Source organism: Strigops habroptila, chromosome 3 (assembly GCF_004027225.2).
Source record: "Strigops habroptila isolate Jane chromosome 3, bStrHab1.2.pri, whole genome shotgun sequence".
Taxonomy (NCBI): domain Eukaryota; kingdom Metazoa; phylum Chordata; class Aves; order Psittaciformes; family Psittacidae; genus Strigops; species Strigops habroptila.
The window spans coordinates 23,513,023-23,572,483 of record NC_044279.2 but is presented as its reverse complement, the minus strand read 5'-3'; the positions used below and the strand labels follow the sequence as shown (position 1 = coordinate 23,572,483).

The 59,461-nt window shown below is 40.0% G+C and overlaps 1 protein-coding gene across 1 annotated transcript; it reads right to left on the bottom strand.

Annotated features, from left to right (window-relative positions):
• Window positions 1-8,881: 8,881 nt before the first annotated feature.
• SLC13A1 (solute carrier family 13 member 1) lies at window positions 8,882-42,540 on the bottom strand. Its single transcript, XM_030480575.1, has 15 exons — window positions 42,418-42,540; window positions 40,420-40,548; window positions 39,587-39,723; window positions 35,489-35,676; window positions 34,828-34,885; window positions 34,673-34,739; window positions 34,020-34,183; window positions 29,388-29,507; window positions 28,059-28,157; window positions 27,868-27,969; window positions 12,183-12,286; window positions 11,187-11,296; window positions 10,324-10,485; window positions 9,258-9,395; window positions 8,882-9,156 (listed from the first exon to the last, which is right to left on the bottom strand). Exons 1-15 carry the CDS (start codon window positions 42,514-42,516, stop codon window positions 9,013-9,015), a joined length of 1,821 nt encoding a protein of 606 aa, XP_030336435.1. The 5' UTR covers window positions 42,517-42,540; the 3' UTR covers window positions 8,882-9,012.
• Between the last annotated feature and the right edge of the window lie 16,921 nt (window positions 42,541-59,461).

The window sequence follows — 59,461 nt, the reverse complement described above, 5'->3', positions numbered from 1 at the left end:
GTGATTTAGCAATGCAAAATGGTTGAGTGTTGAAAAATCCACCATCCAGACATCCTACTGAAATCTTTTCTTTATCAGTTAAATACTTACACTTTGCTTAAAACATACATGGCTTTTCCCATACTTTTGTATCAATTTTTCGTGGGTACTCAGGACCTCAGGCTACTAAATTTCACAGATAATGACATAAGCAGCAGACCTAGTCAGACTCACATACTGAGTAAGGTATAGATTGTCTCTTTGCACGTGCTTGATTTCTCTACCCATGACTGGCCATTGGCATCGCCCCAGGAACATACAGAAACATCTTAGTTGTTTATGATGGAAAACAGAAGTCTGAATTAAGGAACAGAATGGCAGCTCTAAGTGTTGAAAACAGAGAAAAAAAGAAACATTTGTGGAGAACAATGATCAACTGATTACCACGTCCTCTGGTGCTAGCTGAGATGTGACTAATTTAAGCAAGAAAAATTTAGATTGTGTATCAGGGATTAGAATCTGCATTACACAACTTTCTGTAATGTGATATCCAAAGTCTTCTTTTTTGTAAATGATTCAGTAAATGAACTTGACATTTACCTGAATACAGATCTCTTTTCTCATTAGCTATTAATTTCTAGTTGAAGTAGTACCTCCTGAAGTTAATAGCAGCATTATCACCTGCAAATGCTAAGATGTTAACCAAATTCAAACCATTTAATTATTTTACCACACTTTTTGCAATTACAAGTATTGTTAATACAATATCATTACTGTCTTGGCTATAATGAAAATTACAAAGAAATATTTCTCCTTTAAATTTGTGATAATAAGTAGCTACAAAACATTTTTTCTTTCTTTGCTTTGAGACCTTAGCAGCCACAGGACAAAAATATGAAAAAAGCCCAAACCAATTCCTCATTCCAATCAATCTTCAGCTATTTTCACAATTAAGAAAGAAAGCAATATAATGCTTGCAATTAATTCCTTGGTCCTGTTGAGATGCATCATCTTATCCTAGGGGAGCACGTATCTTGGGAAACAGTTCTATTTAATTTGCAACCATAATCAAGTGATGTGATTTTATTGATGTGGGAAAAGTATATGAATTTTATTTACAAATGGATTTCAGTAGGATGTGGCTCACAACCTTGGGTAATCACACTGAAAGGGTTTACAACTATTTTTGTGAGTAAAATGAGTGGGACTTTCTATAGCTCTGATCCACTGCTAAATAGCTCAAAACTTCCATTAATGTTGTCTGACACCAGTTTCTCAAAAGGTTTTTTACTCTCATTTGCTTTGCTAACCTAAGACACTCAACAATTTTGCTACAGCCCAACACAATACAGTAGGCAGCAGTAACTATTACTATTGTTACTTTTTATTTTTTTACTATCATTTTACTATTGTTACTTTTTGTTGTTACTTTTTATTTTTACTTTTTTGCTAACATGATCAACTTGTCAGGAAAACACCCCAGTGGTTTCAGATCAGAGATAGCTTGACATTTCTTTCTCAGATGCAGACAAGGAAGAAGACCCAAGATGCGCTTAGGGGAGACTCATTCTGCAGATTGTTGCAGAAGCTGAATTAGGTTGAGGACGCCTCCCTGGACTGCAAGCTGCTTGTAGTGGTATCTACTGTCAGAAGACCATGTCCAGAGCTCTCCCAAGAGCTGTTGCTCCCATGTGATGGAGCAAGGTAAAGTCCATGGGGAGAGGCTGGGCTAGGGCCCAGCTAACATTTAGTTAACTTTGGTTGTGACACATTTTGAGGGAGCATTATAGGTAGGAAACCTCTTTGACTGGACCAAGATCAGATGTCCACTGCTGTGCTTTGCTACCTTTGAAGGGGAATCAGAGCAGATGGGAGTTTCCAACTCCAATTAGCTAGGAGAACATTAAGGTTTCCTGTGATTTAGTCCCATCACGGCTGTGTAGCAGAAGCAGAAAATTCGTATCCTCCTGGAAACTTCATCTAACAGCCTTCATTGACCTTGTCGGTACTATGGGTAACAAAATCTATTTTTACCATGTGATCTGTAAAATCATCCTGGAAGTGCAATACAACTTCGGAGTGAGGGAGTAGGTGGTTGCAGGAAGGCACCTGAAAGATCAGGTCTAATTATAAGGCTTTAGTCATAATTCACTCTTATACGAAGGGCACTTCACCTAAGAATTTCAAGAGTGATGTCCGAAACTATCATTCATGAGATATTGCCATGAATTTGATAACTGCTACACTGCAGATATGCAGTGCAAACAGGAAAGGGTTAATAGCTTATTGGAATTGAGGAATTGTTCTTAATGGGTGCAAAACTCCATCTGCTTTCACAGTGTGAACAGGGAAAATTGTGGTGCTATCTATGCCATCCATTTCCTTCTCCTCTGATGCGTTATAATAGCATCTAAAGAAAGAACTAGCCAGCACATGGTTTTCTACATTATGCAAACTGAACTTTTCAAATCCATGAAGGATGTCAGCAAAAGTTGTCAGTCTTGTACACGGATCATTACCAGTTTTGAAAGGTGAGACTCAGAACTGCAGATTGTAGGTACTCTCGCTCTCTTTGCATCCCTTTCCTTCTTCCTTGCTCCCTTACCTTTCTCATTTATTTTCTTATTTCTTTTATTCCTTCTATTTCTTTACAATAAGAGGCAGAGTTTTACAAGACAACATAAAAGTCTGATAAAGGCCAATTCTTCAGAGAAATCATTTAGGAGAGCGGAAAATGCTTTTGCCATTTGTTATGCATTCAGGCAAGTGCTACAATAAACAAGAGACTTTTATACTGTTTACTTCTGCTGAGCCAAATAGCAAAAACTAACAAATGTTTGTGGCTTAGTTATTCCAGACTTAGTCTGGAATCCTTATGTTGTGTAGCTTTAGTGCATATGCTTGCCACTTTATGTTTGCTTTCCTAGCTATACTCATGATATGCACAGATGAAGATGGACATCATATAGCATGAATTACAATGTTTGGGGTGAAGAACAACTTATCTCAGTGATGCTCTGTTTACTGTAAAGGCTGAGCCTCTTTGCCTGATAAATCCCAGTGAATCTTGTATTAAATCCCACTTATAACAAAAAGATTGTTTCATTTTTTGAGAAAACCCCCGGCTTGAAGGTCCAACTTCTGTATTTTAACTCAGGCTTTGAACTTTTTTTTCATGCTTACTTACCCAAAGGCCTATATCCAATGAAAAATCTGTGAATCTGGCTGCCTGCTTAGTCCTGGAAATGTTAAATTACTCAGACTCTTCAGATCGATTCCTAATTCAGCCATCTCTGAATGTCTGAATGTCATCTCTGGGGGGTGTGGAACCACAGTCCAGCTACAGCAAGATTTTTTCATCCTCAGCTGCCCAGGGTGAAGGTCTCTCCCTGTGCCTGTACTCCCTCCCCTTGGGGTACTATCAGTGGGAGAAGGCAAAAGTGGTCCCAGCTGCCAGACCCAGATCTTCCCTTCACAGCTGATTGCCCATGCTATAGGCTTACAGCTATCCTTTGGGGGCTCATGAATTTTTCTCTGTTGGCTACACAGAGTCTGTCAGGAGAAGAATACATCTTATAGCCTGGTAACATCAACAGCTATGAGTTCAAATCAGTCAGTGTTTGAGGAAGCATCACAAAAGAAGTTTTCATGCTTCCTGTGTTTTTAGAGGATGTTGGAGGATGGAAACAGAAATACCTAAGTGAAAAAAACAGGTTGCCCAAAAATGCCCTACAGCAATCTTGAATCAATGCCTGAGAACAGAGTTTCAGGCACATCCTTTTCATTAGTATTTTATTTTGGATGGTTTGGTTGTATCAACTTGCTGGTCCTTCAGCCCCCATTTGGTACCTAGTTTTTCAGCACATCTCATACAGGAGTTTCAGGAACTTAGAACAGGAATCTGAAGCCCACTCTTGAGCTTGACACCCAAGTTTCCACATTTACCACAACTGAACATGGCAGAACCCGAGGCCCTTCACTGAAGGATGACCAACTGAAATGCTTGGAAGTGGCTCTTCCAGCCACCCTCATGGGTCTGCTCCAGCACCCTGACCTAAAATGGTTCTTCCTGAAGGGGCACTGAATCAGGTACCAGGCACTCAAGGACTATTTTGCACAGGTATACGCATTTCTTTCTGATTTTCTGATGAAGCACCAAACAGAGAGTGTGATGTATTTCTTCTGTGTTTGTAGAAAAACCTATCAGAGAGCAGAATTTTCATTATGACTGCTTTATGAAGCTAAAAGACCTTTCTCCTTTTTTCATTATTTTAAAAGTGGACTTTTTTGATATCCAGTAAGCTTAAGTTATTCTCAGCAGGTATTCTTCTCTGCCATGTATATAATGTATTGAGATATTATAACAATAAAAAGAAGTTTAAGAAATCTCAGGTACTTTTATTGAAAGATAACCTTTCTTCACAGACCACAAGTTTAGCTTTTGTTTATTTACCGCTAAATACATGTTGAACTGTACCGTGTTTGGGAAATATTTATTTTTAAAATAGTAGGTCAGTATTGTAAAGGAAAGTTGTACAGAAATTAAACATTGAGAAGGTTAGTTAACATACAACAGCTTCCAAAAACAGAAGGCAAAAGTATTAAGGAAAAACACTGACAAAGAGTTCAGTAGTTGTTAAAAACCGTAAATCATCAAATCAACTTTGCAGATACAAATAAGCTGATAGCTGAAGTTATAATTTATCACTAATAGTTGCAAAGCAATCTGATGTCTGTGCAGACCTGACCATTGGGGAATATCCTCAGGTCAGGAGCTCTGGGGCAGCAGGGTGTCACCACCAGGCCAACCGGCATCCTACTGCGGGCTGCCAGTGGCAGGGCAGCAGAGGGGGTACTGACTAGACCCCGTGCATCTAAGGGGTCACTAGAAGCATTCCCATTCTGCCAGCAACTGCATGTAACATAAACCAGTCTTTTGAGTCTTGTAATCAGTACGAAAACTGGTTTGATGTCTACACTTAATCAAAAAGTTGTAAGATTCAGGGTATATGGCTTTTTTTTTTCATTACGCCCTTACTGAGCTGCTGTGCTTTTCAGCAAGCCCTCAGGCTATAGTCTGGTTGACTTTAAACAAGCAAGACCCTTGCAGTAAACAAACACAGATATTTCATTTTATAAATACATAAGGGGATTTATATAGCAAGATTGAGCTGATTTTCTGATCGTAGTAACAGAACAGTCAAGAAGCTTTTTCCAGGGTTTGCTCATTTTGTGGTTTCTGGTAATTGAAAAGCATATCTTCCAAAAGCAAAGTGAAACTATATTAAATATAGCATGGCCATAGAAAAGGAGGACAAAGACCTGGCACATCTCCCATAACGAAGTAGATGGCAAAGACTCCATTTAATTTAGCAGGAATGGGACCACAAATAAATAGTAAGTCATAAATATTACTTACATACTAACATAGTAGACTAATTAGACTAAGCTGAGACAAAGAAAAAAACACACCATTGTATATGAAAATTATGCACAAAACAATTTACAAATAGTTAAAGTAATCATCATATATTAATCAACTCTTAATTACAGATGCATTTCCACCATTTTTCACAATACTCACAAACTCTGGACAAAGCAATGAATATAATAGGGACATACGAAGAGCATGTGTTCTGCTGGCAGTCAGCTTTTGTTCTGTGCCTATGGTTAGAGCCAAATCTAACCATGGGGTACCCAGAGAGCTAACCACATTGAAATTCCCTTTTTCCTCCATTTCAACTCTCTCAGGTAAGTAAGTTCTATCAATATTAATCTCTGCACTGCAGAGTTGTTCATTTTTGACTCAAAAGGTTCTTAAAAGCTTTAAAAATAAGTAGCAATAGTAACAATTCAGCTTAAAGATTGTGTCTTATCCGTTCCTTAAACTTTAGGCAAAACAAGGGAAAAAAAATCCTTGTGAAACCTTACATTCCCACTACTACCAACTCATTTATTCATGACCAGTTTACTTACAAGATATAATCTCTCAAAAACATCATGTTTGATCATTTCATTTTTGTCACTAATTTGGTACATTATGACAGTTAAGATGCTGGTCACTGCATTTCATTTTGATAGCTTATAAATACACATGGCCCAACAGATGACTTTCTTTACTTTACAAATCGTTCCCTTCTCTCCTTACATGTTACCCACTGCGCACACAGATTGTAGTGAAAATAGTTTTTAAAAGTACATCCTTCATTAAACAATTTGAATCTTCTTTTTTGTATACTAAGATGCTTTGTCATGCTGCCTGTTACGGAAAAATACTTTAGGGAAATTCTGTGGTCTGCATTATGTGAGGGTTCAGATGTGACAGGCCTTTCTTATCATATTACCTATGATACTATGAATAAGCCAAAGAGTAAAGCAAATAAACAGCTGGAAATTATCCAGCACAAACTGGGCTTCAGCTTACACTGAAAATGGTATCACTTACTACAGTCAACAACTCCTCAAGAATTCTCTTAAATGGTGCTAAATGATTATTTTCTTTCATGAAGATACACAACTTGAAGAGAGAATATAGGTGTCAAAGCATGATTTCACAGAGTAGTGCATTCATGGACCTCAATGTCATATTCAAGGCTGAGGTTGCAACAACCAATTCCATATTTCTAACATTAATAACATTGGGGGACTGCTTATAAGCAATTAACAAATCTCCTCTGGCTGAATAACAGTTGCCACGTGATTATAATACTGGTGATTCTTTGCAGAGCAGACCAGTGGAGACTGAAAATATCACGTCCGCTGGGAGTGGTGATGATAGTAAAGCCACAAAGAGAAGTGTCTCCCTTTTTCATGTTTCAATAAAAATTAAAAAAACAGTTTTACACACAGAAATAAATCTATCGCAAATAAAAACAAGAAAAATGAGTCTATTCCATTAAAAAAAAATATGTTTGTTCATTTGTTTAAAGGCAAAATATTTGACCACAAGGACGTAAATCACTGGAGAACATTACCCAGGGAAATTGTGCCATCTACGTTGTGGAGATTTTCAGGATGTGACTAGACAAATCCCTGAGCAACCTGGTCTGAATTCAGTACTAACCTTGCTTTAAGCAAGAGTGAGATGGTCTTCTGAGATCCCTTCTACTTGAAATATTCTATGGTTCACTGTTTCCACTGCTCTTGAATGATCTGAAAATTACTGATGGAACTGGAAAGGTGATACATGCGAACCTTAAAGAGCTTTCTCTTAGCTGGTTCTTCTCTCTATGCCTGCAGGACCAAAGGCCTAGATAAACCATGTGCTCCTTCTTTCTGTGCTGCACATCCTTCTGGTAAGACACCATATGATATAATCCAAGACCTGTATCTGGGATTAGCACTTCCCTTTAGTACCTGATAAGTTAGTCTTCATTTAGACAGGTGTTGCGTATCTGTAATCATAATCAGGGGATGCAGGGGATTCGTTAACGTTCTTTATACAGTGGCATCTCCTGATTGCTCTAGTCATGGACATAGCCCTATTTTGCCAAGCACTGCATAAAAATCACAAAAGAAAAATAAAGAAAAGGGAGGTAGCCATCCTAAGGAGATAGCAGGCTTAGTCCGGCTGAAAATTATGGTGTCGTGTACAGATAACACTTATTTATACAAAAACTTCATCATTAAGAAGAAGTGCTTCTTTAATAAATCATTGCAACTGAATCTGCAACTTACAGCTAATAGAAGTAAACTACATATATAACAATTCTATACACTGTATTCTGGCATTATAGAAGTCATAACTGACATCTCTAAGTATGCACTATCACAAATAGATGTAAACCATCTAATCAAAAAACAACGGTGCTTTTTTGTTGTTGTTAGGAAAAACAGATAATTTACACCATCTGTAAAAGACAGATTAAGTTTACAACCATCATAGAGGTGCCCCAAGGGATGACCCAAGCTAAATACATCCAGCTTTGATTCAGAATATTAACTAAAAGCTCTTTACAAATTGTCATGGGTCTTCCCAAGAGGTGAAAAGAACAACTCTGTAGTCCTTACTGTGAAAAACATGTAACAACCATATAAAGCATCATTATTTGAAGATATTTTTGAACTCCAAACTCCTCTTCTGACTACATTGCACTGTTTTGTGTTTATAACATTAACAGTCTAGTAAGCTTAAACTGCCACCTGTCCTGTAGAGATCATGAGCTTCCTGGTGAAGATGCACTGTAGTCTTGATTGATGGATTGAGTGTCACATCTCCAGCATTCTATCTTGTGCTTTCATTTATCAAGTGAATATATCTCTACTTTCGGCAGAGAGGTTTGGTAATAATTTGGACTCCATTCATATAGATCAACTCAAATCTATCAACACATGTTTATCCAGAAAAATACCACATGACAACAGCAACAACATGTTTCAGTGAAGTCCTTGAAGGAGGTAAACTACACGTATGCTTAACTATGTATTCTCCTTCCAGATGACAAGGTGTTCAACAGATAATGTGCTGTGTAACTCTGGTCATGATGCACTTTGCCGTTTTCTGTGCATTTTTGACAGGTCTGTAAACTATGTGTTCAAGAAAATCCCCTGCCTGATCTTTGTGATCAACACCATTTCAAACAGAGTTTGAAGCTAGAAAACAGAAAACTAATATGTTCTTTGACAAACCCTAAATATCACCAACGTAATAGTAAGAAAATGTTTTTGAAATAAAAAAATCTAAATCTCATTATTCCACTACCCTGAGAATGGGGGCAAACTGCCAGTAATAATGGCTATGCACATTTATTTTTTCCTTCATAACATGAAGATATAAAAATTCAGACTAGCTGAGCTAGATTAGAAACTCGATGTAAGTTTATGTTAACTTCAGAAGTCTAGCACTTTCCCTGATTAGACTCTCAGACTCAATGATCAGTCTCTGGGACTGGAAAATATGGCATATATAATAATGTAGATCCCTATTGTTGTGGTGACAAAAAGCATTTTAAATGACTTACCCCATGTCAGGGGAAAAGGAAAGAAACAAACACAATCCAAACCAATCCTCAGGACTACCACTTTTTCTTTTTTTTACAGCCCAGTGCTATTTGTGGAAGGAATGTTTGGTGCCCAACTTGGATAAGTATAGAGATCGAATATAGGTACTATCCATGTCATAATTGCAAGCATAACTACAGCAACTCCGATGATGTTAATGCCCAAACCAGCCTTCACCTAAAGGAAAGGAAAAAGAAAGCAGAAACTCGCATCAAGACGCTGAAAAAAGTTTTTTAAATGCTAAAAATCCTCTTCGGGGTGTTTTGCTTAAAACTCACCATGTCCATAACAGTTAAATGACCATATGAAAATACAATGGCATTAGCTGGGTTTGCCACAGGAAGCAGGAATGCAAAGGAAGTACACAAGGTACCAGGTATCAAAATGAAAAGTGGGTTCACATGAATGGCTTCAGCCTATCGTAAAATGAGAGAGACAGAACAGCTGTCAAGGGACGCATTTGCCAAATGACATACATAAATACAAACTTATTATATTAACACAAGTCAACTGTGAACAGAACTGCCAGTTTAAATAGTGACAAACAACCTTTTCTGATAAGCGACTTTTAAGATTATATCTGGGAATGCTTTAAAGGACAAAAGGTGATTCTAATACAGAATAGCTACTGAACTTTAAATTTATGCCTGATGTTTTCTAATTGTAGTTTAGTCCATAAAATGACTGTTGAGAAGAGTATGCACATTGCACAAGCACTAGAAACAAAAAAACTGCAAGAAAGATGAGAAAGTTGAATTTTTGTATAATACACAGGAGGGATTCAGTGAAGCGAGGACTAAGGTTTCTTTGTAAGAGAAAGGGCATTAGCATGTGTCTAGGCTGGCCAAGAGGAAAATCTGCAGACTAGATGATCAGTAAGTTTTGAAGAAGAAAAAAGTATTCGGTGTTTTGATAAAGACGATGAGAAGACAGGACACAATTGAGATAAGGAGAGAAGAAATGAGAATTACTTATAAAGCACTTCTATTAGCTCTCTTCAATTTGGGCACAGCTTGAAAGTTGCAGTGTTAACTATTTTCACTGAAGATGTGGTCCTGAAGAAACACTAAGAGAGCTGTCTTTTTTAGGTGCTTTGACTATTCACAAATAGGAATAACAGTGTTGATTTTAAAGTGTTGAATTTTTAGCTAATTTTACTGAATTTTCAGCATCTTCTGTAAGAATGCCCCAAATCAACCAAATATTCAATGCACAACACAGGACAGCAAAAATAATGCATGGTGTATTTTATGAAGACTTTTTAAAACTGCCTTTTCAAGCATCTGTATTATTACGTGGATGATAGAGCAGATTCTGATTAAAAACAACCTGTGTTATACTCACCAAAGGCGATAGTATGGGCAAAAATATTGTAATGGTAGCTGGATTGCTGGCTACTTCTGTCACTGAAGTGACAATAAGGCATGATATCAGAATAACCAGCCACAAGGGGAGTGATCCTAGAGGGGTCAATTTAGATGCTATCCACTCAGAAAGTTTTGAAACCTGCATAAAGAATATGATAACATGATCATGTTTTACAAAACACTGAAAAGAAAATTCAATAAATGGTATAGAACAGGAATTTACTCATTTGTACTGTATCAGTATTGAGCAGAACTTAATATTATTTGAGTAAAAGAGAAAAAATATGAAATGTTTTCTGTATTCCTACCACATGTTTTTGAGCACATTTTTCTAATTCAGTGGTGTCATATAGGAACCCATGCAAACTGTATTCCATTTATTTGTAGTTGCACCTCTGCGATGTTTAGAGGATGTTTAGAGGAGTCATAATCAGAAAATTGTAATATGCATACATCAGGCTTCATAAACAGAGTTTGGGTCCAAACTTGCTCGATTTACTGGAGTAGCCAGTAGGGCTCCATGTGGGGGGTACCTCAATGACATGGGACATTAACTACGAGGCTTTGGCAACACTGTGTCTGCACAACACCTACCACAACCAGGTTTAAATTAAATAACAAACAGTAGTCGTCATTGTGCACAGTCTTTGAAGACAAAGCAAACTCTTTTTTTGTAACCCTGTTTTCTGCATGTCTTGAATATTCAACACGTTTATTATATTCAATATTGCTACAGAATAACTTCCTGAAAGAAGAGAACAACTGTGAATCACTGCATGTCTGAATGGCTTCTGATGTGGGTTATGCCAATTGTTCAGTATCTTCTATAAATCACATTACCTCACAGCCGTCTGCCAGAGCAAATCCGCCACCAACAAGAACAGCTATTTCCCAGGGCATGCATGACTGAAATTCCTTCCAAGTAATGAGTGGAGCGTAACCAAAAACAGCTAGAGAAAAAAAAGAAAATAATTAAAAAAAAAAAAAAAAGCCAAATTAACCCCCCCGACAACATTTAAAAACATATTGAAAACCAACTTGAAACAATGTGTCAAGGAAGCACTTGGGAAATATTCAAAGGCAAAATCTCATCATTATAACATGGAGAAAGTCTTCGATGTGAACAACCTGCACTTCCTGGAACAGATCCTTAGCTGGTGAAAACCGTCACAGCCTGAAGACAATAAAGCTATAGTGGTTTCCACTGGTAGAGCATTGGCCCTCTTCCCTGTTTGGAAGGTAGCTGTGGGATATCAATGAGTTTACTCAATGAAACTGTGCTGTTCAGACAGATTGCTGAGAAAATGCTGTTTCACTTAGACTCATTTAGGTTCTGATCTTGCATTCTCTGCGAAACCCCAGATTTCATTGATTTCAGCAGCATAATTGAATGCATAAAGAGGACAAGCCAGAGGTATACTTTAATCAGGGTAAATTCCATCTTGAAAGGGAAAAATTTAATGAGAATGCACTCATTTACCATGTCAAATTCTATAGGGTACCTTAAATAAGTGGCAACATTTTAAACAAAATAAACCTAACCCTGCCCCATGCAGTTCTGTTCAAAGACCATCACATTCAATGGAAAGATGGTTTCCACTGGTGACGGTGGGCTGCAGGTAGCAAGTTCCTGCACAATACTAGCTCCCACTGCTCATATTAATTGTTGACACTGAATTCCAGACCAGGGATGCTTTATATCCCAGTAAGATATTATCCTGAAGTAAGTTTATAACATTAGTATCTAACATTCCTCTAACAAGTGCAATAAGCTATATTTATGGTAGCATTTCAGATACCTTATTTTAGTAATATCCACATCAAAATATACTCAACTGTTCTCTCCATTTGAAGTCTTAGTCAATGTTTTTGCTGGAATAATAAAGAACAGGAGGCCTATCACTAAGGCAGTTGTTGAGTCCGTAGCATAGCCTTTATACCTAAGGAGAAGTTAACAAGAAGAAAAATACATAAGTATATATAGCCAGGAGGAGTAGGAGAATAGAATGAGGAGAAGGATGGAGCGGCAGAAAGCAGCTGATATGGACTGACCACAGACCTTTTCCCATGCCCTTCGCCACTTGGAGCAGTGGAAAGAGGTAGAGGAGTCACAATGAAGGAGTAAAGTTGAGCCTGGAAAGAAAGGGGCTGGAGAAAAAGTATTTTGTTTTTTGTCTTTGTTTCTTGCCAGCCAATTTTATTTTTAATTGGCAATTAAATTAAATGACCCCAAATCAAGTCTCTTTTGCCTGTAAGGAGTGTCCCTGTCCTTATCTTGACCCACAAGCTTTTTGACTGTATTTTCTCCCCTGTCCCATTGAGGAGGGGACTGAGAGAGCAGCTGGGCGGGCACCTGGCAGCCAAACAAGGTCAATTCACCACATGTGTAGAAATATTATATTCAAGCCCTCTACATTCATATATAATCATCTTGAGTAAGCATGTGTTATTTTGTCACACAGAAATAAGCTGGGGGAGGGGAATATTTGGGAATAGCTGATGCTCAAACAACTAATTTTCACAGTTCAATGACAAATTTAGTAACTTTAATATCCTCTGTAATAGACTCAGTCCAACAGACTGTAAAAGCACTGTGCATACCCACAGAAGATGGTGGTTTTCTAGCTGAGAGAATGCAGCAGAGCTTTATTATCATCCTCCTATGGCCATCCTTACTAGAGTCATAGACAGAAGTTCCATGTTTATTTTGGTGATTTCTGCTACTTGAGAACTGCTTGCACTAGTATTTCTTAAACTGGTCCAATATTCTTCTAACTTGTACGGAGTAGCCCTAAGATCAGATAAAGTGCAAAGCTGAGATCTAAGACCATGTTAACACATCCATCTGATTCTGTTACACGCTGTTAGGTGGTGACATATCCCAGTCTGTCTTACTTCAGTCAAGATGGTCATTCAAACCAACAAGAATTTTGATGAAGAAAGTTAAAACCTTTTCTTAAGCTGTGTTTTTTTTTTTTTTTAATTTTCTGTAAGCACTTCTGCATGTTTTCCTGAACCAATATACCAATATATTTGTCCTCTCAGCCTCATACCATATGTTTTTCTGCATATGCAGCTACAATAGGTCCAACCATAACTTCCTGGCAGATTTTCCCATCAACTTAAGGTTTTATACTAAACCAGGGTGTTTCACTGAAAAGGAAAAATCATCTCCCAGTTATATGTTATGGGATCTGGGAGATCCCTTTGCTTTAACAACATTGTTAGTGAGATTCAAAAAACTTTAATATGCATAGCACACTGACACCACAACCAGCATAGTTTACACTGTCACAAAAGCTGTAAATGAAGCTGCCATAGAAGTTGTAGTGGTTCTCTAATACATCCTGTTGTCTGCTAGCACAGAACAGAAAACACTTTTAAAAAACAAGTTGTTATTTTGTTATGGTTTCTTAAGGCAGAGAGTTTGGCCTATATATACCTTATATATCACATGCAACTCAGTGTCCACCAAGACCCCTAGGTCCTTTCCCACCAAGCTTTGTTCCAACTGGCTGTCCCCCAGAGTGTGCTGGTGCCTGGGGCTGCTCCTCCTCAGTGCAGGACTTTGCACTTCCCCTTGCTGAACTAGAGAGGTGCAAGTTTTTACTCACAAAAAATTAGTTTTCTTGATGCAAAACACAATTCTCAGAAAAACTGCTTGGGACACACAGTATCCTACCATTAGTCATACTATTACGAAGGCACACATGGCCCCATTCCAAACAGAAGCTGTTCAATCATTATCAAATTTTGAGATAAACATTTTTCAAAGTCCATTTATCCAAGCTGTAATACAATTGCTTATATAACATCTACCTGCTTGTAACACTGAAAAACTGGTTGTCCTGTAAGGAAGCAAAAAACTGTTGATTAAGGAGATCTCACAATACTCCCAAATGAGATCATTGTAGAGAATAGAACTGTCAGCAAAAGCACATATTGGCCTTGTACTGGAAGTAAGGAAAGGAATAAAACATGCAGAAAAGTTAAAGAATACAGTCAGGTAATAATCTGAGGAAGTGTGAGGGAAGCCCACCTTGCATACATCAGCTGTAATTAGTTGCAGCCCAGTGTTGAACTTTCTGTTTCTTATGAGATTCATAAAGTCCTGGACAAAGGCCAACTTGAAACTCCTCTAATTGAAGATAATACCCCATAGCCTGGAATCAGGCCAGTACATGGCAGGAAACTACTGCAGCAGAAATGGCATGTAATCCTGTGCTGTCAACAAATGGGGAGGAAACAGGTGTCTTTACCCTGTGCTGCTCTCTATAGTGTTATGCTACATTTATTAAAACATCCTGCTGTCTGCTTCCAGAGGCAGGTAACAGGGGCTCAGGGCAGGACAGTAAAAGATTAGTCTTTAATAGACTTTTACAAAGTCTATTTACAAATTTACAAAATTTTCTTAAGAAAAATTAATTGGTTAAGGTAAAGTATATTTGTAAGGCATCTGATAACAGTGATTAAAAATGAGCTCTGCTCAATACTGACATAGTGCAAATGTGGATTAAAAGTTGGCTGACATTTCAAAAAGTATCCTTTAAAAAGTGGGGAGGTATCTTCACTGAATAACAACACCTCTGCTAGGATTTCAAAAAAGTCAGTGTTTGTATTTTAAAGGATTATTTAGTAAATTATGAGGATGCACACGAGGGGCTGAGAGCACAAACATGGATGGTGAGAGTGATGGGAAGTTTTTTCTTGAAGCAAAACTGAGCATTCCATTCAGTTTGTTGAAAGAAAGCTTGTAATGGAATATAATTAAATCAGATACGTATATCCTTCTAAAGCACCTATCACAGAAAGATTTTTAATCCAGCAGAGGAGTCAAAATCAGAGAGCTGGAAGCTATATGCAGACAGGAAAAAAGGTGAGAGCCTGTCTTGTTTAGTTTGGCAACAGAGATGGTTATCCACCAGGACAGATTATCAAGGAAAGTGATAAATTCTAAAATCTGAGGAACCTGTGCGTTGCCACCGTGAAATCAAGCCTGGTTGCTTTCTAGTAATCCATGTTCTAGTAAAATAAATTTCTACTGGGCTTAACACAGAGAACAATGTAGCTCTTCTGATCTTCAGCATCTTAGAATAAATGAACTGATGGCCCTGCCTGATTTAAGACCCTGAGAGTGGTGTTATTCCCACCTAATAGGACCCACTCACTGGTCCAGGAGGGTCTCAAGGTCACTCATAGCTCTGACATCGTGGCTTTCAGAAGGACAAAGCTCATGCCTGCAGGTGCAGAATTTCCATGAGGCTGGCTTGAGACTGTGGGATAAGAGCCTGTGGAAAGTAAGTACTATTAGATTTCTGTTAAAAAATCAGATTTCTAAGGGCAAAGGATATTTCCTTACAGGTGTTTCCTGTAATATAAACCTAAGGAAGTTGTGCACATGCCTATCAGTATACTTAAATTCAAAACACTGAACAATTCTGTACATGGAAGTATTAGGGAACAAGTGCGTGAAAGATGTAACTTGCAGTTCATGTACTGCTTGAAGCCTCTTGGACATCATGGTGATGAGTGCAATGTTACCACCAATAGAGCCACACAGCTTCTGGGGTTTGAGTTCTTTTTCGTGTTTTTTTGTTTTCTTTATAGAAGATAGCTTACTACCACTCCTTACCCCTATCGTGCATCTTGGTGAAAAGTTTTCATTGCTCATAAAAGTAAAAATGTAATTGTCTGGTTTTATGCCAGGCATAAATGATATGCCTCACATAAAGGAAAGCTGTCTAGAAATATGCAAGGTCTCAAGAGTAAGAAATACTTTTTTTCCCCTTAAAGGTTTTGTGAGGGAATGACACAAGTTTTGTTTCTCTTCAGGTTACCTCACCCAAATTATAATGTGATTCAGCCTAATGCGACATTACATGTGATTGCATTCCCTTCCAAGGAAAACATTAGAGGAATTCACAAAGTAACATCCCTGTATGGAACCTGTAACCGCTCTTATTATGAGAATATTCTGCTTTTCCCTGCCAGTGAACATAATCCTCAGACAACGGTAACTAGACAACTTCTAATAGTAAAATGGGAATCTCTGAACTGAAATAATCTAGTTGAGCCTTAAGTTCCATATTTGAAAGCTTGTTTACAATGTCAGTTTTTCAGTATAAGGTGTATCTCATTAAACAGTGCTCAATGAGTACTGCAGGTTAATATGAAGCAGAAGGAGAAGCAAAGGCAGACTGATTGCTTAGATAGCTGATTGCTTGATTAGGTCAACACTCCAAAACCCCTTCAAGAATACAATATTTCATATGAGACAATGATCATCAGCTCTGCTGTTGTTATAAGGGAAAAAAATGTTCTTTTGCAATTTTTTGATAAATAGCAAATAATTTTTAAACAATCTTAGTTTTTAAAACACTTTTTAATGCTATCTCTGTGCAAAAATATTTTCCTTTGTAATTCAAATCTTTAAACGTCTAAAACTATTCTTTGTAAGATCCCCTGACAGACATTTTGGAAGAACATTGGGGATGGTGTATGAGTGTATGAATGGTGGGAATATATTTAAAGAAAGGAGGCATTATGGATGCATGTTCACATGATATTTATCATAGAATCATAGAATTATTTAGGTTGGAAAAGACCTTTAAGATTATTGAGTCCAACCATTAACCTAGCACTGCCTTGTCCACCACTAAACCATGTCCTGAACTGCCACATCTACGCATCTTTTAAATACCTCCAGGGATGGTGACTTTACAACCTCTCTGAGAAGCCTGTTCCAATGCTTGACAACCCTTTTGGTGAAGGAATGTTTCCCAAAGCCAATCTAAACCTTTCCCTGGTGCAACTTGGGCCTGTTTCCTCTTGCCCTATAACTTGTTTCTTGGGAGAAGAGACTGGCACCCGCCTCACTACAATCTCCTTTCAGGTAGTTGGAGAGAGCGATAAGGTCTCCCTTGAGCCTCCTTTCCTCCAGGCTAAACAACCCCAGTTCCCTCAGCTGCTTCTCCTAAGACTTGTTCTCCAGACCCTTCACCAGGTTCGTCACACTTCTCTGGACCTGCTCCAGCAACTCAATGTCTTTTTTGTAGTGAGGGGCCCAGAACTGAACAAGGTATTCGAGGTGCAGCCTCACCAGTGCTGAGTACAAGGGGACAATCACTTCCCCGGCCCTGCTGGCCACACTATCTCTGATACAGGTCAGGATGCTGTTGGTCTTCTTGCCTGCCTCTACACAAGCTGTCAACATGCACCCCCAGATCCTTTTCTGCTGGATACCTTCCCCAAGCTGTAGTGTTACATGGGGCTGTTGTGACCCAAGTGCAGGACCTGGCACCGAGCCTTGTTGAACCTCATACCATTGGCACAGCCCATTGATCCAGCCTGTCCAGATCCCTCTGCAGAGCCTTCCTACCTTCCAGCAGATCAACACTCCCAGTCAGCTTGGTGTCGTCCACGAATTTATAGTGAGGATGCACTCGATCCCCTTGTCCAGATCATTGATAAAGATATTAAAAGATATTAATAAAAAGTGCCCAATACTGAGCTCTAGGGAACACCACTTGTGGCCAGCACCAACTGGGTCTAACTCCATTCACCACTACTCTTTGGGCTCTGCCATCCAGCCAGATTTTTACCTAGCAAAGAGTACACCCATCCAAGCCATAAGCAGTCAGATTCTCCGGGAGAATGCTGTGTTAAACAGTGTCAAATGCTTTACTAAAGTCTAGGTATACAACATCCACATCCTTTCCCTCATCCACTAAGCAGATGTCCTGGGTTCAGCTATAGCAGTCATTTTTCTCCTTCTTAGTAGCTGGTGCAGTGCTGTGTTTTCTAACTTTCAGCCTGGGAACAACGCTGATAACACTGATGTTTTTAGTTGTTGCTAAGTAATGTTTATTCCAACCAAGGACTTTCTCAGTCTCATGCTTTGCCAGGGAGGAGGGGAAGCCGGGCGGAAGCAGAGACAGGACACCTGACCCAAACTGGCCAAAGGGGTATTCCATACCACAGCACGTCATGCCCAGTATATAAACCGGGGGGAGTTACCCGGAAGGCCCAGATCACTGCTCGGGTCGGGCTGGGTATCGGTCGGCGGGTGGTGAGCAATTGTATGCTCTCCCCTTGTTATTTCACTAATCGTTATTATCATTGGTGGTAGCAGTAGTGGTTTTGTGTTATACCTTAGTTGCGGGACTGCTCTTATCTCAACCCGTGGGAGTTACATTCTTCCCATTCTCCTCCCCATCCCTCCGGGAGCGGGGGGAGGAAGAAGGGGGTTGGGAAGTGAGCGAGCGGCTGTGTGGTTCTGAGTTACCGGCTGGGCTCAAACCACGACAGTTCTTTTTGGCGCCCAACGTGGGGCTCGAAAGGTTGAGATAACGACAGATCTGACCAGAGTGTGTTTAATCATATTTGTGATAAGCATTCATTGTTACTACTCGTCACAATGGTGATTATTTGGCTCTCAGACGTGTTGCGCTTGATCTCAGAGTTTCAGCATGTTGTACCTTACTTACAGCCACTATTTGCTGTTTTAGTGTTTATCGGCTGGGGGGCCTGGGCTAAGGTTCTTGTTTCACTGTACTTCATGGTAATGACTTGTAATGCAATAGACTCATTGATCATGAAACTGGTCTGGTTTGTGCTTCCAGCGTGGCCATCACCACTATACATTGGGAGATATATAATGAAATATTTTAGCAATTGCATATCTTTTTTTTTCTCCTCGGGGGGTAACCTTACGAAGGAAGCATTCTCTTTCACCCCCCGTTCCCCCACCAGCCTATTTGCAACAGCAATTGAGAGTTCTGAAGGTTTTAGATGGCCTTTGAGTATCCTTGAAACCTGCCTGCTGATTGTGCTGGGGATCAGCATGTTGGCAAACATACGGAGTGTGTTTTACCCACGGCCATCCCGTCGTAGGAACATCCTATTTCGTTTAATGTCAAAAATTCAGCAGTATCAGGTTCGAATCTGGTCTAGGGTTAGACGACGATATAGGAGGACCACCAGGAGATTTTCCCTGAGGCTGGACAGTTATGAGTGGCAGGGTGTGTGGGATAGTATGGGCAAGTACCTAGGCCAGTGGGCCCCTCCAGTGCTTTGGAACTTCACCACTGAACAAGTGCAACATCCGGAAAAACTAGTAAAACACTTAAACGAGGTGTGCTGTCGTCCTGGTTATACCAGAGAGGGACAAATCATGGCAACGTGCTGGGGCTTGGCCTATGCCTACAGAGCCCTGCTCAACACTATCCAGCACCTTCAAAGGGAAAAAAATGTCTCTGGATCTGATGGCAAAGCAACAGACAACGCAGCTATGCCAACTACAAACACAGCAGCTACTCAGACCCTGACCACAACAGTCAACACAGCTACTCCAAGTACAGCAGCTACATCAACCCCAGTGACAAGCACAACAGCTACTCAAACCCTGACCACACCAGACAACACAACTACTCCAACTTCAAATACAGCAGTTACACCAACCCCAGTGACAAGCACAACAGCTACTCAAACCCCGACAGCAACAGACAATGTGGCTACTCCAAGCACCACAGCCACACCAACCCCAGTGACAAGCACAGTAGCTACTCAAACCCCGACAGCAACAGACAATATAGCTACTCCAAGCACTGCAGCTACACCAACCCCAGTGACATGCACAGTAGCTATTCAAACCCCGACAGCAACAGACAATATGGCTACTCCAAGCACCGCAGCTACACCAACCCCAGTGACAAGCACAGTAGCTACTCAAACCCCGACAGCAACAGATAATGCAGCTGTTGGTGTTACTCAACTCCCAAGCACAACAGCTGCACCAACCCCAGCAATAGACATTGCAACCACTCCAATCCTAGTGGCAGACACTGCAGCCACTCCAACCACAGTGACAAACACTGCAGCTAAACCAAATGTCCAGTTTGTGACAATGTCTGTTGCCCCTGTAAGCAAAAGCAGACGAAAGGCACAAAGAGCAATCCGCGAAGCAAAGAAAGATGAAGACCCAGTGCCATTACTACATGCAACAGCACCTGAACAAGAGTTACTACTACGTGGGTCAGAGGAAGAGGAAGAAGAAGAAGAGGTCACTTCTCGACCCCGGACCTCAACCGAACTGCGGAATATGCGAAAAGATTTCACCCGTCTTCCAGGGGAGCACATTGTCACCTGGTTGCTCCGGTGCTGGGACAATGGGGCCGACGGTCACGAACTAGAAGGTAGGGAAGCCAAGCAGCTGGGATCACTTGCTAAGGAAGGAGGAATTGACAAAGCGATTGCAAGAGAGAAGCGAGCCCTCAGTCTTTGGAGGCGGCTCCTGGCAGCTGTGAAGGAAAGGTTTCCCTACAAAGACGATATTACGAATCACTCAGCCAACTGGACCACGACAGAGAAAGGCATCCAGTCCCTGAGGGAATCAGCCATTACAGAGATGATCTATCGTAGGCCGGATTCCAGGAACACATCCGTAGATCCAGATGAAGTCGAATGTACACGACCCATGTGGCGGAAACTTACACGGAGTGCGCCATCATCATATGCCCACACATTGGCATCAATGACCTGGAATGACGGAATATCACCAACAGTGGATTGCCTGATTCGTCAACTCCGAGAGTTCAAAGACAATCTCACCCCTTCCATCATTTCAGCTGTGGAAAAACTGTCCCAGGAGTTCAAACAATTGAGAGACGATTTATCCGATCTATCCAGCTCCCCACGCGTACCAACCCATGTCTCAGCTATTAACAGAAGGCACCCTACTGCTCGAGAAAGAAAATATAGGAGGTACACGCCACGGGCCACCCTATGGTTTTACCTGCGGGATCATGGAGAAGACATGAGAAAGTGGGATGGAAAACCTACTTCAGCTCTGGAGCAACGGGTGCGTGAACTGAAGAGGAGAACAATGGTCAAGGATGATCCTCCCAGGAAAGCTGCTGCTCCAGTCTCTGGCGAGCAGTTTCCCAGATGGAGTGAAAGAGCTGATTTTACTCCAGCTCCTGTGATAAGGAATACTAATCCCTTTCTACAAGACAGAAGTGGAGAATTTTGTGATCACTATTAGAGGGGCCCTGCCTCCAGCCAGGTGGAGGAGAGGGATAATCGGGTTTACTGGACTGTGTGGATCAGATGGCCTGGCACATCAGTCCCACAGAAGTATAAGGCTCTAGTAGATACCGGTGCACAGTGTACTCTGATGCCATCAACGTATCAAGGGGTGAAATCCATTTATATTTCTGGAGTGACAGGAGGATCCCAAGCATTAACTATGCTGGAAGCTGAAATCAGCCTGACTGGGAGGAAGTGGCAAAAGCACCCCATTGTAACTGGTCCAGGGGCTCCATGCATCCTTGGCATAGACTATCTCAGGAGAGGGTATTTCAAAGACCCAAAAGGGTATAGATGGGCTTTTGGTATCGCTGCCTTGGAGACAGAGGAAATTAAGCAGCTGTCCACCTTACCCGGTCTCTCAGAGGATCCTTCTGTTGTGGGGTTGCTGAAGGTCGAAGAACAACAAGTGCCAATTGCGACCACAACAGTGCACCGGCGGCAATATCGCACCAACCGAGACTCCTTGATTCCCATCCATAAGCTGAGCCGCAGACTGGAGAGCCAAGGAGTGATCAGCAGGACCCGCTCACCCTTTAATAGCCCCATATGGCCAGTGCAAAAGTCTAATGGAGAGTGGAGATTAACAGTAAACTATCGTGGCCTGAACGAAGTCACACCACCATTGAGTGCTGCCGTACCGGACATGCTAGAACTTCAGTATGAACTGGAGTCAAAGGCAGCCAAGTGGTATGCCACAATTGACATTGCCAACGCATTTTTCTCAATCCCTTTGGCAGCAGAATGCAGGCCACAGTTTGCTTTCACTCGGAGGGGCGTCCAGTACACTTGGAACCGACTGCCCCAGGGGTGGAAACACAGCCTCACCATCTGCCATGGATTGATCCAGACTGCACTGGAACAGGGGCAAGCTCCAGAACACCTGCAATACATTGATGACATCATCGTGTGGGCTGATACAGCAGAAGAAGTTTTTGAGAAAGGGAGGAAGATAATCCAAATCCTGCTGAAGGCCGGTTTTGCCATAAAACGGAATAAGGTCAAGGGACCTGCACAGGAGATTCAATTTTTGGGAATAAAATGGCAAGATGGACGCCGCCAGATCCCCACAGACGTGATCAACAAGATAACAGCAATGTCTCCACCAACTAACAAGAAAGAAACACAAGCTTTCTTAGGTGTTGTGGGGTTCTGGAGAATGCACATCCCAAATTACAGTCTGATTGTAAGCCCTCTCTACCACGTGACCCGGAAGAAGAATGATTTCAAATGGGGCCCTGAGCAACAACAAGCCTTTGAACAAATTAAACGAGAAATAGTTCATGCAGTAGCCCTTGGACCAGTCCGGGCCGGGCCAGATGTGAAAAATGTGCTCTATACCGCAGCTGGGGAGAATGGTCCTACCTGGAGCCTCTGGCAGAAAGCTCCAGGGGAGACTCGAGGTCGACCCCTCGGCTTTTGGAGTCGGGGATATAAAGGATCCGAGGCCAGCTATACTCCCACGGAAAAAGAGATACTGGCAGCCTATGAAGGGGTTCGAGCTGCCTCAGAAGTGATTGGAACTGAAGCGCAGCTCCTCCTGGCACCCCGGTTGCCTGTGCTGGGCTGGATGTTCAAAGGCAGGGTCTCCTCTACACATCATGCAACGGATGCTACATGGAGTAAGTGGGCCGCACTAATTACACAACGAGCTCGAATAGGAAATCCCAGTCGTCCAGGAATTCTAGAAGTCATCATGGACTGGCCAGAGGGCAAAGATTTTGGGATGTCACCAGAAGAGGAGGTGACGCGTGCTGAAGAGGCCCCACCATATAATGAACTGTCAGAGAGTGAAAAGCAATATGCCTTGTTTACTGATGGGTCCTGCTGTATTGTGGGAAAGCATCGGAGATGGAAGGCAGCTGTGTGGAGTCCCCTGCGACAAGTTGCAGAAACTGCTGAGGGAGAGGGTGAATCGAGTCAGTTTGCAGAGGTGAAAGCCATCCAGCTGGCCTTGGACATTGCTGAACGAGAAAAATGGCCAGTGCTTTATCTCTACACTGACTCATGGATGGTGGCAAACGCCCTGTGGGGGTGGTTGCAGCAATGGAAGCAGAGCAACTGGCAACACAGAAGTAAACCCATCTGGGCTGCTGCATTGTGGCAAGATATCGCTGCTCGGGTGCAGAACCTGGTGGTGAAGGTACGCCACGTAGATGCTCATGTACCCAAGAGTCGGGCCACTGAGGAACACCAGAATAACCAGCAAGTGGATAAAGCTGCTAAGATAAAAGTGGCTCAAATGGACTTGGATTGGCAACATAAGGGTGAATTATTTTTAGCCCGGTGGGCCCATGACACCTCAGGCCATCAAGGCAGAGATGCAACATATAGATGGGCTCGTGATCGAGGGGTGGACTTAACGATGGACACTATTGCCCAGGTTATTCACGAATGTGAAACATGTGCTGCAATTAAGCAAGCCAAGCGGTTAAAGCCTCTCTGGTATGGACGACGATGGCTGAAGTACAAGTATGGGGAGGCCTGGCAGATTGACTATATCACACTCCCACCAACCCGTCAAGGCAAGCGCTATGTGCTTACCATGGTGGAAGCAACCACCGGCTGGCTGGAAACATACGCTGTGTCCCATGCCACTGCCCGGAACACTATCCTGGGCCTTGAGAAACAAGTCTTGTGGCGACACGGCACCCCAGAGAGAATTGAGTCAGACAATGGGACTCATTTCTGGAACAACCTCATAGACACTTGGGCCAAAGAGCATGGCATTCAGTGGGTATACCACATCCCCTACCACGCACCAGCCTCTGGGAAAATCGAACGGTACAATGGGCTGTTAAAAACTACACTGAGAGCAATGGGTGGTGGGACTTTCAAACACTGGGATACACATTTACCAAAAGCCACCTGGTTGGTTAACAGTAGGGGATCTGCCAACAGGGCTGGCCCAGCCCAATCAGAACTTTTACGTACCGTAGAGGGGGATAAAGTTCCTGTGGTGCACATAAAGAATTTGTTGGGGAAGACAGTCTGGGTTATTCCTGCTTCAGGTAAAGGCAAACCCACTCGTGGGGTTGCTTTTGCTCAGGGACCTGGGTATACTTGGTGGGTAATGCGGGAAGATGGGGAAGTCCGATGTGTACCTCAAGGGGATTTGATTTTGGGGGAAAACAGCCAATGAACTCAATTATACGCTGTTGCCTGCTCTATAACACTTTTATAGCCCACCAGCTAGATATCTTCAGGTCGCCAGCCATTGACCCTGACTTCCCTCCGATCATCACCTCAACAAAGAATGAATTTTGAGGAAACCAGATGAGCTCAGCAGTGACCAGACGAGTTTGGCGGTATCATCAGCAGGCCACAACCCAACACTACATACCGTCCCTCCTGCCCTGAAAGACTATTACAAGAGATGGAGCCTGACATCATGGACTGGATGAGTTCAGCAATTTTACAGGGATTGGTCCATGGACTAGGGAATGATATCTTTCTCTGTGTGTGGGTGTGGGTGTATATATATATGTGTATATATATGGGACAGGGGTGATGGCGTGCTGAGAGATGTGGGATCTGAGCATGACATGAATGGTATGGAATAAGGGGTGGATACTGTCCTGGGTTCAGCTATAGCAGTCATTTTTCTCCTTCTTAGTAGCTGGTGCAGTGCTGTGTTTTCTAACTTTCAGCCTGGGAACAACGCTGATAACACTGATGTTTTTAGTTGTTGCTAAGTAATGTTTATTCCAACCAAGGACTTTCTCAGTCTCATGCTTTGCCAGGGAGGAGGGGAAGCCGGGCGGAAGCAGAGACAGGACACCTGACCCAAACTGGCCAAAGGGGTATTCCATACCACAGCACGTCATGCCCAGTATATAAACCGGGGGGAGTTACCCGGAAGGCCCAGATCACTGCTCGGGTCGGGCTGGGTATCGGTCGGCGGGTGGTGAGCAATTGTATGCTCTCCCCTTGTTATTTCACTAATCGTTATTATCATTGGTGGTAGCAGTAGTGGTTTTGTGTTATACCTTAGTTGCGGGACTGCTCTTATCTCAACCCGTGGGAGTTACATTCTTCCCATTCTCCTCCCCATCCCTCCGGGAGCGGGGGGAGGAAGAAGGGGGTTGGGAAGTGAGCGAGCGGCTGTGTGGTTCTGAGTTACCGGCTGGGCTCAAACCACGACAGCAGATTACGTGGTCATAGAAGGAGATCAGGTCAGTCAAGGAGGGCCTGCGTTTCATAAACCCATGCTGACTGAGCCTGATCTCCTGGTTGTCCTGTATGTGCTGTGTTATGGCACTCAAGGTTACCTGCTCCATAACCCTTCCCAGGATTCAAGGTCAGACTGTCAGGCCTGTAGTTCCCTGTATCCTCCTTGCAGCCCTTCTTGCAGATGGGCATCATGTCTTCCAACCTCCTGTCAACTGGGACCTCTCCAGTTAGCCACAACAGCTGATAAATGATTGGAAGCAGCTCAGTGAGCACTTGCACCAGCTCCCGAAGTCCACTTGGGTTGATCCTGTCCAGCCCATAGACCTGTATGTGTCTAAATGGTGTAGCAGGTTGCTGACCATCTCCCCTTGGATTATGGGTGTTTAATTCTGCTTCTGTTCCCTGTCTTCCAGCTCAGGGGGGTCTGGGTACCAAGAGAACTAGTCTTGAAGAGTGAGGCAAGGAATGCCTTAAGTACCTCGGCCTTTTCCTCATCCTTTGTCACTGTGTTTCCCCCCACCACATCCAATAAAGGATGGAGATTCTCCTTAGCCCTCCTGTTGTTGTTAATGTAATTATAGAAACATCTTTTTATCGTCTTTTATGGCAGTAGCCAGATTAAGGTCTAGCTGGGCTTTGCCCCTTCTATTTGTCTCCCTGCCTAACCTCATGACATTCTTGTAAGCCCTCCTGAGTTTCCTGCCCCTTCTTCCAAAGGTCATAAACTCTTTTTTCCTGAATTCCAGCCAAAGCTCTCTAGCCAGGCAGGCTGGACTTATTCCCCCCTGACTTGTCTTTTGGCACATGGGGACAGCCGGCTCCTGCATCTTGGAGATTTCCTTCTTAAAGAATATCCATTGTTGCTGGGCTCCTTTGCCCTTCAGGGCTGCCTTTAAAGGGACTTTGTCAACTGGGCTCCTAAATAGGCCAAAGTCTGCCCTCTGGAAGGGCAAAGTAACACTTCCTATTGATTCCACTACCTTTTTGGGGGGAGAAGCCCTAATTTTTACATGACCATTTTCAGGCGCTTCTGTGGTTTCTAACACGTCAATAACTCCTGTGTCTTTGCTGTTGCACGGATCTCCATCCCCTACGTCCATTGAGACAGCAGACTGAAGGACCTCATTAGAATACTGTCCCTCAAACACCGGTGTGCCACCCCCTGGGTTATCTATGGCAAGCCTGGTTTTATCCCTGTTTTGCTGCCTTCAAATCTAGTTTAAAGCTCTTTCATCAAGTCCTGCTAACTCCTATGCCAAGATCCTTCTCCCCCTTTGAGACATGCATACCCTGCCTGTTTCCAGCAGGCCTGGTGTCACATAAACTGACCCATGATCAAACCCCGAAAGTATGCTGGTGAAATGACTGGCACACAGGAAAACAAAATGGAAATATACCACCCAAGCCCAGCACTGGCCTTTGACCCATACAGCAATAAATATTAAATCCAGAAGGACCTAAACAACATGAAGTCCTGCTAGTCCCAAACCTCCAACTCTTTTCCAGTACTCCAGAGCACAAGTGAGACCTTTATCAAAGAAGAAAAGAACTGAAATTACAGTAATTACAGTAAGGGAACAAGAGATATCACAGTAGTATAAGTTCTTGCAAGAGTGACTGATTTCTTAGGGTAAAAAAGTCTAGGTGATTCTGAGGAAGGGACTGTGTAACCAAGCTGCAACAGAGGGCAAAAAAATGTAATAGTTCCTGAATTGTTCCTGTCTTTTTTCTGTGACATTGAGAGAGTTATGAATGAGCAGATAGTAATTTATATCATTAATTAGATCTGTCAACTTTAATGTCAACTCTAAACAGGGGATGTTTCCCTGTGTGTGTACAAGTGTGGCTGTCGCTAAGGGCTGTGGGTCAAAACATTGTAACCAGATTTATTCTTGAAATTGCAGATTTAGTAAGGAAATAGGATACTATAACATCAACCATCATGCGTTCTCTCTCACTGGATCAAGTCTAGAACCCAGACATAGTCCCTTTTAGGAGGCACTTTATCTTGTAATGAGTTCAGTACATTTCAGATATTATACACATACATCTATGAAGTTGCTGGAGTTTATCTATTCTGTATACACTACAAAGGCTTTCAACAACTTTAACCTGGAATATTTCTGAAGTATTGAAACTATTTTTGTTTGGTTTTGTTTGAGTTTTGGTTGGTTTTTTGTTTGTTTTTTTTTAATTGAGAAGAAAAAGGTATGTAGTTAAGACACAGTACGGTTCTTGTTGGTGTATCAGAAAGATTACTTACTTTGGGAAAAGTGAAGACCATCCTGGGAGGAAGCCAGGGTCTCTGGTGAACCACAGTAGGGTCATTAGGATGAATAGGACAAGTGTAACAATTTCTGGGTAGCTATAACATAAACAGAATGGGTTATAATTTTTCCTGAATTCACACTTGAATTTACTCACTTTTGTTCTCAGATGTATACTTTGATATACCTTATTGGTCCAAGCTTCTTGTACTCCTTCTGAATCACCTGTGCTGAGGCCTCTTCTCTAGCTGTTTTCTTCTTGCCACACTTGAGCATGTTTTTAAAACTGGTATGTAGATCAGCAATATTGAGTGATGAATTAACAGTGTACACAAAAAAAAAAACCAAAGTCCAAACTTTCCTTTACAAACAACACTTCACTTTACAAAAGCAAAATTGTCACTTTACAATGCATTATCTCCCATTTAATTATCACACACCAAACTGAGCACATTGGAATTAATTGACAAAGAAGACCAGTGGGAGATTGACAGAGGCAGCAACAAATGTGTCCTGTTATTGACTAGCTCATTTGCCCAGGAAGGATGAAACTTTAATCATGGGAACTAATTGAAACAATGAAACACATAACCTGGCTATTTAATGAAAGTCATTTATGACTTTGCTTTACTTAGTTTTGTAATGAAAAAGTCTGTATCACACTAGTAGCCTGCCTACTGATCAGCAGTCTATTTGCTACAAGCTATGTTTTTATTCTTGAATAAGACCCTTACATAACATCATTAAAAAGAACACTATGAAAACAAACAAGAAAATTGAAACCATAAATGTTTGCTCATACAGTGGTAAGAGTGGGATGATTTTAAGTCTGCTTAAGAGCAGACAGTCTCAGTCTTCATCTCTTGCACCGTAAGTAACTATGTAATTGTGGAAGATGGGTGTCCCCACTATTATCTTTGCAGATGTTAGTGAACCCATGGAGAACAAGACTTTGAAGAATCAGCCCCAAAAAAGTATTGACCTCTACAAAACCTTAAAAGTACAAGTTCTGTGGAGAAAAAAAGGCCAACATCATACAGCCACATATAAATTTTGGAAAAGTGGAAGTTTTTTACTTCATATTTACACATATAGTCATCCAGTTTCTAAAACAGATATTGCTCAAGTATTCAAGCCAATCCCTTGAACTGGCTGCAGGGAAGAGCAACATCCTGGCTATAAATGTTGCAGTCTTAGACCAAAATACATAAAATTTCAGTATTATTCTGTCTTGCACATGTACACTGTTAATGATGATGTGTGTATATTCTAAAAGATTGGCTATCTTCATTTGTGATATAGACCTTTCACATTGGGCTGAATAGTCAAGGATCTTTATTTTAAAAAATTCTTGTCTCATCCAGAGACTCAGCCATACTAATCAAGGATGCAAAATCACCGTTGCTGCATTATCTTCCTATTGAGCCTGTTAAACTTAGATGTAATATTTACTCCTGGTACAAAGTTCTTCTTATATCATCAAGCTTTAGTTTTATTGATTACAACATTTACTTACTCAAACCCAAGGAAAATCCACTGGAGCCAGATCCAGGAGAGCAGCAGAATAATAACTGCGATGGGGATGGAAAGGATAAACCAGGATCCAAAATTGATGCACTGACAAGACGGGTAACGTCTGGATGAAAGTAAAAAACTGTTCAGTCAAGGTTTGCAAACGAACGTAGTGTTGTGAGAAGTGCCAGAAAGCCCTGCTGCAAGAGAATGCTTCTGGCTAGTATCTGATTTCAGCATGAGGTGGCCTCTGGTGTCCTCATCCTCCCATCCTATTCCTGATCATCAAGACCACTACAGGAACTAGCTGTGCCAATCATTTGAGCACTGGATCAGCAACAGGTCCAAAGATACTGATCTAGGTGTGCCTAACCTGATGTTCAGTAGGCAAAGAAGGGCCACTCAGTGTTAAGAACCACTAGAATGACAAAGAAACAGAACTTGAAGAAAAGCCATTCTTTGAGAGGAGACTTTAGCACAAGAAAATATACTCAAATGAACGAGCTCCAGTGAACTTAGAAGACAACAGTGGAGACAACATCAAGACTTGTATTGTTTAAGATTCCATAACGGATTCAAAAACTGATTAAAATCAAAATTATTATTATTATTAATATCCAGGAAAGGCAAGAATGCTCATTTATTAGGTGGATTGTCTCTCTAGTCACCTTGTCTCTTTGAGCCTGTCTTCATCTACTCTTTATAGGTGTGGGCCATTCAAACAGAGCTCTCCCTGCAATGTGCATTTAAATAAAGGAGAAACAGGCATTGGTTTTCTGAAAGAAATGAATTTACAGTTTAACGAGATAGATGTTAGATAGGCAAAAAGGCCAGGTAAATGAATTTTGTTTTCCAATTTACTTTATGAACAGAAGTTATTCTTCCTTTGAGCTTCTCCAGCATTACTGAGAGAGCTTTTAATGCTAAAAGTAAGAAAATACTAGTCTCCTTGGACAGCTTTCCTCTCTAATGTAAAAATCAGGTGGAAAGGAGTTCACAATGTCCAGACAGAGGTTGTAACAACTATTCCAATTATTAGCCAGGTATTTCAGGCCTGTCTAGAAGAAAAGGAATTCTGATGGTGTCATAGGTCTTTGAGGCAACAAATGGTCATTATAAATGCTCTCTCAAATATTGTGCAGATTTTAGTATTTATCTATATTTATTATGATGTTTACATATATTACAATTAAAGTGCCAGCAGGGACTGAACCAAAACTCATACCCACTTCTTGATGTGATGCTCTATATTGCAACTGTACATAGTGATTAGATAGTGAAACTGGAACAAGAAAAAGTATTTTATTTATTTATTATGTAGCTATTTACCTTTTATTACATGATGAGCCGCATCAGTTTTTGAATGTATGAATTCCAAGATAGGAAAAAACTGACATCAGCATAGCAATGACTAAGCATTTCATCACTTGCTAAACTGTTTATAATCTTCCCTTAATTACGTGTGATAATTTCTTACTGAACAATAAAACAAGCTCTTGAAAATTTTGTACTAAAGAGTCGATTTCATTATAAAATGTTAATCTTTTGTGGTCAGGTTTCACAGTAAGTTTGTGCAGGGCTGAATACATATGTAAGTGTTTCTGGTAATTTTAATATTAAAGTTAGGTATTCTTCATCTTCAGAATAAATACTCCTCAGGTGACTGGATGATCCATTTAAATTATTTTAAAAATTATCCACTATACAGTCCTGTTTGGACTATATGCTATTGTTGAATTGTCTATTACAGGTCTTGCATGAGGCAAGGATGGGCAGGACACACTGAACTATTTGTTTTCTAAACCTATTTCCTTTGGAAAATGAAAAGGCATGATTGATTTCAATAATCCTCACTTTACAGTGATTCAGTGCAATAACAATAAACTCTTTCCAAGCTAACACTACGAATGTCAACAAATTTGGTTCATAGAACAAATCCAGATAAGATAATTCCTTTTATGACTTCTGTAAAATTGCTTAGGTTGAAAATAATTTGATGCTGGCAAAGTTTTGTGCTTCATGTTGGAAGGTCAAAGTCAGTTACCAGAATAGGAAAACTGGGTAACCTGTCAGTGAGCCAGACTGGAGAACCAAAGGTTTCATCATAGGATTTACTCTTCCTCAAGCACAGGAGTGTTTTCTCCTTGACACAGTGTTGTCAGGTAACCCTTTATCTCTCTAATCTCTCCACAGCCTTCCCCTCATGCTGGCATGCAGCTGCCCAGGTTCCCAGGATCCATAGTCCTGCTGTTATGGCCTAGCTGTGAACCTTGGCTTGCAGTGCTTGAAAAAACTGCTTCTTGTGGGAAAGAGCTGTGAGAAAGACTCTACAGCAGAGCTAGGTAAGATTAGATAGGTGAAACTGCAAATGTAAGAGAACAGATATGGGGATCTGCAGCAGCCTGAAGGATTCAAGAGGAAAAACACAAATACAGAAAGGGTTAAAATATTAAAGGAAAAACATATGGAGTCAGAAGAAAGGGACCCAGCATCACCAAGGATCTGTTCCAGGGGGCAATGAGGACCAACTCATCACATCCTTAACTGATGCCTCCCTAACCAGGAAAGGCTTCTGGGTATCCTGCGGACAGCGATGAGCAGACTAATGTTTAGCCTACTAGCTGGTTACACAACTTGGTGTGTTAGCCAATACTTTTCTGGTTTTCTTTTTTTCTTTTTTTTTTTTTTTTCCGGTTAGATATTCTAGACACTATATTGTAGTGCCTCTTTGCATACAATTAAGAGTGAGCCCGAGAGGATCAGTAACAATTCTTTCTTGAACAGGAGCCCTTATGGAAGTTGGTCTCACTGGCAGGGATGCTTAACACTGCATCAACATTTCCACTGTTTGCTTTTGCCCTATGGATCACAGCATAATTACATGTCCTAACTAAACAGCAGGCTGGGGACTCCCAGCAACAGATATACTGTTTTCCTCTTCATGAGACAAATGAAAAAGAGGGAAGTAGAGAACAGTAAATGTTAATTCCAATGTATTTAATATTGAAATTAAGAAGATATGAGGAATATGCTGTTTTATAGTGCCATTTTAAGTGTTTTGTCACTGAGAGTGGGAAACCCAGAAAAATGCTGTATGTGCAGCTCTTCTGCTGAATTATTCTGCTTCAGTGCTTATGATACATGAAAGTAGACTGCAAGTCTGTCCAAGTCATGCTAATAGGTCAATTCCCACTTCAGAGAGGGCATAAGTACAAATGAGGCCTCTAAGGAGAAGGAAAGCAAGATAGTTAAAGATAAAAATATTTGCACAGTTAGGTGGTAGATTCATCTTAAATTAAGGATTAGTCTCAGTGTTTGTGGAAAGATTAAACAAAATCCTAGTAGGGTATAAAACTAGATTACACATGCAGTGCTCATGTACAGCACATGCTACAAGCAGAGGGTCAAGAGGCAGGGAGAGAACAGCAATCTGCTTATGCATTCTTGAAGAGATTGTTAACAGCTAAGACAAACTGAAAACCACCTGCAAGCCAGTTTTCTTCAAGTTTCCTATAACTTCAGGGAAGTGAACAAGAACAGTTCTTATCCCTAGTAATCAGTCTTGGATTCTTCTAGGCTCCTGAGTATGAAGCCTGCTTGAACCAGAAAAGTTTATGTGTCTAAAAGTTTAAGTCTGAAGGACTTACAATGCCATAGTCTGCCCTGTGTAGTTCTTTGGACCCAGTAACAGGCACTCTTATAATTTCCATACTGTTTCTATTGTCGCTATTCTCTTAGCAAAGACTGATTTACGAAATGTACCACTTCAGTTCTGTTTAGCAGCCTGCTGAAGCCAAGTTTCATCCATTTATGGAACACAGGCTGGAAGAAAACCTGTCAATAACTGGTCTTTCACCTTTTTGCCATGTGCAATGCAGAATAGCAGGAAGAGGGTAATAAAAGAATTGTGCTTTATTTTGTTCTGTTTTGAAATTAGAGTGGTTTGGCAATGAGTAGTTTGCAGAAGAAAAGAAAGTTCAGCAAGAACTACTGGTTTTTCAAATGCTTTGGAATGAAATCTACCAATTTTCTTTCCACAGTAGTTCTACTTAGAAAAGAAAAGGAATATTGAAGAATGTTTTTAATAACCTCAAAACCAAGTGTTCCACTGAATGCAGAGTTTCAGACTGATTTTAATTTTTTCCTTTTTCTTTCACTAGCAGACCTTAATTCCTCATTTGAACAATGCACTAAGCATAGCCTCCTGAAAGTCTCCTGATGCTCTTTGCTAAGCAGACCCAAACTTAGCTTTTTCTGTATTTGGAAATGAATAACAGTCCTTTAAGGTCAGATAGTGTCTGCCTTATTTGTGCTAAGTAGTGTCTTCCTTCTCAAAGAAGGTCATCTTTTTCCATGCAGCTATTCAAAGAATAAAGCACTAGTTAATCAAAGAATGGTCATCTTGTTGCATGTGGTGGGTGATCACTTATAGCCTTTCCTACCATAAGGCAAATACAACCGTGCAGTTTCATTTTATGTCTTTAACAAAAAATAACAAAAAGTAGTAGAATCAAATAATGTCAAATCAACAGGTAAGGTTTCTAATGCATTGTAGGGGAGCCATGTGAGAGCTCATGAGACAACAGTTAAAATTTTAGATTAAGAAGAATACAAATAATTTAATATAGTCTCTTACGTATTGAAGTGCTCAGCAAAAATCAGATTAGTTGATGTTCCTGTGATTGTGGTCAGCCCTCCAATGGTAGCAGAATAAGCAACACATAAGCACATCACTTTGAAAATCCCATTGTATTTGTCCTCTTTGCTTTTTCTCCCTGTTTCAGCAGGTGGTAGGTTCTGCTTAGAAAGAATATACACCAATTAATATATAAGAAGGGCTCATCATCAAGCACAAAAATAGGATTCAGGGATGTCCCAGAAGAGTGAGACAATTTGCTGGCAGTAGACCTGTATGCAGTGTGGTTTGGTTTGCTGTTACAGTGGTACTACAACTGTTCATGCAAAGGAAGAGGGGAGAGAATCAAATCCTGAAGTCCTTTTCCTGAGCTGTCTCAGTCTTTACACAAGAATTTCCTTTATATATCCTGATATATAGAGTTTGTACTCTGGTGAGGTTGGTTTAACTTGTGTAAAATACACTGGGAGCATAAAACCACTAATGAAATAAGTACATAAGCACACTGTATGCGTATCTACACATATATCTGTTATTCACATGAAACTAGCTTCATTGCTAGCTGTGCCATGTTGGGTGCTATATAGAAGTGAGATTTAGATTAAAACTAAGTTACATGCATGAGCTGCATAATATAAAGACACCTTAAGTACCTGTTCCTTTTCTTTTTCATATTCCTTTTCAATTGTGCACACAGTACTAGCCACGTCATTGTCATATCTGGAAAAACAAAGGCATGTATTTTAAAAACAGATATTCTATTTAGATTATTTCTTACACTAGATTTTAGTAAATGAATAACTATTACCCATTAACTTGTTTTTCTTTCTCTTTACAGTCACTGCGTTCACATTCTCCTATATTTTCTGTAAGACATTGATGCAAAGACAGGTAAGTATTTAAGCGAGCAAAACTGGAAAGGCTCCATCAGCATGTTCCATTTCAGGCAATAACTTCACATCATCCTATGAATAAATTTACAAGAGCCAATCTTAAAAACAGCTGAGTTGTGCCCTACTCCTTCATGACTCCTATTCCCCAGGGGCTGAATCTTCTAACGAGGGGAAATCTTTCTAATTTGCAATCCAACTATGTATGTAACCAGTTTAGATTCATCTATTTTCCCCACATTACTGTAGAGCTTAAAGACCGCTTTTTGCTTGCTAATGTTTAACCCCCAGTGTATTTATAGCTTGTTATCATTTTTCTTTTTGAACATTTCACTAGGCTGAACAAGCCGGCCCCCTCTCTTCTTCTCTCCTCTCACATAACTGCCATATTCTGCACCTATTCAGTTTTAATTAATCTTTATGAACACAGGAGACCTCACACACAGTGATCCAAGAGGTCTTACAATGGAGCATGTAATGATGCTAATATTGCCCTAGCCATTCAACTGTATTTTATGTGGTGTTTATTCCACTGCAGAAAGAGGGTGGGCAAAGACAAAAGCTGCACTGCGTGCCTACCGTCCAGCTCCAGTGTTGGGTTGATGGAGCCGTTACAGCAAGACATCTCCAGCGCATCAGCTTCTGTTTCAGCTTTGATGATCTGCTGAGCTACAGCCTCTACAATTGGCATCACCATGGCAGCAGCAGAGGTGTTGCTGAGCCACATTGACAAGAAAGCACAGCTAACCATGAAACCCAGCACAAGCCTGGAACAGGAGAGAAGAGTCTGTGGCTACTACAGCAACACCTCCTATCACCACTCTATTTAACACAAATGGAAAGATTTTTCAATAGAAACACCGAAAATTTAAAGCTTGTAATAAACCTCTAAGGAAGATTATGAATTACAATAATGATCAAAGACACTGAAATGACTGTATTTTAGATTTGAAGAATCAAATATATTATAAATTGACAGAGAAAGAATAAAATTTACAGAATAAAGAAGAGAAGAAAGAACACCATGCATGTCATAAGTTCAAAAGAAATTTATAATGGCTGTACTGCTAATGCTATTAACCCCCTATTGTACAAGCTAAGTCAAAACCCTGGACTTATCACTTAGGCTGTAAGCCCTCTAGATACCAGTTCAGCTGTTGTCGGAAGAAATATTAACAACTCAGGAAGTGGTACTTAACTTAGTTCTGAATCAGAGTGTCATGACAGGTGTAGGGATTATTTTTGCTTCAATAAACATAAATATTTGATACTAAATGAAAAAAATGAAGGTCATTACAATATCTTAGTCTGGTCTTGGCACATCATTTGCTAAGTTTACTGCAAACAGGAATTGTATCTCTCCAGTTCCTGATTGTACTGATGCAATGTACTGAATTGCATCAGTGACTGGAGACACTCTAGGTTTACACTAAAAAAATCAAATATTCCATGTCATATCTGGTGAAGTTAGAGAGTAAACTTAGAATATGGGCCACATTGTCATTTTTAATGCATCTCCTGCAGTTGTAAATGAGAGTAGTCTTCTTGACTTCTTGTCCCAAGGTGTTGGCAGCGTCATTAAACACCTGCTATGGATCACAACACTGAGACAAAAACTGTGAGTGGAGGGACTGCGATGTTGCAGCATTTTCAGAGAAGTCATTCGAGTAATTTGCAAAGCTCTTTGCCTAGCCTTGATCAAAAGCTTCACAAAAACTGTAAGGAGTAGTACCCAGCATGTGAATAAAAGATTGTATACAAAAATAATATAAACAATATTTAATGACATAAAAATACCAGTCAAAATGCCTCTCATAGACTTCTGTTTCAGCTAATAGCAACATTTCAAACTTGATTATTTCTCAGTAGGAGAATCTTGTCTTTTCTCTGTGCACTTTTAATTGCACAATGATGAAATGATCTGCAGACCTGCCAGTGGTGGACCTGATGCAACAAAAATTGTCAATGGTAGTATAAAACCCATTAACTTTATGCAGTTTTTGATTAGGTCCTCAGATGGACGTTGGGGAAGATTTTTGTTCTTAGCATAGATTTTTATGCAGAAAATACTGGTCAGGCTAAGCACATTGAGTATGCATATTCACATTGTAGAGAAATATAATTTTAGTACGATTTGCAAGAGGATTTAAACCCAAAGCAAATGAAGACAATTTACTAACCTGTTTCAAAACTGTTCATCAAAAATTTCCAGCATTTGATGGACTGATGGTCAGGTGACAATTTAGTATGGTGTGTTGTATTCTACTGAGTGGCTCTAAAAAAATCTTCACCTGTTCAGCTCCAGTTTTTTTGTATTACTCTCTTTGTGTTGCTATTATAGCACCTTGGATGATAACTTCATTTACATTCAACTATCAAGTCACCCTTTGCTATGTAATTCACATTCAATGTTTATTACTCAATCTATTGCATGTTGCATACATGCATTTACCTTTCCCTCGTACTCTGCAGACAAGACTACATAGCTCAAATGATGGGAGGTGTTTATAGACTTATACACTCATAGAATCATTTAGGTTGGAAAAGACCTTTAAGATTATTGAGTCCAACCATTAACCTAGCACTGCCTTGTCCACCACTAAACCATGTCCTGAACTGCCACATCTACGCATCTTTTAAATACCTCCAGGGATGGTGACTTTACAACCTCTCTGAGAAGCCTGTTCCAATGCTTGACAACCCTTTTGGTGAAGGAATGTTTCCCAAAGCCAATCTAAACCTTTCCCTGGTGCAACTTGGGGCTGTTTCCTCTTGCCCTATAACTTGTTTCTTGGGAGAAGAGACTGGCACCCGCCTCACTACAATCTCCTTTCAGGTAGTTGGAGAGAGCGATAAGGTCTCCCCTGAGCCTCCTTTCCTCCAGGCTAAACAACCCCAGTTCCCTCAGCCGCTCCTGCTGGGACTTGTTCTCCAGGCCCTTCACCAGCTTTTTGTCCTTTAGACACACTCCAGCAACTCAATGTCTTTCATGTAGTGAGGGGCCCAGAATTAAACCCAATATTTGAGGTGCGGTGTCACCAGTGCTGAGTACAGGGGGATGGTCACTTCCTAATCCTACTGGCCACACTATTTCTGATACAAGACAGTTTTTCCTGAAGAATGCAGAATCCAGAAAGCTCCTGCTATTCTACTTCCACTGCTGCACCTTCTATGACGTCTAATGCAAAAACCTCCCACAGTGGTATCTCTACCTTGGGCTGGAAGAGGCTCCAATGTGCCAGGCTGCCTGGGTACTCCTGCTAGCAGAGGAGGAAGGCTCTGCACAGAGAACAGCATGCATCACTTTGCAGTGGGCACAGCTAACGAGCAGCAGATGCTGAGAGGTGGGAGGATCCTCTCCTTCACACATCATCTTATCATAATCTTATCATCCTTTTGTCATGATCAGGAAAAGTGATAGAGCTGAGATAGTTATGATGGGTGCTGCTTCCTGAGGGTTACAAAACTCTCTGTGGAGTTGCTCTAGGTATATTCAATACTGGCTGCAGGTTTCTGGGTTCACAGCGAGTTCCCCAGTAGTGTTCAGTTTAGCACAGCTCGCCATCTACTTGTGTTCTCCGTTTCAAGAATTCAGCCAAAAGTTAAAGATTTAGGAATGATCAAAAAAAGAGAAGTTGAAATAACTAAAACCGCATAGCTCAAGAACATAGCTGAAGATAATGGGAGGCAGTTTACAAGAATGTAAGGGGCGTTTTGTCAAAAAAGAAAGCTGCCAGCTATCAAAAGATGAGGAAAAATCAAAATACATGCTATATTTAAAATTAGGACAGACAAATCACTGAGGAATAGAAATAATACAGCATTTCCATGAGGTGTTACTAGTTAGATCACCTAAGAGGCTTCTCATTTTTTAGAGCTGGGGTTTTTAAAAGTTTCTCTGTCTTTTTACTTCCTGTCACTGTCTGCTTCCTGGTGAAGAGTATTAAGCATCATGTATTCTGGAAAGCCAGAGTTGCTCTACAGATGTTATCTGCAGCCTTGCTGATGTGCTGATAGATGAATCTGTGGGCCTAAAGTACTTCTGCAAGCTTATAGAGCAAGCAAAGAGTTTTCATTTCATAAGATATATGACAGTAAGTAGAGAGTTTGTGATTTCATCTCCCTCATTATCATCCACCTGGGGAAGTTCATATTCCTTTGATATTTTCTTCATCAGTAGACAAAGAAAAAAAGCATAAATACAGACGTTGTGCTTAATGTGGTTTTCCTTCCTCACCACGTTTAGTTTTATGACTTTTTTCCCTCACTGTGTGTTTGAACCCTTGTTGTATTTTTGGGAAGTGTCCAGAATTTTGCAAACAGTATTGAAATACAAATTAATAATAAGCATAGCACAGATTTTCAGTTGCAAGGACCATATATGTAATGTACTAACAACCATTAAGAAAAAGGACCCATAGGTTATTCACAAAGTCATCAGGTATTTTGTTCAGAAGGATCCTTATTATGAACAAAATCACTGCAGGGAACTTTCAATTAGGATTTCAGCAAAATAATAAAGTCTCACCTACAAATCAATCATATCCTTTCAAATATCTACTTTGAGTAGAAAGAAAGGATGGATTGCTACCACAGAAAAATCAGTAGGCAATTATTTCTGGAATACATAGCTTTCCGCAAGTATTATTGTCCTTCAAGACATTGTTTAGCACATACCATGCAGGGTTGACACCCACCAGCATCACCATTCTTAAAGCCATTCTTTTGTGCAAATTCCACTTTTCTATTGACGTTGCCAAACAAATTACTCCAATCAGCAGCAGATGAAAGTCTTTAAAATAAGCAGATGCCACCTGAAATAAAACCAAAAAACATTTTGTTAACTAAATGGTGATTTTCTATTAGCATTTGGTATTATCAGTTTATGAAAGAAAAAAAATCAGTAAGGGTATATTTTTGAAATAAATATTGGAAAACATTTTTGGCTTAAATTTAGACCATTAATTTCATTGAAACCGTTAATTTCATTTAACCAAATGATGCAAGAGTAGCTGCACTAAAGGGCATAGCATTAAAACAAAAATAAAAATAAGGCTTATGATATGGACAACTCAAGGTCACCAGGCCCATCTCACATACGAACTTTTATCAATTTAGTCATCTCTCCAACAGATACAAGAACAAATATAGAGTATGATCACGCGTGGTGTCCTCTCTTTGACATGAAAATATGATACTCAGCATTTTGTACATTGCATCTTTAGTGTGTCATCTCGCTTCTGTAACATTAAGGACATTTTATATCTATCTAGCATTCTCCCATTGACTGGCATTGAACCACTGAATCACAATCTAGGAAAAAATATTAAAGAAATGTGGGCAAGTCCTGAGGACAAAGCATGTGAGCAAGTCTTGAGGCAGACCTGTTGTGGTGACTGGCACTCAGCAAATCCATGGATTAGCCTATCAGGTTTCAACATTATGTGGTTCTCTCTTTGGAGATTTTATCATTGAAATCCATAATATGACAGAGAGTCAAAAAGGATTACCTGCTTGGATTCCATGATACCAAACAATGGGAACATAAAGGCAGGGAGCAAAGCTGAAACAGCCAGTGGCATAGGTTCTGTGAGCCAAAAGATAGCAACTACAAACAACGTGTATGCACATTCTGCTTCCTAGAATACAAGAGGCATCAACAAAAATATGAGTGGATCATCCAGGAAAAAAATCACAACGTAGAAAGTCCAGCTGTGTAAGAGATTGCCCCCACCTGGAACAAATAAAAGTCAAGGGGCCTAAATTTTGGGTACTTTTTGTCTGCTATCAATAATTCAGCTAAGATATGAAACTTAGTCTGAAAAAAAAAAAAGTCAATTTTAAAGAATTGTGTCTAACAGATAGTAAAATTGCTGAATTTCTACCACTTAGGAAACATGGGGAAAAAGTCAGCTGCCCTTTTCTTCAAGCACGATTAATCACAGAGGTCATTCTGGAGCATTCTCAGACCATGGCTTAACATAAATTAAACATTCTGCAACTGCAAGCAAACCTTTAAATCTCTAGGAGTACTTGCATTCAATAATAGGTCAAATTTTGCCTCTCCTGTAATCAATGAAGTTTTGTCATCAACATCAATAAGGCAAGGATATCACCTAATAAAAGAAACATTGTGAAGGACTGAGAAGAAACACAGTTTTAAGACTTGTAATTTTAGTGAGTGTCCTTTACTTAAACTCCTTGAAAACAGGAACTTTTTTCTTTTTTTCTTTTTTCCCTCCAGAAAAATTTACTTAAATGCTGCCCATAAAATGCAGCCACAGCCAAATATAAGGCCTAGTTTCTTCTAGAACCCTAGAAACTTATTTTGTGTAGTTTTGAATTATAATTCTGCTCTTGAGCAAAATGGAGCAAAATGGTTTCAATCTTTTAATGCCACTGGTTAGGGCATGAAAATGCTCAACAGCAGCAGAGTTGGTTTGTATTGGGAAAGGAATAGCTTAACGAAATGGCTCTGGGAACTTCTGACAGGAAACCAGCAATATTAAATCCAAATCAAGGCTAGCATTTCTTTTTAGAAGGAAGCTTGTGTTATACATTAAATGATTTGATAGTGTCATTTATCACCTACCAAATGTTCATCTCACTAAAGTCATACTAAAAATTTCTGAAGAATTTCCTTTCAGAGACAAAACTGAAATATTGAAACTGGGATGTGAGACTGTGTGAAGCATATTGCTCTATAACCACTATCTATCTGTGATGCAAAGACTTCTGACCTGGCCTTTCATGCATTGTTACGCATGATATGTATAATGCATGTGTGATAATACATCACAATAGAATTACATTTCATTCTGCTGACGTCAGAGCTGCACCAAATATAATTACTAATAAAATTTTTATATAGCCTGGAGTTGTCACAAGAGTTACAGAATGCCAGAGGTATTTATTTCAAGTAAAATAAAAATAAGGTGTCCTGCCATAATCTTTGCTCTATTTAGGAACCAGAGAGAATTTCTCAGATCATTGATTCCGGTCATTTGCTTTCAGACAACAAAATATATGATGAACGTAACAAAATCCATCATCAAATAAAAATGTAATTGCAGCTGTCTTCCTGACAATTCATTTCCGTTGTCAATCATAAAGAGCTGTTTGAAAATGGCCAAAATGTGACAATAAGCACAGGATTTTCAAGGTAGTCTAGATGACATTAAATGAAAAAATAATTTCCTGAACAAGAAAACAATATGTAATTCAGAACTTCATGCAACCAGCACAGAATCTTACATTAAAGCTGTTGTTGTCTCTACATTTCTGTGCAAATACACTGAGTTAACAAATCAGTCAATCAAACAAACAAACCAACCCCCCAATACAAACAAAAAAACAAACAAAAGAAAATCCACAACGTGAACATCATGAAGTTATTCAAGGCCCCTTCACACCAGCACTTTCTGTGATTTTATGATTCTGAAAAGATCTGGGAATCTTGGGCTTGACATACAGGTGCAGAATAATTACCCCTCAAGTGGTTCACTTACTTTGGTTTTGATGATAAGAGGAAGTGGAAGTAAAAGCAGTGGGGTGAGGACAATGAGCAGGAACCTTCGGTAAGCCAGGAGGTAGCTAAGAAACTTCATGGTTGATGGCTGGTAGATGAACTTTCCTGCAGAAACTGCCAAAAAATAGGTCTGACTTTAAATAGCTGACTCTGATTAATATTTTTCCAAGCTATCACCTTTAGCCATTGCTAAAGCAGGCCAGTAAACCAAGTTAAAATTAAATCTCGCTTTTTATTGTTTTAGTGAATTTATTAACAGTAGGTTGATAAGATAAGTGTTCATCATAAACCAAGGCTAGATGTCAGCCTTCTCATGACTTTCTCTGCTTGCCCTTCCTTATAATGAATTTATGTAATTAGAGCATGTTTTAGACAACTGGATAACCAAATATTTCAGGTGTTCTCCCAGACCCTGTTGGCTTCAGTAGGAAACTAAAACATCTAATATACATAGATATATATTCAAACACAGTTATGGCATTATGTGAAAATATACGCAAGATCATTTTACTGAGCAGAATTAAAAATTCTTCATCTCCATATTCAGAACTTGATAGGACAAGGTCCTGAGCAATGTGACCTAGCTCTAAACTTTGCTCTGCTTTGAGCAAAAGCTTGGACTAGATGACCTACAGAAGTCTTTTCCAGCCTTAGTGTTTCTGTTAATTATATCTGCCTAGAATTCAAAATACATGATTAAAAAAAAGTAGGATTTTTTTCTGTCTTGTATAGCAGGGAGTGCATGATATAGTTCATTTTCTCTTCCTGTGCAGATAAGGTGTTGCATGTACATCTTATAAAGCTTTGAGGAAGGCTAAGAGTAGGAGAGGTCCTGAGACAAAAGTGAAAAATAAATAAATCTGTTTGCCTGAGTTTTCCTGTTTTCAATAAAAGAAAACTCGGTATAGTCTTTGTAATACAACAGAATAGCGTTAAATAAAGAAGAGGAAATGATATGAAAGAGGATTGTACACTATCTGTGGGTGAAGATCAAAAGGGAGAAGAACACACTGTTTCTGCTCATAAAGCAGAAAATTGGAAGAGGATTCAGATGGAGTCTTTGAGCTACTATCAGAATTACCCAAAGACCAGGTAATAAGGTAGATTTTTCACTCTCCATATAACTTTTTGATTGTAAGTATCCCGTATGTCAGGCTACAGACAAACCAAGTGATCAGGTTGCCAGTGTTGCAAATTTTTTGTTTCAGGAAGTCATGACTATGGTTTTACCAGGAAAGCAGTATTTCAAACCTAACTGACAAGAAGGAATTGATTGAAAACCCAAAGGTGGGAAATAATCTGAGGATGAAAATAATAATGAAATAACAGCCTTTGTTACTGCACAGAAAGAATTGGAAAAACAGTTTTGACACAACCTAGGGAGCTGAGACAGACCTCCTGGGAAGATAAACGTAAGGGATAAAGAAATTCAAGTGAACTGGTAGCTTTTGAAAGGAGCTGTTTTAAGTATACAGTGACAAACCTAATTTTAAAAGTTCAGAGTCAGTGAGGAGAGAGGGACACTATTGTGCCTGCATCAAGAAAGCTTCAAATATCCAAAAATGAAAAAGGAATTGTATGAGATCTGGAAAGATTGGCATGAGCCTGAGGACTTCTATAAAGGAATAAGAAAAATACAGATGAATAAATTCAAGAAGATTGTGATGTGAAATATATTTCAGTTGGAGATGTCAAAGAAAATTTCTGTTAAAATGTCAGAAGTAAGAAGGAAACAGAGAAGAATAGAGAGATTTAGTAAACAGAAGGGAAGAAAAACTGCATATAGTGATGGAGTACTCAACACTTCGTTTGAATCGTCACAAAGGTAAATGGCAGTCAATTCTCTAATGAAATTAATTTTAACATGGAAAAGGGAATGCACTATGGGCACAGTGCTGGTGGGAGTGCTGAATATTTAGATTTAATATATGTATTCGAGTCAACAGTTCCAGATGAAATTCACCCACAATTCATGGGTGAGAATTCATGCAGTAATCTGAGAACTATTTTAGAATATATTTGAATGTATTCTGATATGCCATATATGTGAAAAACTGTGGAGGATTACAAGTTCCTAGAAAATTGGTCAGGCATACATGGAAATGAAATATGGCCAATATGTCATGTGAACTCAATCTAATTTTCTTCTTTTATGAGGCAACTAGCTTAGTGATCAAAGACATAAAATATATGCATTTTATTTGATTTTAATACACTTTTTATATATTAACTAAGAGGAATTCAGAAGCAAGCACAGAAGAAATGCTCTAGGGAAAACTACGTTTTGGTGTACACCGGGTAAAAAAGTTATTCTTAAAGAGCAGTTACAAATGTTTCACATTCCTATTTAGATGACATTTCAAATCGGGTCCTTAAGGGGTCTGTTCTGATTAGTTTTCTAGCCTATATTTTCATTAATGGTTTGCATCTTAAACTAGCAATTACAAGGACAAAGATAATACTTTCTAGCTGATACTAGACCATAAGGGCTGTTTTTCTAGCATTCTCAGACCATCATAGCTATAGCAAAATGCTGTGTGTAGATAAGCATACACATTTCAGAACAAAACAGAAAACAGAGACTTCCAGAACTAATCCAAGTGAATTATTGCTGACAAGGCATCAGAAATTGGCCTGCAGAAATTGGCACTGAAATCCTTAAGCCTGTCTGCAGGGCCCTGGTATGAGACCTACAGTCAGCTAGCAGTGAAGGCCAGGGCAAAAATAAGAGTTAAAAGGAAGATGTTTCCTTCCAAAATTATGCTGAGATGTTTCTGGAGCAGTCAAACTTTACAGGTAACCTGAGAATGGATCCACAGATAGATGCTCAGCTAGATAACAACTCTGTAGTGAAATAAGTTTAGTGGAAGAAGGCTGAAGATGGTCCGAGACCACGGAATTTGGCACAAAACTTTCCTTATAGGCAGGAATCAGGTATAAGCAGGAGCATGGAAAGCTGCTTCCAAGGACCTTAAACATACAGCTCTGCATGTGAAAAGGAAAGAGGTTCTAATATGATTTGAGGTATTACTGAATGATTAGGTAAAAAACTGATAAATTCAGCTTGAAAAATAAGGATGTGTTTGCAACAATGAAAAAAATAGAAGAGAGGTGAAGTTTGTATGGAGAAAGAATATTTCTTGTCATACCAGCCACTGTTAGCCGATCTGGGTCAGTACTGATCCCTCACTCCCTAGCCTTCTTGGAATGTTTTATTTATTTTTGTATGTCTTGAGTTAACTGTGGACAACTCCTGTGTGTTTTCTCGGTAGATGAATTGACTTCTGTGGTTCATCTTTCCAGACCTCAAGAAAGCCTGTGGGGATGATCCTTTTATGCTGAAACTTTGTCCAGATAGCTGTATTTGCAACCTGGCAGAGGATTACTAATTCTCTTTCATACTTGAAGAAGGGCTTTTGTGCTCAGAAACTCATCATTGTGTGGGGCAATACAGCAGAGGAAGTGTTTGAGAAGGAGGAGAGAAAATCAGGTTTTGGATCCTTCCAAAGCTGACTTTGCCATAAAACAAAGCAAGATCAAAGGACTTGCATGAAAGATCAAGTTATGGGGAACAAAATGGTAGAGATGGACATTGTCACACCTTAGTAGATATGATCAATAAGATATTAGTCATGTCCCCAGTGGTTAGCAAAAAATAAACCCAAGCTTTCCTAGGCATTATGGGACTTTGGAGAATGCATATTCCAGGTTACAGTCAGCTTGTGAGTCCTCTCTGTTTAGTAACCTAAAAGAACTGTTTTGGCTGAGGCCCTGAGCAACAACAAACTGTTGAACAGATCAAACAACACGTATTTCATGCAAAAGCCCAGGAGCCAGTCCAGACAGGACCAAATTTGAGAAATGTTCTCTATGTTACTGCTGGGGATCACGACCTCAAACGGAGCCTCTGGCAGAAAGCACCTGGAGACACCCAAAGTCAGCCTCTAGGGTTTTGGAGCTAGGAGTATAGAGCATTTTCCTCAAAGACCTGGGTATAGCTGGTGGAAGAATGGGGAAATCTAGTACATGCTCCAAGGAGATTAAACCTTGTTGGAAAATAGCGTGATTGAGTTGCTTATTAATAGGAAGTACTACATCAAGAACCACCTGAACCAACAAAGAATGAGCCTCGCAAGAAGCCAGGCAAGTACAGCAGTGACCCAACTTGAGCCAATAATTTAAAACAATATGCAATATCTCCTGTCCTAAGCAACCACCATAACACATAAAACCCAAATCATGGATTAAACAACCCAATGGACATTTTACAGAGTGGCCCATAGGCTAAGGGAGTGGTATTTGTGTGTGTATATATATGTATATATATATATTTATCACATGAGAGGAAGGAGGGTGGTGGTTGATGGGGATGTATTGGATACTGTAAGAGCTGAGCATGACATAAATGATATGGAATAAGGGGTGAAGATTGAACTAGGTCTGGCTGGGATGGATTCACTTTGTTCATAGCAGCCTGTATGGTGCTGGTTTGGATCTTGTAATGGTTTGGATTTGTGACTAGAAGCGTAGATAACACACCAGCTTTTGGTTATTGCTGTGTAGTTCTTCCATAGCATCAAGACATTCCTACTCTGCCCTCCCAGTCAGTAGCTTGGGGATGTGCAAGTTGGGAGGGGACATAATAAAGGCAGCTGACCCAAACTGACCAAAGGGATATTTCATGCCATATAAAATCATGTTCACTAATAAAAACTATCTTGACCCATAGGTTTTCTCACTTTTGTTCTTCCTGTTCTCTCCACTGTCCCACTGGGGACAGAGCAGGTGAGCAGTTGGGTGGTGCTTAAGCTGCTGAACTGGATCAACCCACCACACCTTGTCAATGGCCTTGTAAATTACATTCCCACTCTCTACCTTACCATGCATTAATCTTTTGGCCCTCACAGATACAATGGTGATACTACTGTACAAAACTGAGAGGAACACTTCAGTTAAGTGATACTTCTGAAGAATTTCAAAAGCATGCAAAATCTTAATGCACTGTTCAGCAGGGCAGGATCCTTGGAAATGTGGAGGGAAAAAAAAAAATCAGTATTTCCTTGTCAAAGGTTGATCATATTGATTAGCAAGATACCTTTACCGAATGAGATAAGCAACATTTCAGAGCAGCACATCTAATCTAGCAGCAAAGAATTTGTTATACTGATGTATGACTAATTACCGCAACAGAAAGGCTATATATCACTACAAGGGCTGTAAGACGGATAAGGTACTGCCCAAAGGGAAGACATCAGTGGAAGAACAATCAGGGCAAAGGAATACTCTAAAAGAAGATTCTCAAAGGTACTTCAGGGATATATATTTTACAAAATATTTTTAATTATTCTCAAGATGATAATTATTGATAGCAAAACTGAGAGGCATTATCAACAGAGTTAGGTATTTTATATAAGAAGAACTTTGGGGTTTGAATTCTGAAGTTGCTGTGTTACAAAACATGTAGTGGGCAGAGAAGAAAGCTCCACAAATTGCCTAAGTACTGTGGTGGGATTAATTTCTGATTCTACACATCCATATCTAAACTGGTCACCATAACCTTTTTTCACCTCTAAAAAGAGAAGTAAGTACTTCTACCCTGCTTAACTGAGGTGCTTATACCAGGCTGAGGTGAATTACACTATAAAGATGAGTGTTCTCTTCACTGACCACAAAAAAACTCTAGGCAAATGGGTTGGAGCAAGCTGTCCAACTTAAAGATGTTTCTGCTAGGACAGATGTGTTCTATCCTCTGCCTCTCTGGGAAAAAAATCTCAAGAAGGTACCTGAAGTCAAGAATGGCTGCAAGAGACCTAGAGCACCAAGCAAAGAAACAACTCTTTTCCTTGGGTCTTAGATTTTAAGAAAACAGGATATAGTATGTACCAATCAATGAATGAGATTGCACTGGAATTATAAACCTCATTATTATTATTGAGTAATTAGCTTATGCTCCCTCCTCATCCTGGCAGAAAGTGGAAAACACCTCTAATTTTGTTTTTGATATTAATTTACCAGTGGCTGGGATCATGTGATCTCCTTATTACTAAAGAAAAATTAAATATCTTTAGTATGAACCCAACCTTGATCGCCACCTTTTGAAACATGTCATCCAGAATAAATGTTTACTAAACCAAAAGCATGGAAATTAAATCACAATCACTAATTCCCCAAGATCTTGAATATTTTACAAGGCTTTTAACCAGCTCAGGAAATTTTGCTTGGCTGCTTCCTATTGTTACTGCTCATTGTTTTTCCTCAAAAGTGTAACAGCTTTTGGGAAAAATTGAAAATTCTACTTACAACCCCAGAAAACACATTTGAAGAGAATGAAACTCTCTTTCTCCCTGTTACAGGTGTGAAAGCAGGGAAATGAAAGCAGTTGGAATTACTCCAAGGATCAATGGTGGAATTGGGTGTGCAGCCACAGTTGTCTCCCACCAGGGACACAGTGTCTCCCATAGTATCAGTGGTGAAGAGAAACAATGATTTAAAAGTGCTGGGCCTTGATCAAGATTTGCTTCTGTAAAATCCATAAGGGAATCAAAGCAACAGATGTTGGGAAAATGTAATATCATAGCTAAGATTTAACAATTAGAGGTGTCGAATGAAATCTAATCCTGAAGTGCTCCCATATCTAAGTACATATCCAACATGATGACAGACAACTGCTCCAAAAACTCTAAATTCTCTCAAAACTCTCTAAGCTAGTAAATCTTTTTGGACATGCAATTCGATGATTTTAAAACTGTGAGTTTTTATTTTTCCACTGCTCTTCTTTTTTTAAATTGGTTCCTAAGGAACAGTCTCTTCTAAGCTTAGCAGAATGCTATCAGGGACAATGAGATTTATATAGAAAAGGAGGTAAACTGACATGCAGAGCAATCAGAAATAAAACCACCTTTCTGGAATTTTAATAGCATGAGATTCCGAAGAATATATGTGCTTTATCTCCAGACTGATGGCAGCTTCTGAAATAATCTGGACGTTGTATTCCTACGATTTTGGCCTGATTTGCTAAAGAGTGGTATTCTAAAAACACCCAATAAACCACTTTTTCTTTCCAATTTTCCTTGCCTTTCTGTTTCTAAACTACAGAACTGTTGGGAATGTGCTGTTTGGAAGAGATTATTGACAACCTTTGGAGAAGCAGTTCACCAAAACCAGATGAAATCTATTTTCAGCATGTAACGAGAGAAAAAGAAACACATTTCATACCTACATTCAGGCTGTATTTCTGAATGGATAAAACCTGCCATGTTGAATACATTTCTAGACTCTAGACTTCTAAGTAAGTCCAGATTTCAAGATTACTGCATAGAAGCAAACAAACTGAAAGGAAACAAAACCCTTAACTTTGAAACAAAACTTCACTTCAAAAATATTAAAGACTAAAATGTTCACTATTCATTGTAAGCACATTATATCATTCCTTTTTGTTTTGAATAGAAACCCACTGTGCTTGGAGGACATTAGTGCCATGATTTTTCAAGATGACCTGTACTTACAGCCTTTTTCTTTGAATCAGTCCAAGTGCTTCAGCAATTACTATATTATTTTCCATCTTACTGAAGCAGAATCCTCTCTTCTGATGACACTAGATACCACAGAGCTCCTCCAATGTACTCATTATTCATCCTGGGTACTCTATTCTGTGAGTCTTCCCACTGGAATCACTTAGAAATACAAAATAGTATTTCTAAGACATAAACTACATATAAACTTCCTGTAGAAACATAAAATACAAATGAATAATGGGATTTTTATAAAATAAAGAGTCCAGATACTGGCCCGAGTCTGGTTAACTTCAGAACTGGAACCAATTTTGCTTCATCAGTGCAATATTATGCCTATAGGAAATAAGTTCTGCTGACAGTGTTACCTGAATAGAGCATGAATTAAGCAGGTGAGTCCAATTCCACATATTGGAACCCAAACTGGAAACCTTCCTGGGGAACCTGCCACTCAACTTCCACAATGTAAGTTATTTACTTGGCCAGGACCTCTCTGCTGAGTTCAGCACAGTCCTCGTGACGAAGGAACTGCTGTGCTTCTACTTTGGACAATCTTGTGCTCCACCCTCATTCCAGACACTTCACCAAATGCCTCAGCCTTCTGTACATGGCTGTCCAGTGCGCTCCTTCTAAGGACAACAGTCATTCTGCCTTTGGACAACTGATTGAAGTGGTAGGGCCTGAACAACAGGCCCAAGCCGGACTTGACTTATAGATGAATCCCGTGCATCATATGATCAATGCCCTTTGTGCTAGTTGACATAATACTAAGACGGAATGATAAACTGCTGATGCTGATGTTTTGAAATAGATAAACCTTACATATAGACTCAACAAACCACTTATGCTAGCTGTTTTAATAAAATAAACATTGTAGGTCTGATGACTCTTGCGAGGATTCTGTGCAACTGTCTGCAAGGATCTTGTGCGATTGTCTGCAAGATGTTTTAGGAAACCTACCAACTGCACCCTGGGCTCTGGCCAAGCACTGGTCTCGGTTGGTCGGGAGGTGTACCACCAGATGTTTCCGCACGACAGAATATGCAAGTCATTCTGACTTGCTAATTTGGGTCTACAAAAGCTGGACCCTCTTGCAATGACTTTGGAGACCTCCTCTACGGGTGGACGCACCGCGTAGAAATTCCCAATTCCCGGGAGAGGTTCTCCAAATCCTCACTGCAACAGGGGCTCCCCAGCAACTGCGGATCTGGATGATGGTAATGTATTTAGGCAATTGGTGATATATCTTTTTCTTAATCACTATTCTCTTCCTCTTATAGTAATGATTAAGTACATTGCCTTGCTTATTCTGTTCATTGCTTAAACCAAGAGCATAGCAAGCTAATTGTGTTATCAAATATACCATTTTATTTCTATATTATCTTAATATTAATAGTAAAATGCGATCACTTTTTACATTGGCGTCTGTGTCCTTCCTGTTGCCCCTGTCCATTAGCAAAACACTGACAACCTGTGCTCCTAAATTCTAGCAGACTTCCCTTGCCAGTTACCAGTATGTGATGAAAAAAATCCAAGCACTTAGGGACATGGATTAGCAGTGGACTTGACAGTGTTAGGTTAACAGTTGTGCCTAATGATCTTAAAGGTCTTTTCCAACCTAAGTGGTTCTATGATTGATTCTGCGATAAGCCTTCAAAAACTTTCCATCAGTCAGCAATAATACCAGTCTTAAAGGGTCATCCTCAGGCTCCTGTTACATGATTCTGGCATAAAACCAGAACACCACCCTTGAATAATTTATAGGCCTAATCCAAAATTTAACAACTTTTTTCCTTCCTAAAATATGGCCTTCATGTTTATTCTTGTTGAATGATGTCCATGTAGCTGGTGCTGTGTGAATCCAGGACTGCGGTATGAACCAAAACCTTTAACCTGCAGTGGATCAAACAAGTCTACTTACCAGAAAAGACACTCGCCCAAAGCCTGTGCAAGTCTGCATGCCCAACAGAGTGGCTATACAGGCAGATCTGTTTGCCATACACCATGGTCTAATGCTCTCCTGGAGTTTTTATCACAGACTTTTCAGACTTCTTCACACTGGAATGTGTACATTCCTCATATAACAAGGTGATAGAGACTGTGGTACAGTAAACATAGATTTGTAAGCCTCTTCACTTCATGAAGTGCTGATAACATTCCTCAAACTTAAAAACCACAAGCTTGGCAGTGAATTTCAAAATACATTTCTGAAAATAGTGCAAACATTTTCAGTAAACAATCTAAGCTACAAAAAAGCAGATGCCACCTGATTAAACACCATACTAGGCTTTTGATTTTTATCATTTTGGAGGAGGAATTATGCTTTTAAATTAATTGCACAATATGGCTCCCAGATCAGGGTTTCAATTTTTGGAAGTTTACATGTGCAAGGTCAGATTGGATGGGGCTTTGAGCAACCGGACTTGCTGAAAGATGTCTCTGCCCACAGGTGAACTAGACGATTTTTAAAGCTGCCTTCCAACCCAAACCATACTATGTTTAGACTCACACAGAATGCAAAAGCAGCAGGAAAAAAGTCTGCCTCAAATGGCGGTATAAAATGTGGCTTTATTTATGGGGGTATTTCCTTCCTGACAGCAAAATCTCTTTTATGTGGTCTTCTATCAACTAAAATTTCAGTCAATAGTACCAAAATCATGTCTGTGGAGAAGCAACACAAGAAGGGAAAATATTTAAATAATTTCATTGATTGTTTGCTAACTTCAGAGCTTTTTGTTGTTTAATTATTTCAAGCGATGACAGCTAATAGAAAGTAGTATAATTATACCTTTTGCAATTGATATTTTCTGTGTGTTGATGACAAGCTAACATCATCACCCATGCTGGCTTTTGTCTGGCAGTTGTGTTATTGTTGAGGAAAGATGTTAATCAGCCAAAACCATTAACTATTACCTTTGATTTATACTCAGAACAAAGTTCAGCTTCCACCTCCTTCGAAGTCAAAGACGATAAATCATTGCAAAGACTTCAAAAGATAATCTGGTGAAACACAAAACTGGATAAAGATAGCTTGTCAAAAATATGTAGGAAGTTTTAACTGATCCATGTCACTACATGAAATTTCTCAGTGGCATAATTATTCTAAACTGATCATTCCTAAACTGAATTTTTTTTCTTCCCCCCCTCTCTTCCCCCAGCTAGTGACAACTTTAATCCAACCATATCCTGGGCTGCATAAAAAGAAGCATGATCTGCAGGTCAAGGGAGGTGATTCTTCTCCTCTGCTCTGTTCTCATGAGACCCCACCTGACCTGGAGTACTGCATTCATCTCTGGGGTCTCCAGTGTAAGACAGACACAGATCTCTTGGAGCGAGTCCAGAGGAGGCCACAAAGATGCTGCGAGGGCTGGAGCACCTCTCCTGTGAAGATAGTCCAAGAGAGTTGGGCTTGTTCAGCCTGGAGAAGAGAAGACTCCAGGGAGACCTTAGAGCAGCTTCCAGTATCTAAAGGGGCCTACAAGAAATCTGCAGAGGGACTTTTTACAAGGGCATGTAGTGACAGGACAAGGGGGGATGGCTTTAAACTGACAGAGGAGAGATTTAAATTAGGTATTAGGAAGAAATTCTTTACTATGAGGGTGGTGAGGGTGGAACAGGTCACTCAAAGGAGCTGTGGCTACCCCATCCCTGAGAGTGTTCAAGGCCAGGCTGGACAGGGCTTTGAGCAACCTGATCTGGTGGAAGGTGTCCCTGCCCATGGCAGGGGGATTGGAACTAGATGATCTTTAAGGTACCTAACAACCCAAACCATTCTATGGTTCTATGATATGAGCTTGTAACAGTCTGCTTCCTTTCAGTAAAAAACATTTTATTTCCATTTTATTAATACATTTTAAACTCCTTACATTTAGTTAATATTCCTCCATCATGTTTAACTTGGTGGGAAAAAAAATGCTTTTTTTTTTTTTTTCTCCCAGGTGGCATTTTATTGACCAAGCTCCTGTTATATTATCTATATGCTCTCCACTTGCAAGCCATAGGAGTATAATTCCATTTTCCCTTCTTAGTACAGATTTTTGGAGTTCTTTATTAGATCTTCTTCCATCTTGGCCCAAACCTTCACATTAATACTTTACTCTCCAAAACAGCGTTTGTTTTACATAAATGTCCACATTTAAAAACACATGAAAAAATACATCTTATAATGTGTAAAGGTTGGACTTCATAATACTTTTGAGTTTCGAGGTATATCTTCTCTGTCAATGTTCTGATGTACTTTTTGGTATTACAGTTTACCAAACTGCTAGATGAGCTCATCCAGAGTCTTCTCATTGACAGCCACATATTTAGCTAATCTTCATGCCCATTTTCATTGTTCCTTCCTGCAATTTTCAATCATTCTTCATATCCCTTTCAGTAAGAATAAAATTGTACCAGTCAAGATACAGTACGCAAGTACTCCCATCTCCCCATGCTGCAGCAAATAAACTCAACTTCAATAAAATTGGTTTGTGAAGTCTTGGAGCTAGCTGAACATATGTCTCTTTTTACTCATTCAGTGGGCACTCTGTTAACACCTAGTAAACACTGTACAAGCTTGGCTTGGCAGAGTGTCTACTGTGCTGCTAGGAGGCTGAGTGCCTTGCTGGTAGTAAAGGTGGGCTTGTAGCATGCCTCAAGTCAAGCAGTTTCCGTGAAATGGGCCAGGCTTATGGAGCAAGCCACTGCTCGAGCAAGAAAGTAAGGTACTAGCACACGTCATACTCCCAGCCCCATTCAGCATAGTAGAGGAATTTTCCTGCTATTGAAGCTAAATTTCAGGCCAAAACTGCAGTGATGGAGGAGGCTGCAGCCACACAACTTGCACTGGGCTGGGGTAGAAGTGGGTGGAGATAGTCTCTGCTTCCATCTTCATGCCCATGTCCACATGTACTTATTTTACTACTGACTGAAATTAATCATAGAAAAGTAAGGTATTTATGTCATTAATAACATATCCTAAGAACAGTCCAAAATGCAGGTGTGGTGCTCAGATGTCCGCATCTGCATCTGCATTGTCCCTGTGTTTACACTGTCCATGTCAAAGCACTCTGGCTTGCAGCCACAGCAAGACCAGCTGCTGCTGTCACGTTAAAGAAAGGCAGCTGAGCTTTGAAGAGTAAATTCTGCTTGGTAAGAATATCTTTTCATGGATTATTTTTCAGCATTATCACAAGGATTCTCTGAAGGAGCAATGGAGTGGCAGGAAAAAATCACCTGAGAAGCTGTTTTTGAAAAGTTTAGTGCTTCTGAGATGAAAACTGACCAAATGTAAATTCTTGCATACTCACAGAATTATTCTGCATGGATTAGCAACTGTCTACCTTAACTTAGACAAAGTGTTTGCAACTTATTACCTTACAGGAAGTTCCACTGTGTTTGGTAGCAATCCCTTAATGTGTCATGAGGTGGGTAACGTGACACTTCATGTGCCATGTTGAAAATGTTTTTCCATTCAAGAAAACCTGTTTCTTGTGGGATATAAGTGCAGTCTCATAACAAGAGAGCATATTTGTATCAATGTTATTTAATCAACAGTGAAGGAAAACATGTATTTTAATGAAAACCTATATTTCAAGGAAAACATATTTCAATGATTAAAGACTAAAACTCAGATTTGACATGACACAATCTCCCTTTGAATCCTGAAATATGTTTATTAAAGTAGTATAGAAAACACAAAGAAGATAAAAATATTAATTAGTAATTGCTTAAACATTAATATATTCTTTTAAAATAAACCAAGTTCAGAGATCAGGTCCAGAATTGCACTGAACAACATTTTAAAGCTCTTCCAATTTGTCTCATTTGAATTTGAATCAGTATTGAACAGCCTGAAAGATCAGGGAGCACTAATCATGAGGTTTGGCTAGCACCCATCCCTTTTCCCTTATTCTGAAGTAATTACTTATTTCAGGTTCAAAGCAAACTGTAAATTAATATTGTAGGGCCATGTTATTTTTGTGGAAAGATTCATATTTCTTCTTAATTGTACCTAAGAGGATATACAAAAAGTGCAGAAAGATGCTATTGCTTTGTCATTAGAAATAATTCTGAACCTGTACTTAGGATCTTAAGATGTTTTAAAAGGATTTTTTGCCCTGTATGTGCATTCCAGGTCTTCAGCAAATGTTCATTTAAAGCCTATAAGTGTCATCTTTTGAAGCTAACAGGGCTTGACAGTATGCAGTGGGCACTTAATAAATAACAAATCTGTTCAGTTATAGTGCAGTCTGGGAGTATATTCACATTCCTTCAGGAGATGACCTTGATGGAAGAAAGAACAGAAGCAATGGTGATTCCCCACAGAAATGGCTAAATGTAAGAAAAGGTGCAGGGCTAGGACTTCTGAGGCGTGTTGTTTTATTGGACAATCCCCATCCAATGCCTGGAAACATTCTGCAGAAGCCTCTCAGTCCTGATGATGAGTTTTCATTGAGCATCCAGCAGATTTCTGCTCCCCTGCTCCCTGTCAGCTCAGTCACACGAGGCTGAGCCTCCAGCCTCTGGGGTCAGTGGGCTCCATCAGTGCCAAGGTTCCATCAGTGATGCAAGGTTTTTCCAACAAGTGATTTCAACAGAATTTAGGAGGTGGATTTACAGCATGTCAGTTATTACCTTTGTGCAGCAGGCACGAAGCAGGAATGAATGACTGTATTCTCTAGATCTTGCCATATGAGTAACAGTGATGCATAGAAACTTGTTCAGGTACCCACTCTATGTTTCCAGGAGCATCTGCCAATGCCAATGACAGCTGGACAATTTGATTTTGGAAACACCTCATGCCTTAGAAGGATGTGCTCCCCCTCTCTTAAATTTCTAACTGGCAAGATTTTTTTTATTTTAATCTAGTTTCAATCTGATTCGAAAGAAAGGTAAGTTATTTTATTAACAGCTCATACGAACTGGAAACACCAGTTTGCCAGCTCTACTGATGCACTGCAACAACCTGCTTCAAAGGATCTGCTTAGGTCAAGGAAGTCAAATCATCACATCCAGTGGGTGCAAATCAGGAAGAAAGTGACACAGAACATACTTCACAGGTCAGGAAACAGAAATACCTCTTATATCTTACAAATCAAAGTATTTCCTTACATTTATATGAAAGGCTTCATTAGCTAGCTGTGTATTTCCAATTCACAAGAAAATATGAAGGAGAAGGAGGATATATAACTCTAAAATAAGTAAAGTATGGAAATGTGGAATTCCTTACTGAAGTTAGTTACAGAGGGACATTAATCACTGTACCCTCTAACTCGGCTTTAGGTCACTACCTTTACTCTTAATCTTTGCAAAGATTAACTATCAATCAGCCAATTTACATATGTGAAAGATTTACAGATTCAGATTGTAGGAATGAGCTCCAAACATCCCTGCAAGCTTCCTCTCCTTCTGTTTTTCAAATTAAACCATGGATTATGTTCTCTTTTTCCCCTCCCCCCCAAAAAAGTCATCCAGCCATAGTGGGATAGAATAACAATTTCAGAAAATAAAAGATTTTGTATTTTGTTGTGACTTTTTCAGTACAGCATCACTTTTTCTAAAACATATCCTGAGTGATTATAACTTTACTCATGAAGAAGGCATAAATAAATTGTTTAGGGAAAAAGACTGTATGCGTGCTGCTGGGTAGCAAGGCACAAGAGAGCAAAGGTCTCAAGGGCTGGACTCTTACAAAGCAAACTGAACAGTAGTAGCTTAAATGAACTTCTTGGCCAATTGTTGTATATACTTTAAACAAATTGTCACCATTTCAACAAAATTAACCTTTTCTTTCCTGTTGTGTCACACAGTAACTTCCACAGAAAAAAACACCCAAACAGTCCCTAGTCAACTTCCCTTCAGTTATGAAAAATGCTGTTTCCTACCTAACTAACTCAGCAGTTAAAGATCTCACTATAACACACCTACTTGTTCAATACAAAGAACATACCTCTTGAAAACAAGAATTACACTCTCAGCTGTAGTACTCAAGGCCAGACTGTCACTGTACCAACTATTCAGGCTCTCTACATTTAACTCCCCAACAGGGGAAGTACAGCTGCTCTTTTTCTGTCTCTTGTATTGACATCGGCACAGCTGAACACTGGCTCAACCCACACCCCAGCTTTTCCTATGGGACACCTCCACTGGGCTTGCTGCTTTTCCTGGAGAAGGGGCAACTGCTGGTTAACAGCAACCATTGACCAAACATCCAAATTCTTCCTGCCTGCCTGCCCACAGCTGCCATTGGGGAGCAGAGGCCAGCTCTGCAGCCCCCATCCAGAGGAGGAAGAGTAGCCTGACCTATGGATTCCAAAACCGGCTCTGTCTCTTCTGACTGCTGAGGAGATGGTTTGCAATGCATATTTCTCCTGTATGTAACAGAATCCACCAAATGGGCATCCATTTCATTTCAGGTCCTTGTGATCTAGCAACATAGAGACAGTAAGTACTGCTAACCCACTATAGCCAAGTATGTTAAGAGTGGTAATGTCAGCTGTCCCTTACAGGCCACATATGTTGTGTGCTTATGCAGACACACACTCCTTTCCCCAGGTATTCTGAAAAATGACAATGGGGGGTTAATGAGAGTTTCTGTCAGATTATGGAAACTCTCTCCTGGCTTATCAAGCAGTCTGCAAATTCCTCTGTCACAAGGTTCAATGCCTCCACATTCCTTTGCAGAGTGTCAGGGTGATCTAACAACAGGAAACCTGCTGCTCCTGGTTGCAGAGCAACCAAGGAGAGAAATTCTCTGTATTATAACAATTTGGTCTTCAGCCAGGCTCAAGTTCACATTGCTGGGGCTGGGGAATAGCTGGCTACATACAGCTGGATGATGAGACTGAAAGCTGTCCACAGCTTTGAAGTTTCCTCCCTAGACCACTTCCTTATAGGGTGTCCTCAAAGGCAACTGAGTGGCTTGAAAGTTTTAAATAAAAAAAAAAAAGCAAAAAAGAGGAAACAGGCTTTATTATAATATAAAGTGAGTCAGCTAACATTTTAAATAGGGAAAAAAAACCCAAAACTAAACAGCTAGTTAAGATACTACTAAAATTAAATACATAGAATCACAGAATGGGTTGGGTTGGAAAAGACCTTAGGATCATCTAGTTCCAGCCCCCCTGCCATGGGCAGGGACACCTTGCACTAGATCATGTAGCCCAAGGCTCTGTCCAGCCTGGCCTTGAACACTGCCAGTAATGGAGCATTTACTGCTTTGGGCAACCTGTTCCAGTGCCTCACCACCCTCACAGTAAAGAACTTCTTCCTTATATCCAACCTGAGAATTATTAATATAAATGAGACATCATTAATAAGAACATTATTAACATAATGATAATTATTAACATAAATTATAAAAATTAGAAAACATAAATAACGATTTTCGCAGCTGTTCCCATCCCTGAGCTGCAGGTTCCCAGCCCTGTGCTCTGCTCCCTCTCTACCTATCCCTGATGGCTCTTGAAGCTGCCTCATCCCTCAGCATGCTTGCTCACTGCAGAAGGATTTCCCCCATCTTGTCTTCTT

Coding starts and splice junctions, on each gene's coding strand:
- SLC13A1 (XM_030480575.1), bottom strand. CDS start 42,516: ATGAAGTTTCTTAGCTACCTCCTGGCTTACCGAAGGTTCCTGCTCATT. Junction 29,508..34,019: donor TTTGCTGAGCACTTCAATAC/GTAAGAGACTAT, acceptor ACTTTCATCCAG/ACGTTACCCGTCTTGTCAGT. Junction 10,486..11,186: donor CTCTGGCAGACGGCTGTGAG/GTAATGTGATTT, acceptor TTCTTTATGCAG/GTTTCAAAACTTTCTGAGTG.